The sequence below is a fragment of the Ictalurus punctatus genome, unplaced genomic scaffold, assembly GCF_001660625.3.
Source record: "Ictalurus punctatus breed USDA103 unplaced genomic scaffold, Coco_2.0 Super-Scaffold_100, whole genome shotgun sequence".
In the NCBI taxonomy this organism is placed as follows: domain Eukaryota; kingdom Metazoa; phylum Chordata; class Actinopteri; order Siluriformes; family Ictaluridae; genus Ictalurus; species Ictalurus punctatus.
The window spans coordinates 1118998-1191086 of record NW_026521086.1 but is presented as its reverse complement, the minus strand read 5'-3'; the positions used below and the strand labels follow the sequence as shown (position 1 = coordinate 1191086).

At 39.2% G+C, this 72089-nt stretch overlaps 4 protein-coding genes, 4 long non-coding RNA genes and 2 pseudogenes across 9 annotated transcripts in view; 5 read left to right on the top strand and 5 right to left on the bottom strand.

Moving 5' to 3' along the window:
* Nucleotides 1-3373, bottom strand: part of LOC128629699 (uncharacterized) — a 3859-nt gene extending 486 nt beyond the window's left edge. Inside the window, exons 1-6 of the long non-coding RNA XR_008394077.1 lie at nt 2918-3373; nt 1535-2474; nt 1284-1377; nt 741-1054; nt 309-471; nt 89-206 (exon numbers count right to left, since the gene is read on the bottom strand). This is a non-coding gene — a long non-coding RNA (uncharacterized LOC128629699). The remainder of the gene's footprint in view (nt 1-88; nt 207-308; nt 472-740; nt 1055-1283; nt 1378-1534; nt 2475-2917) is intronic.
* LOC128629703 (uncharacterized) lies at nt 2963-7492 on the top strand. Its single transcript, XR_008394081.1, has 4 exons — nt 2963-3017; nt 3203-3236; nt 3368-3474; nt 7201-7492. It is a non-coding gene; the product is annotated as an uncharacterized LOC128629703 (long non-coding RNA).
* On the bottom strand, nt 3779-4243 carry LOC128629652 (histone H3-like; annotated as a pseudogene).
* On the bottom strand, nt 4651-5419 carry LOC108261689 (histone H2A). The gene has a single exon (XM_017462500.3). The coding sequence runs from the start codon at nt 5264-5266 to the stop codon at nt 4880-4882; it is 387 nt and encodes a 128-aa protein (XP_017317989.1). The 5' UTR covers nt 5267-5419; the 3' UTR covers nt 4651-4879.
* Nucleotides 7493-7563: 71 nt separating the features above from the next.
* LOC128629607 (general transcription factor II-I repeat domain-containing protein 2A-like) lies at nt 7564-8561 on the top strand. Its single transcript, XM_053678344.1, has 2 exons — nt 7564-7781; nt 8047-8561. Exons 1-2 carry the CDS (start codon nt 7613-7615, stop codon nt 8559-8561), a joined length of 684 nt encoding a protein of 227 aa, XP_053534319.1. The 5' UTR covers nt 7564-7612.
* On the bottom strand, nt 8424-9803 carry LOC128629664 (histone H2B-like). Its single transcript, XM_053678451.1, has one exon. It carries the CDS (start codon nt 9595-9597, stop codon nt 9223-9225), a length of 375 nt encoding a protein of 124 aa, XP_053534426.1. The 5' UTR covers nt 9598-9803; the 3' UTR covers nt 8424-9222.
* Nucleotides 9804-27230: 17427 nt separating this feature from the next.
* LOC128629606 (vigilin-like) lies at nt 27231-28421 on the top strand. Its single transcript, XM_053678343.1, has 2 exons — nt 27231-27264; nt 27574-28421. Exons 1-2 carry the CDS (start codon nt 27231-27233, stop codon nt 28419-28421), a joined length of 882 nt encoding a protein of 293 aa, XP_053534318.1.
* A 1537-nt stretch (nt 28422-29958) lies between these two features.
* LOC108262242 (uncharacterized) lies at nt 29959-40453 on the bottom strand. The gene is made up of 9 exons (XR_008394078.1): nt 40324-40453; nt 39750-39865; nt 36571-36855; nt 36256-36446; nt 35160-35282; nt 34468-34811; nt 31883-32048; nt 31024-31152; nt 29959-30656 (listed from the first exon to the last, which is right to left on the bottom strand). It is a non-coding gene; the product is annotated as an uncharacterized LOC108262242 (long non-coding RNA).
* On the top strand, nt 40190-47648 carry LOC128629693 (uncharacterized). Of its 2 annotated transcripts, XR_008394069.1 has the most exons (4): nt 40190-40338; nt 42480-42589; nt 44932-45077; nt 47065-47648. It is a non-coding gene; the product is annotated as an uncharacterized LOC128629693 (long non-coding RNA). The 2 variants fall into 2 exon arrangements; XR_008394068.1 differs by lacking the exons at nt 40190-40338; nt 42480-42589 and adding an exon at nt 42896-43393 and having other exon boundaries at nt 47065-47637.
* Nucleotides 47649-56651: 9003 nt separating this feature from the next.
* LOC128629605 (general transcription factor II-I repeat domain-containing protein 2A-like) lies at nt 56652-57553 on the top strand (annotated as a pseudogene).
* Nucleotides 57554-72089: the final 14536 nt, after the last annotated feature.

The following is a 72089-nucleotide window of genomic DNA, read 5'->3' as shown; positions in this document are numbered from 1 at the left end:
CAAAATGAGATGCAGGTCTCAGAATAACCTACACCTCAAGAGCTCCTTAAAATTAAGATCTGATGTTTAAATATTAACTTTTGCATACCTTAAGACAGCTCACAAGATGGCTGGTTGCTTGAGCTGAACTGATCTTGGATATTTTTTTCTGGCCTCTTGAGGTTAGAGGGAGCAGATGCAGCTGCAAAAGGATTGAGGACATGTCGCTGTCCCATCGTAAAGACATCATAAAATAATTAAATGATCTCTCTTTAATTATTTTTTTAAAGACTGGAACATTTTAAAAATACAAAATAGTTTATACTGACCATTGTAGTCCTCAGATTCAGGTTCAGTTCCTGACAGCAGCTCGCCCATATTCTTAAGAGTCTTGCAGTCTGCAATGATGTTTGGCTTGAAGAATATTGACCACTTTGCCAGGAACTTCTTGGACACTTCGTCACCAAACATCATGGAGAAATAGTGGTCGATCTTTAAATAAGGTTTATACAGGTTTAAACATAACGGACATAAATGGATAAAAGGTCAAATACTAAAAATTAAGATCTGCTGTGTTATTTATGCATACATTTGGGATATAAAAGATTAGAACGTTGAATTTCTCAGTTTGCACCGGCCTGTTGTTGTTATGGTGATCACTGAACAACTCCTTTCTCAACTGTACCAGTGAACTCCTTTAATAACTACAGAGAAGGTCATTTCCTTTTCAAAACTATTTCCAAAGCTAAATATTTTCTTACCAATCCGGATACAGCAAGGAAACGAGTGAACAAATCCAGGACTGAAGATGATGCATCCTCACCGACCATCTTCGGTCAATACTGGAAAGTCGCTCATCTTCTCATCAGTGAAATGTCGTATTGTAGATATCGCCTCCCTGCACTCCTCACCAAATCGCTGTTGACAAGTTAAGAGAGATTCTTGTCTGTTTTTTGGACCATCCTGAAGAACAGTCTTGGAATAACACCGGGAGCCAGCACAGGTGTTATGTTGAACTGTCTTGATCCTGCATGCAATGAAGCCAGTATTACCCTAAAGGATCATAGTAGTGTTCCTGTTTAAGAAAAGACCCAAACAGAGGCATCTCGTTCTTGGCTTCAAGAATGAATTACTCAACACAATAAGTTCACACAATGACTATATAAAATTACAAAAACAAGTGGAAAATACAAAGCTGAGCAACCTATAAACACTCATCTAAAACAAGATCATTTTAACTTTAAAACTATAAAAGGGAAGAAAATATAAAAACACACTGGTTTGGGTTTTCAGACAAAACTTACATATCCATGTTTGGAGAAAGGATCTTGGAGGTATGGAAAAAGTGTCACAATTCCCAGTGCATAATTGGTCTTCACACTTGACCATGGAATCATCCTTTCAAAATAAATCAATTTACTTTGCAAGTGTGTATGTTTTGCAAGAAGTTAAAGGATAAATTCTCCTTTTATAGCAACACAGAATAGCATTCTTTATCTGTGCCACATGAATCTGTTGTGATGATAAAGGGAGGGAAGTGACCTCCAATTCTTACCCATGTAGCTCTAACATATGCCACACGTAAACAGATGGTGAACGTCCTGGTTGCAGACATGTTAGTGTTTTGGTCTTTTCATACTCCTTGAAGATTTCCTCACCCTTTGGATTGGCCCTCAGAACACAATCAACTTTCTGTCAAAACATCTTACATCGTTATGACATGCTCATGGAAATTTAAGAGGATTTTTAATGCCTTTCCTTTATGTCGAGAATACATTTACAAAACACTTCTACAGATAAGTATCAATAATAAACAATTACGTAATTGAGGATTTTAAATGCATTTATTCAAAGCTTACCTGTCTTGCTTCATTCTGCTCCATTAACCCTGTTGGGTTCCTACTCTTTCGTGTGGACTCCAGGACAATTGTGGAATCTAATGAATAGGATGAAGCTGGGGATAGTGGAGTCAGTACAGAGGAGGATGCTTGATCTGAGACCAGCTGAACATCCAGATCTACAAAATCACAGACAGAACAAAATCAATTTAAATGTACATGTATTTATCAGTAACAAAAGCATTTCAACAAATACTTGAATGGTTACATAAAAAAATCTAAAGTATATTATCTTCATTAAGTACTTTCCATATACGAATAAGATGTATGTAACGTAATGATCAATAGTATAGCAAATGATAATAGTTTGAGGTTCTTCAAAAAGATATTTTAGACTCTGCTCCTAGGTAACTACATGGCCTCGTCTATTTCACTCGAGAATATCCACAAATAGGGAAGAACATTACAAAAATAAAGGTAATGTATACAATAATTATCATGAACGGGTTTAAAAAGGGGGAGAGAGAGAGTAATAGTAATCGTAATATTTCTTGGCTAACTACCACAAAACTTGGAACAGAATACCCCTTGAGGGAAACTGCCGTTCCTGAGTTTGGACACACGAGGGCAGTCAAGCTCCATCCAGCACAACGCCGCCTGAAACAGAAGGTAGCTTTGGGCTATTTTACACTGACGCAGCTCATCAGTGTGATTACTGTGCATTGTCTAGTTTTCACGTATCAAGGACAATACACGGAGCTTCTGAAATGTTTAACAGCATCATCATTATGATTTATTTTTTTAAAGAACATACCCTATTCTCTAGACATGGAAATGTTTTTTTTTTTTTTTTTAAGTTTACATTGTCACAAAGCAGCTGTACAGATATCTGGATATATTATTTCAATGTCCATTCTTAAACACGACAGATGAACAAACAAAGAAACTAAGCACATGAAAAGGTTAGATAGACCAATGATTAAATACTACTCCGTTCAAATGAATACAGACGCCTGCTCAGATACCACAACGTTTAAAAACCTCGACATTCGCGGCGTCATAAAGGGAACAACCGTCAAGCATACCATCAGGAAACTTACAGAACTCTGAACGTGACGTCATAACAGATCTTATGGCTCGCTCCTCCGATTTGACTACATATGTCTGTGCGCGCGCGCCGGGGAGACTGACCTAGACACGGTATAAGGACAACACACATTTAAAACATATTAACACATTAACATTATATCATGTACATAGCAGTATAGTTATCATAATAAATTACACAAATTAATTGCTAATATTAACATTATTAATGTCTTTCTTAATATTATTAGTCATTTCATTCTCATCACTGCTCCTACGTAACTTCATGTGTTCCCTAGGTGGCCTCGTCTATTTCGCTCGAGAATATATAAGGTTATTACCATTTTATTCCCTATTTATTCATTTTAACATGAGCTCATGTCTACAATTGTTAAATAACAACAATAATTATCATGGACGGGACAAAAGGGAAGAGAGAGATTAATAATAATATCATGTAATAGTTCTTGCCCAGAAATCCGCTTCTAGAAAATCGCCGTTCCCGAGTTTGGCCACACGAGGGCAGTCAAGCTCCATCTAGCGCAATACACAACGCCGCCTGAAACTGAAGGTAGGTTTGGGCTATTTTACAGACACAGCTCATTACTGTGCATTGTGTTGTTCGGACATAACCACAATTAACGGCTCATCTATATAAACAAACATTAATATTCATAGCACTATATTTAATATAAAACCTTGTTTTTATAAACCTTGATTTTATTTAAACAATTTAAACATATATATACACAAACATGCATATATATATATATATATATATTTAAAAAAAAGTGTCATTTTATCTCTGTACCACGTTCTAATAATGAAACTGCCGAAGAAAGAAAAATTTCTGTTTTCTGAGACGAGGAAGTGGCTCTTAAAAGAGCCTTTGTGTTTATTAGACGGAGTTGTGGTTTAAGCGCGTTCTCCGCGAATACGGCGGGCCAGCTGAATATCCTTGGGCATGATGGTCACTCTCTTGGCGTGGATAGCGCACAGGTTGGTGTCCTCGAACAGACCGACCAGGTATGCCTCGCTCGCTTCCTGCAGGGCCATGACGGCCGAGCTCTGGAAACGCAAGTCGGTCTTGAAGTCCTGAGCGATTTCTCTCACCAGGCGCTGGAAGGGCAGCTTGCGGATGAGCAGCTCAGTAGACTTCTGATAACGGCGGATCTCCCTCAGAGCCACGGTGCCGGGCTGTAACGGTGAGGCTTCTTCACGCCGCCGGTAGCCGGCGCGCTCTTGCGGGCAGCCTTAGTAGCGAGCTGCTTCCTTGGCGCCTTGCCACCGGTGGACTTACGGGCGGTCTGCTTGGTTCTTGCCATAGCGTCAAACTCTGCACTTCGCGGATAGAAAAACAGAATAAACTGCGCACGCGAACGCGGCCTTTTTAAGCCATAACGCCGCCCTGCGCTGATTGGGCGTCTCGAACGCGCTCGTCTGCTATTCGATAGAACGTTTTACGTCACCTGTTGACTATTGGACCGTCTTCTCTGCCACCGTTCGAAACACAAGACGTCCGCCACTATTCTATTCTATTGGCGCGCTCTCTAATACAAATGCTTTGTTCATTAGAAACACACACAACGCCGTCACAAACCATTTTCACTCCTCAGACTTCATTTAACCAGCACGCTAACTGCTATTGTTCTCATAGTCATTACTTAAATATGGTATTAAATCATGACTACAAAATTATCGTCCTTTTATTTATAAATATGCTGTCTTAAAAGTGCACAATTTCACTCCTCAGATTTCATTTAGACAACACGCTAACTACCACTATTATTACTACTACTACTTAACGTTATCACATAATTATTAGCAAAGTGTAACGCATCTGTTTTCATTTCAAACGTGCTGACTTTCTAGTGCACACTTTCAGTAGAAAAACGGGTGTAAAATTGCACTTTTGAAGCAGAGATGGTGGCTCTTAAAAGAGCCTTTGGGTACTGACAAAGCAGCAGTGGACGAGTTTACTTAGTCTTGACGGCCTTCTCGGTCTTTTTAGGCAGAAGCACAGCCTGAATATTGGGCAGCACACCACCCTGAGCGATGGTCACTCCGCCGAGCAGTTTGTTCAGCTCCTCGTCGTTACGCACGGCGAGCTGCAAGTGGCGGGGAATGATACGGGTCTTCTTGTTGTCACGGGCGGCGTTACCAGCCAACTCCAGGATCTCAGCGGTCAGATACTCCAACACTGCGGCTAGGTAGACCGGAGCGCCGGCACCGACGCGCTCGGCATAGTTGCCTTTACGCAGAAGCCTGTGCACACGTCCCACGGGGAACTGAAGTCCAGCCCTGGATGAACGAGTCTTGGCCTTAGCTCTAGCCTTTCCGCCGGTTTTTCCTCTGCCACTCATCTTGATACTCAAATCTGTTCTAACAACTCCGAAATAAACGTTACACCCCGAGCTCTCCGTGATATAGACAAAACGGCCACTCTCTTATTCGCTAAGAACGCAATAGCAGATTAGCCAATCAAAAACAGGCCGTCGAATTCCAGCGTCACCCCTCCCAACCCTGTTTGTTTGTGTGTGTGTGTGTGTGTGTGTGTGTGTGTGTGTGTGAGAGAGAGAGAGCGCGAATGAAATTCGCGCTCGCGAATGAAGGAGGGAATATTCATACAAAAGCACGAACTAACAACTATATACTGAATTTATTTATTCTTATCATTAACATTTATTATGTATCAATACGTTATCCTACATATTCTGTGATCGTTTTGGAGATCAGGAATGACGTTTAGGAATCACGATCAGGATTCTATTCTACTGTACTCTAATCAGTATCAGCGTGTGGCTATGTGTACATGATATGTAGTAGATATGCGTATCCATACTATTGTATGTTTCTAACGTGTATTGCTTTGATTACATAAAGCTTGACTGAAAATGTTGCTCTTTAAAGGAAAATATGGGTGGCTCTTAAAAGAGCCGTTGTTCTTCTCCACATCGTATCCGCCAGCAGCCAGCGCTTTCTTCAGCGCAGCGAGAGACACGCCGCTCCTCTCCTTAGACGAGGAAACGGCTTTGACGATCAGTTCGCCGACGCTAGGGCCGGCTTTTTTTGCTCTCGAAGCTGCTTTCTTCTTGGGCGCTTTGGCCGGCGCGGCGGCGGGAGCGGGTGCGACTTCTGCCATCTCTCTTGTAACTGCGTAGAATACACGAGTCGTACGCTGTACGTTAGTGTGTAACACAGGATGATCCTCCCTCCCCGGGGCCGGGGGCTGGTCTTAAAAACAGATATGAGAGCGTTGTAGACTCAACTCGGGGCGCCGCTGAATGAATGCACGGACGCGGCGCGCGCTCAGATGTGTTTTCTCGTGGCATTTCTCGGTGAAAATCCCACTCGCAAGACGAGATTCAAAACGTTGAAGCACACGCTGAGCGAGGACGGGCTTTCTCGTTTCCCCCGTGGCCCGGCCTGGCCGGCTAGAGAGCAACAGTCTCGCGCAGCGCACATGAAAAGGCGCGGCGCGCGTTGTACTCAAGCCGGCGGGCTGCGCATTTGGTGCGATGTGGTGTGTAAAAACCGGCGAAAAGTAGGCACGGCCGTCGTATGCGTTCTGGGCCGAGTTAAAGAGGAGCCTTGGGAACGAGCCTGATGTCTTTGCAGCTGTCGAGTGGTGTGTGTAGTATCGGAAGCAGAGCGCGTTTGGGGCCGTGTAAAGCACAGCGCGCGTGACTATAGGCTCCGCTATAGCCGTGTGTGTGTGTGTGTGTGTGTGTGTGTGTGTGTGTTGTATTCCATGCTGCTAGAACATTCTTTTCAATGTCTATGTGCTACTAGAACACTCTTTTGAATGACTTTGTGCTAATGTCACATTAGTTCAAATGACTATGTGCTACTACAACAGTTAGAACAGAGATGCCCAAACTACGGGCTGTGGGCCAAAGTTGGCCCGTGGTGACTTGATTTGGCCCGCCATGCCATGTGTGAGAAGGGGGGGGGGTTAATTGATGCTGATCTTCATTTCTAATTTAACATTTTTTTATTATTATTTTTGAGCTACAAAAAATGTAAATTGAAATTAAATGTAGAGAATAAGAATTAGAATTTTATTTAATGTATATGCATACTTCAAGGCCAGCGTTCATTGCGACAGTCAACAAACAGGTAATAATGGAGAGATCCAGGCACTGGCACACAGACAAGAGGAAATTTAAAAAGATTTGGCAAGTTGACTTTTTATTTACTGAAATCAACTCAAAGGCACTGTGTCTAGTTTGCAAGCAGTCAGTTGCTGTTTTGAAAGAGTACAAAATCCGTCATTATGAAACAAAACCTTCTTCAGCTTTCTCAAAGGACAGTGGCGAGGCATAAAACAGGAGGCTAACGAGCTGCTTGCTAAACTTCGATCTGAGCAGAGCGCACTGCTACGTCCTTCATCAGCTCAAGAAAGTGCCACACGGGCCAGCTATCAGATTTCCTGTATTTTACATCAAGAACAGCTATGTGCCCAATCCATCGGGCTTGTGGATGTGATGCGTGACGTCGTCAAAATTGTGAATGATATACGCTCCAAGGTGCTCTCTCACCTGCAGTTCAAGGTACTGTTGGATGAGATGGATGCACAATATGGTGATGTGTTGTACCACCAGGAGGTTAGATGGCTGAGCAGAGGAAAAGTTTTCAGGAGATTTTTTGATCTGCGTGATGAGATCGGAGCTTTTCAGGAAAGCAAGATTGGTAGTATTCAAGAGCCCATGGATAAGAAATGGCTTTCTGACCTGGCTTTCCTGGTGGACGTCACAGAGCTGCTCAATGTTTTAAATGTTCAGCTCCAGGGAAAAGACCAGATTATCACCCAGCTTTTTTATCACATCAGAGCCTACAAACAAAAAGTACTGCTGCTCAGAAGACATCTCTCAGCAGGTAACATTCACAATTATAATATGCACCATAATTTTATGTGCAGTTATTGTTATTATTAATACTTATATTTAGTTAGCATTTATATCCAGTGGTGTCAGCTTTGGGTTTTTTTGTTAATCAAGCTGATAAATTTTGTGTCAAAGTTCTCTTAAATTATCATGGATTAATTTCCTCGTTTTGTCAGTTATTTATTCTATTTGCCTCCCTCTCTCTTCTTTCACTCCCTGTCTCACACTGTTCCTCTCTCGCTCATCTCCACATCCAGGAAATTTAGCCAATTTTCCCTGTTTTAGAGAGGCAGGCATGATGAAAGAGAAGGTACCTGAGTATGATGCTGTTCTCAGCAACCTTATCCAGGAGTTTGACAGTCGCTTTGAGGACTTCAGACACACTGCATCTGACTTTGAGTGGTTTGTTCAACCTTTCACCATCAGTGTGGACACAGTCAGTGATGATCTTCAGATGGAACCAATTGAGCTTCAGTGTGATTCAGAACTCAAACACAAGTTCAGGTCCCTTCCCTTGACAGACTTCTACAAATGTGTCCCAGCAAACAGGTTCCCAAAGATGTGCAAACAGGCACAAGTGATGCTGTCTCTGTTTGGCAGTACCTACCACTGTGAACAGACTTTCAGTCTGATGAACTTAAACAAGTGTAAACTGAGATGTAAAGTAACTGACTCTCACCTCCATAATATCTTGACTTTGACAGTAAGTCCACTGCATCCCAATTTGGAAAAACTTTTGAAAAATAAGGTCCAGCTTCATGTGTCTCATTAGAGGTCACTGATATTGCAGGCAGTAGGTATTGAACATGTATTATAAATGGGATTGGTTCTATGTTTTAATTATACTATAAGTTTCATTGAACTATAGAACTCTGAAAATAAAACTGCATTAGTGAAGCAGATACAGACTAACGTTTTCTATTAATTGATTTATTTGTAAATATTATGAAATGATAAATGAGAACCATGGCAACTTTAATTTTAATATAATACAGTTTGGTATAATGCAACTACTTTTGCCCCACAGCCCTCAATCAAGTTTGATTTTTGGCCCTTCACAAGAAAAAGTTTTGGCACCCGTGATTTAGAATGATTATGTGCTATTAGAAAACCATTTTCAACTACTTCCTGTTGCTACAATCTTAATACGAATAACTTTAGCAGCACAAAGTCCCATTTTGCATTGCTCAGATTATACAACCCCCGAAACCGTGCTATAACCGTTTAGATTTACTCATCTCTGCATTTAGCAGACTGCTGGAATTACCCAAAAGCCTGAACATCCGCGGGAGTGCAGCGCTTCAGAACTCCCCCTCCCTCTCTCTTTCACACACAGCGAGAGAGAAAGCGAAAGAGAGGAAATTACTCTTTGTATGAAAAGTGGGTGGCTCTTAAAAGAGCCGTTGGGTTGATGAAGACGGCGTTAACGCGCTTTACTTGGAGCTGGTGTACTTGGTCACGGCCTTTGTGCCTTCGGACACGGCGTGCTTGGCCAGCTCCCCGGGAAGCAACAGGCGCACGGCGGTCTGGATCTCCCTGGAGGTAATGGTGGAGCGCTTGTTATAATGAGCCAGACGAGAAGACTCACCGGCAATGCGCTCAAAAATATCATTCACGAAAGAATTCATGATGCCCATGGCCTTGGATGAGATGCCGGTGTCAGGATGCACCTGCTTCAGGACCTTGTACACGTAGATGGCGTAGCTCTCCTTCCTGGACTTTCTGCGCTTCTTGCCTCCTTTGCCGGCCGTCTTGGTCACGGCTTTCTTTGATCCCTTCTTGGGCGCGGTCTTGGCTGGATCGGGCATAATGCTGCTCCTCAAGTATACGAACAGTAAATGACTAGCGCCCGCCTCGCGCCCGCTCTATTTACAGACCCACATGCTAATGACGCCCAGACAAGACACCTTTTTTTTGATTGGACACAATTCGATACCTCCTCCTGCATGGCGCCTCCTACTGCACTCTGTTTCCTCCCTCCCTCCATGCTTCCTCCGATACGCTTTGTTTCCCTTCCCGCCCTTGTACTTTCAGGACAACGTGCACTATGAAAAAACAATTGGCTTGAGAAAAAATCGTTTTATATTATATATGCATGTATGCGCGTGTATGAGACAGAGAGAGAAATATAGAAGTAAGTTTATACTAAAATCATTTTCTAAATCGTATTAATCAAACAGTTTATAATATTGAATACTGTGCACATATATATATATATAGTTTATTACAAAAAATACAAATAGATCTACCACTTACGCTACCTCTGTACAGCGTTTGATACCTTATGTTTCATGAAAGAAAAAGCCCTTTCCCCCCCACACGGAACAGCTCTTTTTCTAGACATGTGGGTGGCTCTTAAAAGAGCCGTTGTGTTCACGTCGTTCGGTGTTAGAGCGTTTAACCGCCGAAGCCGTACAGGGTGCGTCCCTGGCGTTTCAGGGCGTACACCACATCCATGGCGGTCACGGTCTTTCTCTTGGCATGCTCGGTGTAGGTGACGGCGTCGCGGATCACGTTCTCCAGGAACACTTTCAGCACGCCGCGAGTCTCTTCATAGATCAGACCAGAAATACGCTTTACACCACCACGGCGAGCCAGACGGCGAATAGCTGGCTTGGTGATCCCCTGGATGTTATCGCGAAGCACCTTACGGTGACGCTTTGCGCCTCCTTTGCCGAGTCCTTTACCACCCTTGCTTTTTTTTTTTTTTTTTTTAATGCGTTTTATTGAAATTATACAAAATTTACAATCTTACACAAGTCATATTCAGAAAGAAAGGGAGAGAAAAAACTTACATAGTCAAAGTACAATTACACGCAAATATTGTCCCACACTGAAGAGTCTTTAAACCAAGATGTGCTGCTTTTAAGTCTTCTTAGCTCTTTTTGAATGTCCTTGAATACAACATCACTGGATATAAACGTTTGATTTATAGTCATTCTGGACCTTGTTTTCCAGAGTTTAGATTTAGTCAAACATATTATGAACCAAATGAAGTCATGCTGAGTCTTGCTACAATTTTCTTTAAAAATGCCATAGAAAATTGAGTTCATATTTATTTCTATATTGAGACCAATGATTTTTAATTTAGCCCATGTTTCTTTAGCGCGATAACACTCTAACAGGAAATGTTCGAGTGTTTCCTCTTCATTACAATTAGGCATCGGGCATTTACTGGTTTTTACAAAACAGCTCCATTTTACAACCGCTCTTACTGGGAGCCTTCTTACAGCGACTAACCAAGTTGTATCTCTCAGGTGTTCAGATAGGATTTTATTCTGTAAATTTTGGAGACATTCTTTGTTTTGGTCTTCCTCCAAATTCCTGAAAGCCACAGGGTTACTATAAACTCGATCAACAATTAAAAGATATATTTCTTTGCTCGAGTCTTTCACCCAATCGATGTTTAGATCTTTAAATTTGTTAGTGAAGTCGGAAAACATCAGTTTATAATACGGAATACCTTTCCTCGATGGACCTTTTTTAGATTTCCAGTTAGAGATGTTCCCTATCCATTCGGTTTGCCTGGCAATACCACTCGCGATGATTTTGCACACTGCTATTTTAGTTTTTAAGGATATATCGACAGCCCCAAGGCCTCCCAGTTCCCTTCTCTTAAAAAGGAGCTCACGTTTTGTAACCTCACGAGTCGTATCCCATATGAAATTACAGCATATTTTATGAAGTCTTTTTACCCAAACTTCTGTCGGAGGTAAGATGCATGATAAAAACAGTATTTTTGATAATAGAAAAGTTTTAATAATATTTATTCTAGTTTTATAACTTAGATTACATGATTTCCATTTATCAATTTCATCTTGTATTATTTCTTCTTTTTTTGACCAGTTATGGTCGACACAGCCATTATTATCTATATATATACCTAAAACCTTTAATTGCTGAACTTCTGGGACATCTATGGGAAATTTGTTTTTTTCATTTCCAATCCAGACACATTCCGTTTTAGCTTTATTTAAGGAGGCTCCAGAGACTTGCTCATACTCGCTAAAATATTCAAAGATGATGTCTAGTTCTTGTTTAGATTTCACAAATACAGTTATGTCATCAGCATAAGCAGAGATCACGACTCTGTTCTTTCCTATTTGAAGACCTTTAAGTCTATGATCATCTTGGATTTTTTGTACAAGTGCGTTTATAGATAAAATATATAGGGCTGCACTCAGAGGGCACCCTTGCTTTACACCCCGCATAACTTCAAATGGTTCAGTCAAAGAACCGTTAACATTTACTTCAACCGTCGATTTAACATAAAGGCATTTAATCATGTTTATGAAATTTTCAGGGAATTGATACAGTTTTAAAATCTCCCACAAATAGTCTCTTGAGATATAATCAAATGCTTTTCTTTGGTCCAAAGCCACAATGTAAAAACTGTCACCATTTTTATCAAAAACTAGTTCTCTTAATGTGTTCAAGTTGTCCCACATAAATCTTCCCTTTATTGCACATGTTTGTTGTTTAGCTATTATTACATCCAAATAGTCACTCATCCTGTTCATAATGGTCTTTGCAAAAATCTTATAATCGACATTCATTAGGGTGAGATGTCTCCAGTTGTTGATATCACACATTTCACCCTTTTTATACAACAAGGATAAAATGCCTTCATAGAACGAGTCATGCATGTAACCTCTAGCGATCCCATCATTAAAGGCTTGCGTTAATAATTTAGCCAAATCTATGGCGCATGCATGATAAAAATCAGACGGGAGACCATCTTTCCCTGGAGACTTTTTTAGATTTAATTGTTTAATGGCATCAACAACCTCAGCCTCTTTTATTTCCTCACCTAAGCTCTTGGAAGGCGGGTCAACACTATTTTTTACATTCAAAAAGGTTTTTAGGAGTTTATTATCTATTTCAATTGAGTTGTACATGTTTGAACAAAGGATCCGAACAGCATCTCTGACGTCTTTAGGATTTTTTACTATAGTTCCATTATCTGTTTTAATGGCTTCGATATATTGGGCTTCTTTCCTTTTATTAAATAGTGAAATTGCTTTTGTTTGATTTAGAAGTTCATCGGAAATTATTCCTGCTCGGACTTGAATGTTCAGTAAAAACTCATTATTTAAAGTTTCTATCTCTTTTTTCAAATCCTTTAAGTTGTTTTCCTCACTTTCATCTCTTGTATTTTTCAGTTTTAGGTTTATATATTGTGTCATAATTGTATTGTACTTCTCATTTTTTTCTTTATTAAAACATAGACATTTGTATTTAAGAAATTTTTTAATCTGGATCTTAAAAACTTCCCACAAATCACAATAATTGGTCGTGAGGATATCTAAAGTTTTAATCCTATTAATTTCTTCCTTTAATTCTATAATCAATAAAGGACTTTTCAAGATTTGTGTGTTTAATTTCCAATAGTTTCTTCTTTCTTCATTTTTAAGTCTCATGCCACATATAACTGTCAAGTGGTCCGACTCAACCAAGAGTTTTGTTGTATAAAATTTTGCCTCAAAATTATTATTAATATATATCCTGTCAATCCTAGTTTTACATGTTTTATCAAACCTTGTAAAGTCCACTTTCTCTGGATATAATGTCCTAAATATGTCGGTGAAATGCTGTTCATTCATTATAGATTTAAGGACACCACCTTCTCTCCTAATTTTACATATTTGGGAAGAAATTTTATCATTATCATCTGTGATTGTATTAAAATCACCGCATACAATGGTATAGAAACCGACGCACAGGAGCATTTTAAGCTTTTTAAAAAGCCGGATTTTACCAACAGTATCCTGTGCTGTGTATACATTTATTACTCTAATTTTTTTTGTGCAATAAAACATCTATAAACATTAATCGACCAGGAATTATTTCACGACTCTTAATTATTTTAAATTTATTGTTATAAAATAAGGTCGCAATACCATCAGCTTTACTTTCGCCTATTGAAAAGATTGAAGGACCTTTGATCCATAGACTTTGAGCGTCCTGTACGTCTGCAAAACTGCTTAATCTGGTCTCTTGTATACATAAAATATCAACATGTTCACCACTCAATATATTTAACTTTTTTACTTGATTAATTTTTGCCTGAATCCCTCTAACATTACATGTGGCAACAGTTAAATTTGAAAAAACCATAGAAATTAAGATAAGAATCTTCTCCAATAGATATTATTGCATGTCCATTAGTCCACATTTTCTCAACATTATCCACATCATTTAACCTTAATTCCTGCAGACATATATCACATTTCTTTTTAAATGATATAGGAATTGAAGTTAAAATCAAAGACATTGTGTCATAAAAAAGGGAAGAAAAGTAGGCGATATACATCATTCCTTAACCTTTTTTGCATTGTCAACATTTCCAGGAGAATTCCTCTTTCGCCTTTGGCGTTTATATGGATAGTCTAAAGTGTTTTTACCTTTCGCCAGCGTGGGAGTGTCCGCAGTGTCACCTGTGTTGTCGGCGATTGTCTGAGTTGTTCCACTTTCACCAGCTGGATTTGATGACTCCTCTCGGCCCTGTAGGCTTCCTGCAGGTGTAGAAATGATCTGGGTCGCTCCGGTCTCTCCCTCTGAGCACGTAGGCTCCTCTGGGGCTTGTAGACCTCCTTCCGGGGTTGAGCCGATCCGAGTCTCGCCGACTTCTACAGCTGATAGCGCAGGAAACTCCGATGCTTGCCGTCTCTCCACAGACGAAAGACTGGGCGGAGATGCTCCGCTGCTTCCAGCAGGTACTTCCGGTGTCTTCCGTCTCCCTTCCGGGGTCAGAGATTCGGCGCTGCTCTCAGAGTCCTCGCTGTCTTCGCTGTCGCTGGTATCGGTGCTGCTTGAGTCACTCCCAGATGTCGAGTCGTCCTCACTTGTGTGTAGTTTATTTTCTTCCCAGTTGTTATCCTCTTTATCGTTTGTTTTGGTTTCTGTGTTATGTGCGTTTTGTGTTGCATTCTGGTCAATGTCTTTTTGATTTTTCGGCAGTCTTAGTTTATAGCTGTAAGAATTTGGGCATTGAAAATATATATGCCCAGTTTCATTACATAAATTACATACTTGTGTATTTCTACAACTCTTTCCTTTGTGGCCAAAGCTTCCGCATTTCCAGCACTTTGTTTTCTCACAGTCCTTTGCCTGATGGTCGGAATCGTTACATATAAAACATCGCTTTGTTTGGCCGGGGTATGTAATCGTTCCATTGTATGGTCCCATGGAAATGGAATTTGGTATCTGGAATATACTTCCGTCGTGGTTTTTCTTGAGTTTTATTTTATATCTCCTGACTCCATACCATATCCCGAACTGGTCCAGCGGCTTGTCAACAGGGTTCAGTATCTCACCAAACCTTAAGAGGTATTGTTCTACATCCGAGTCAGCGATTCTCCCAGTCCAAAACTTTACTACAATGCTCTTTATGTCTTGGGGAGCTGATGTAGTCATCTCCCAGTTTTTCCAGAATTCACTTCCTGTATTATTATTAAAAATTTGAGAAAATGTTTGAAGTGCCTGTTCTTTGGTAAAACATATTTCATACTCTTTTCTGTTAGGCATTGCAATAAAAGAGTATACATCTGTAGTCGATATCCATTGACTACTTAAAAGGTTTACTCCGACTTCAGACCTGTCTGGCGCTTCTCCTTCTCCACTGTAACGTAGTCTGACCCAGTGCCTCCCCGCCGACGGCGAGGAGGCCACACGGGGTGACATACCGAACCCCGGGTGGCGATAATTATCACCTCGTTAAAGGTGTTTTTGTTGTTGATGTTGTTGTCGTTAAAGTCTTTAGTTTCAAATTACGAACGAGGGTACCACTTGCAAAAAGAGAGTATTAATTACCACCCTTGCCTCTGCCAGACATGATGCTGCTCTCGAAGTCAAGTCACTCAATAAAAGTTCTCGCGCAGCGCCCACCTATTTATCCACACTCGACAGGACCTAGTTGAGAACAGGCGAGGAGGCGGGCCTTACACCAACAGTCACACAATGGCTCTCTTTTTCGAAAACAATCACTAGGCACTGCTTTTCACCTGCTAACGTCTTCTTCTTCCCCATTCTCTCTGTCTCTCTCTCTAAATACACACACACAGATGCAAAACATTATTAGTATTATCAGTATTAATGTTTTCATTAGTAGCAGTAGTAGTAGTAGTAGTAGTACAACACAATAGTCAGGAACTTTGGGTACAACATACATAGTAAAGCATACAGCCAAAACACTCATCAGCGTAAGGAGGTTAGAAAAAGCCGTCTGTGTTTGTACAACATTGACATTACTGTTTCAAACACAAGACGTTCCTTTTGAGCACGTCCTTGGACTCGAGGCCCGTATATACTACAGTCCTACGCCCACTGCAACTACAGGTCACACATAGCAGCACAAGCCTTTATTAGTAGGCCCAGCATTCAGCGGATCAGCACCAATGTCTATGTTCACTTTGAACCCAGTCCACATTCTACCACACAAGTACTTCACTAACTTACAAGCACCACAGAAAGGAATGCAAACACAACTCTCAGGCCTTGCTTTATCAGCTCTCGCAAATGCACAATATAATAGACTCTCGAATGTTGAAATTAGCTACATTGTCTCAAACCCTTATCTCATTCTTAAAAAGTGTCACTCACAAGGAAAGCATATGCACTTCGACAGTTGTGCAAGAGAAACTAACATAACACACATCACACACAAGTAGGAATACAAAGTCAGCCTTCACACTGTCTAATCACTGGCCTTCTCTTTTCCCATACGCACTGTGTTTGAACCTAAATGTGATGCATCAACCAAAACTGCACCTCCAGAATAACAGCTGAATTTAAGATTGGCAAAATATGTCACAGCAGTTGCATTCGTCAAATAAACTATGAGCAATTAAGTAGTGCCAATGAGATAGTTACAGCAATGTGATATGTCCAATAAGCTCAAAAAGAAACGGACACTTTATTCTACTTGGCCAATCAAACACAATTATGAACTGGGATTCTGATGGTTGTGCGCCTTTTAACTCACTGTGTAGGAAAATGAGGTCAGCTATATAGACAACACCTTTCATTACGTATTTAATTACTTCGATTGAGGTCATTACTAGAATCAGTAGTAGTAGTACAATATCTACAACCTACCTTCTGTTTTAGGCGGCGTCGTGTGTTGTGCCGGATGGGACATGACTGCCCTCGTGTGGCCAAACTCGGGAACGGCAATTTCCCAAAAATTGCTGTATTCTGTTATTAAGCTTTTATTGGCGGTGTTCAGAAGTCTATATTTGTAGTAGTTAGAAAACAGTGGGGTAAGAAGTAGTAGATGCTATGAAAACTCACTCACTCACTCACTCACTCACTCACTCACTCACTCACTCACTCACTCACACACACACACACACACACACACACACACACACACACACACACACACACACACACACACACACACACACACACACACACACACACACACACACACTCTCTCTCTCTCTCTCTCTCGCTCGCTCTCTCGCTTGCGCTCTCTCTCTCATCTCTCACACTATACCCCCTCTCACTCCCACACACTGGGGCAGTGGTGGCTTAGCGGTTAATGTTCTTGCTTACTGATCAGTAGGTTGGGGGTTCAATCCTGTCAAGCTGCCCACTGAGCAAGGTCCTTAACCCTCTCTGCTCCTGGGGTGCCATATCATGACCCTGCACTCTGACCCCAGCCTCCTGACATGTTGGAGTATGTGAAGAAAACAATTTCACTGTATATGTGACCAGTAAAGACTCATTATATAGACTTATACATGACTTTTTTTATTCTAAAAAAGCTGCTAAACTAATAATTATGTGCAGATGTAAAAAAAAAAAAAAAAAATGCTAAACACATTCTCTATTTGTGTGTGTGTGTTTTTGTACTGTATGTGTATTTCATCAGTGTTGCTATGAGCTTATTTCTCGTAGTAGCAATCTTCTTATAGCCTAGGCCATCTTTATGTAGAGCAACAATTCTTTTTTTCAGATCCTCAGAGAGTTCTTTGCCATGAGGTGCCATGTTGAACTTCCAGTGACCAGTATGAGGGAGTGTGAGAGCGATGACACCAAATTTAACACACCTGCTCCCCATTCACACCTGAGACCTTGTAACACTAACAAGTCACATGATACCAGGGAGGGAAAATGGCTAATTGGGCCCAATTTGGACATTTTCACTTAGGGGTGTACTCACTTTTGTTGCCAGCGGTTTAGACATTAATGGCTGTGTGTCGAGTTATTTTGAGGGGATGGCAAATTTACACTGTTACACAAGCTGTACACTCACTACTTTACATTGTAGCACAGTGTCATTTCTTTAGTGCTGTCACATGAAAAGATATAATCAAATATTTTCAAAAATGTGAGGGGTGTACTCACTTTTGTGAGATACTGTAGAAGGGGAAAATAAGAGAAAGAAAGTGACAAAAACCTCAGTCTTCCACGCACGCTCTCACCAACACGCTTCACTTACTCCACTGTACTCACGCATGCGCGCACACACACACACACACACACACACACACACACACAGAGAGAGAGAGAGAGAGAGAGAGAAATGAGGGGAACTCTATTTAGTTTTACATATTAAGTTAAACCCAAAGTTAATAATGTTTAATAAATCTGTCACCACCCTGAAGTTGATTATTTTCATACCAGAGTGTGCAGAAGAATTTCTTATTTTATTAAAGAATGACACATCATACTTTTTCTCAGTTTATAGTCATGTCTAATGTTACAGAACACCTGTGAGACAAGTTAGTTCCTGTTATCCCTTACATTATAGCAGCTATAGACAGTCATTCATGCACCACCCTCTATTTTTTTTCTCCCCCAAAGTTAATAAGAAAAATGCAGCCCTCCATTCTAAAGAATTTCCCATGAAAGGAAAATAAAATGAAATAAAAACCTTCCTAATTAAACCCTTCTGTGCTTCATACTGTGTCACTATTCATCCATCCATCCATCTTCAACCGCTTACTCCTTTTCAGGGTCACGGGGAACCTGGAGCCTATCCCAGGGAGCATCGGGCACAAGGCGGGGTACACCCTGGACAGGGTGCCAGTCCATCGCAGGGCACTGTGTCACTATTCCTTCTAAGAAATAGATGGATTCCCCATTGACTGGAGGGAAGATGAGAAAATTTATTATGTAGTTAAGTTACTATGTAGTTACTGTATAGCACACACACACACACACACACACACACACACACACACACACACACACACACACACACACAGAGAGAGAGAGAGAGAGAAAGAGAGAGAGAGAGAGAGAGACATACTGCAGTATTCTAATATCCATCCATGTCCTTGTATAAGTTTTAATTATAGGACTAACATGTTACAGTGAGAGCATTCATTTAAACCTGCAATTTGGCATGTAGCCAGAACTACTTTCAGTAAGTAGTAATTCATTCCTTGTAAATTTACATGTCAGAATTACACAATTTATACAATTAAAAATGTCCTTGCCAATCAGATAAAGATCTGCAGTAATATATTTTACCTACATTTTCTGTAATAAGTTTGTTTAAATGTTGCTGAGTCATACTTCAGTAAAATAAAGTGTACAGTACTAAATGAGCAATACTACAGTAAACATATGAGTGACTATTTAAGCATTAATTAATTATCATTTATAATAATAATCATTGAAAATATTTCACAATATATTTATTAAGTCTTAAAGTGCTTTATAATTATGTATATTACATAAAGAACAATTTTACTGGAATGTTGTAATGCCTCATTAGAGTTGTAAATATATACAAATCTTTGTTACCAAATTGCAAAGCCTTATATTCAGCAAGCTTTTTAAAATGTTAATAAAATTCTATAAATAAACTCTTACTCATTTAGGCCGATATTTTTATATAAATAATTTTTTTTAAATATTTCACCTGGGGTTGTTGTTGACCAAGGAGTTGCTAATGTGAATCTCAGCACCATTTATCCGTTCTGAACAGCAGTCGCCTCTGTTAGTGACGATTACACTGCTAATATCATACACCGCCAACAATCCACCCTCCACCATGGGTTATACTGAAGATTTGTAGCAGTACATGAGTCGAAATTCATGTCAGATGCTTTGTTGTCATCGATAGCAAAGTAAGCAGGATAATTGTTAGTGTAAAGAAGATTGTATTGCTATTCCTCCTAAGGCCACATCGACTGGATGGGAGAAGAGAACATATTTATTCATTAATTTATCTTACACAAAATCTTATTTTCATTAATAGTTTGTTTACATACACACAGACACACACACACACATGCACACGCACACACACACACACACACACACACACACACACACACACACACACACACACACACACACACACACACACACAGTCGGGGCCAAAAGTCTGAGAGCACTAGTGGAAAATGTTTCTATTTTACATTTTTTTTCTTATTTAATTTTATAATTTTCAATCGAAATTGTATTATTGACTACAACTTCAGTAAAAAAAAAAAAAGTAGAACCTTTAAAATATTTACAAGATATTCAGAGTTTCTTAATGTTTACAGTTGCAGAATTTAAAAAATTAAATATCCAAAATATTAAACATTTACTTTCTTTCTTTTAAATATTAAAAAATTCTAAAACCTATTTATTTCAAAATGTAAAAGAGAAAAAAAATCCAGATTTTCATTGTGGTCTCAGACATTTGTGTGTGTGTGAGTGTGTGTGTGTGAGTGTGTGTGTGTGTGTGTGTGTGTGTGTGTGTGTGTGTGTGTGTGTGTGTGTGTATTTCTGTATTCTACTATACTGTATTCTTACCTTGCTGATGGGTCAGAATCGACTGCAATGAGAAAATGCATATCACTGCGTAAAAAAATATATACATTATAGGAACATTTGATAGGTTGTGTTTTTAATCTATAAAAGGTATTGTCTTTTTAAATGATGACAATTTACAAGTGACAAGTGATATTTCCAGTAGGAATATAAATAAGCTCCAATTAGTCCAGAATGCAGCTGCTAGAGTCCTAACTAGAACTAGAAGATACGACCATATCACACCGATATTATCCACACTGCATTGGCTCCCAGTAAAATCTCGCATTAATTATAAAATACTCTTATTAACCTATAAAGCACTAAACGGTCTCGCGCCACAATATCTAAGCGACCTTTTGGTTTTATATGATCCGCCACGCCTACTTAGATCAAAAGATGCAGGCTATCTGACGGTACCTCGAATAGTGAAGGCTACAGCAGGGGGAAGAGCTTTCTCTTATAGGGCCCCACAGTTATGGAACAGTCTTCCTATTAGTGTTCGGGACTCAGACACAGTCTCAGTGTTTAAGTCTAAGCTTAAAACGTATTTGTTTACTCAAGCCTACCCTGACTAGATTCTGTTCTACTTTCTCCCTCTCTCCTTTCGCCGAGCCCCACACGAATTTATGGAGATACTAGAGATCCAGATCCTTTCTGCCTCTGGATGGAGCTCAAATCTTCTTTAATTCCAGACTGCTGGGACTACGGCTGCTCTTAACACTATACAGACTTCATATAAATCCATAATGAACTTTTTCACAATATCTGTTGTTACCCAGATGAGGATGGGTTCCCTTCTGAGTCGGGTTCCTCTCAAGGTTTCTTCCTCTTAAAACATCTTAGGGAGTTTTTCCTTGCCACCGTCGCCACTCAGTGGCTTGCTCAGTTGGGATAAATTCACACCTTTAATATCTGTATACCGTGTTGATATTTCTGTAAAGCTGCTTTGAGACAATGTCTATTGTAAAAAGCGCTATACAAATAAAATTGAATTGAATTGAATTGAATATTAAATCAATCATAGTGTACTGTAAAACGAGATTTTTTAAAATACTTGAAATCAGTTTGATACTTGAAATCAGAGTTTCAAGTAAAAGAAAAGGCATGGGCCTCTGTGAATTCTCCATTTTCTGCTTAACTAGAAAGATACCAACTTTAGACAATTTACAAGAGCACTCAAGGATTAAAAAGAAAATAGCCAATTGAGGAAGCAATGTACCATTCACCACTTAATAATCAGACTTTAACTGTGCACATCAAATTATATGAAGTGCATCATATAACAAATATATCATTCATTGTGCCAAAATAAAGGCACAGTTTAGAGAGATTTCTTACCTTCTTCGACATAGATCAGAAAGTCCTCTCTTTGACCCTTTAAACTCTGAGCTGTCCACTTGGTGTATCACTAAATGGTTATTTAGTTTATTTAAAAGGCAAATGCACTTTGTGTTCTTCAAATGCAAATAAGTTTGACTCAAATGACGGTCTACAGCAAAGTTTAAAAAAACATGAAGCAAAAACCTTCCATTTACATTTTATACATACTTAAATATATACATATATAATATAGGTATAGGTTTTATCCAGCAAGATAATTGATTTATGAATCAATCAATGTCTGATTCATCAAAACTGTTGTACAAATGTGTGAAACAAAAGCAAAAATGTCAGGCTAAAACTGATGTGACGGATCATCCAGCAATTCCCTTTAGTCATCTGATGATGCATTTATTATAGATTCTCCTTCAAACATTGTTTAATTGACTTTCAGAGTTAAGAGGTTTTCATTTTTGGCAATGAGACACAGAATCATTACTGTGACAAAACATTAATAACTTCTCCATTTGAACTGTTAAAATGTGCAGATTCATTGTATTTTAATATGAAACTGTTCTCAAAAAATTAGACACCAGGATAATATTCATTAATAATAGCACATAATATTCAATAGCATTGAATTTATTAAAACACTGTGCTATTCTATCACACACCTTTGAATCATGTTAATTTAAATACTATAGTTATAGTACCTGTCAGTGCCAACATCCCCCAAGATTTCATAATGTAATGGGTTTACATTAATACTACATGAATTGATCGCACACACTTTATATAATTCAATCTTGTAATTAGAAACTTGTGTAAATTAAGCTTAGCATAAGCAGTGTAATCATGTTTTGATGAGAAATTTAATATTTCTTTGTAAACTATAAATCATATTTTTTCTCAAATCTAGTCTACCGCATGTTCCATGTTTTGTTGAAATATTGTAATTGTAAAGCGACACTGGTTATGAGTAAGGAGCTATATAAATTACACATATTATTATTATTATTATTATTATTATTATTATTAATAATAATAATAATAATAATAATAATAATAATAATAATAATAATAATAATGTATTTATTTATTTATGATATATTTTAACTGTTGAAGCATATGTAATTAAATGGTGATTTCAATGGTGGTAACACTGTATACTGTGCCTTGAATCCAGTTTCAGGTGTTTTGGAGTTCTTAAAAATAGTATTTTGAATACATTTTGCATTAGGCTACTCAAAGCAGATGGAGTGCCGATCTTATTTGCTTTTGCAGGATGTGTTTGAAAAAGAACTTAACTAATTCATGTGGCAGCTGCGCAATGCATAAAATCATGCAGATACAGGTAAGTATTTCAGTAAGCTTCAGTTAATATTCACACCAAACATCAGAATCTCAGTGATCTCAGTGATGATGGTATGAATGTTGGTGCCAGACGAGCTGGTTTGAGAATTTTAGAGGCTGATCTGGGATTTTCACAGACAGCAATCTCTTGAGTTTACACAGAATGATGGAGAAAAACAAACACCTTGTTGATGAGAGAGGACAGAGGAGAATGGACAGACTGGTTCGAGCTGACAGGAAGGCTATGGTAATGATAATTCTTTACATGTGTGGGGAGCAGAAAACCCTCTTGCAACATACAATACGTCTAACCAAATGAGGTGGATAAGCTACAACCATATTAGGTTCCACTCCTGTCTGTGAGCCAAGAACAGGAACCTGAGGCTAGAGTGGGCGTGGACTCACTGGAACTGGACAGTTGAAGCATGGAAAAACATTGCCTGATTTGATGAGTCTTGATTTCTGTTGTGACATGTAGATGATAGGGTCAGACATTGGCATCAGCAGCATGAAAATGCCTTGTGTCAACAGTCCAGACTGCTGCTGGTGGTATAACGGTGTGTAGAATGTTTTCTTTCTATTATGTGATCCTATGTGAACCTTTGCTTTCAGCATATGGTGTGAACCCCTTGGTCAGAAATAACCGAAACTAAACATTTTCCCTGTTTTTACTGTTGATCAGTCCTGCACATCGGCTTGTAAGAATTTTAGCTCGTTTCTCAGTACAGAACAGCTTCAACTCTGGAATGCTGGTGATTTTCCTGACATGACCTGCTTGTTTGCGGTCCTTCCACAACATTTCTATTGGATTAAGGTCAGGACATTGACTTGGCAAATTCTGAAACATGAATTTTATTCTCTTTTAACCATACTTTGGTGGACCCATATGTGCTTTTTGTGCTTAGGGTTGTTGGCCTGCTGCATGACCCCTGTCCAAGGACATGCATGGTAGGCTGATTGGCATGTCCAAAGTGTCTGTAGTGTATGAATGGGTGTGTGAATGTGTATGTGCCTTGCGATGGACTGGTACTCTGTCCAGGGTGTACCCTGTCCAGTGCCCTATGATCTCTGGGATAGGCTCAAGGTTCCTGTATGATAGGAGATGCAGAAAATGGAAGGGGGGGTGGATGGAAAACAGAGTGAAATTTTATTATCCTGAGTATCCAGTTACACAAATGGAGAGGTGAGTTTAGATTTGGCTAAATAAATCATACAATCTAGAAACAAACAAGTGGGATATAATCAGTGGTTGATTTTAGACACAATCATTCCTGATATTATTAATAATACTGTTGTTGGTTTGAGTTGAGCACTGACAATCAAATTAAAAGAAGATGAAGCCAGCATTTAATGGTTTGGGGTTGTTGTTTTTTTTGTTTTTGTTTTTTTTTATTTTGTTTGTTTTTACAGTGAAGTGATAAGAAGAAATCCTCAGAGACTGCTACAGTGTCCTCCCAGGAACCCATGGCTAATCATAGGCTGAAGTGTTTCAGAGACATTCTGGACACTGTGTAATGAGAATTTCTTTATTGAGTCTTAGTTACAGATTATTGAATATGTTGCATGTTAAATAAGATTCTGATACTAACAATGGGAAATGTTGATTTAAGAGAATGGAATGCTCTGAACCTTGATGAGCCAAATAAGATAAGGTGTAAAATCATGTAAAAAAAAAAAATAATAATAAAATGTTCGCATAGTATATAAATTAAAAAATCCCATAATTGTCACAAATAAATAAATAAATTAAAATCCCATTAATATTTGGTAATGTGCTGTACTGAGAATCATCATTCTACAAACATTGGAAATTCTCAAGCAGGTAAGTGTTTAAGGGAAGGAGCAAAGTTTAAAGTGAACACATTTATGCCAGTGAGTAAAACCTCATTCTTACATGATCTCAGCACTTTCTGTGTTTTAAACATGCTTCCAACCATACAAAAATTCATCATGACTGATGACTGATTGGCTGGGAGGTGACAAGGATTCTGAGTATTGTTCAATAAAGCTGATGATATATCTGCAGTGAAAACTGTAAAGGTGTACAGATGAATGAGCAGTTCTTACAAACAGGATAATCTGAGTGTTTTGTTTTCTACTATATTAACCTAAATTCTCACTATCCCAGAAAAGCTACTGAATATACTTTATCTACTCAATAATATTTCTGAGAGAAACTTAACTAGCAATATTCTACCAGTAAATCTAGCTATTGTTTTAAACTCAAACCGAGGTATAACTATGCTAAACCCAGAAATCAAGAGGCATGTTTAATACATCAATCACATAGTACATATAACAGGGTCTGTACAGATGCTTCATAATGAAATTCCAGGACTTTCAAGCACTTTTCAAATACTGTGTATGCTTTTGTTTTCACGGACTATACAAGAGATGTCATTCAAACATATTCTTTATTTCTTCTTTTTAAATTCCAAAAGATATTATTATTAATAATAATAATAATAAAAACACAGCCAATTTTAATATAGCTCCTTTTCCCAGCCGTGATGGACTAAATTTGTATTTCCCAGGCACTGATTCATCTTCACTATAATGTTAAAATACTCCAAGTGAGTGACAGGAGCACTGTGTCCACACGTTTCTAGATGATGTCATGCACTAATTAGCATATTCATTACATCATTACATCGTATTTTCATTCTGCCTAAAGTCAGCCCTTTACAGCCAAATTCCCAATAAAGCTGTTTTCATTTACGTATTTTTCTGTTTCTGTTGTCAGACAACAGGACGAGTATGAAATAGTGACTGAACCACGGCCCAATAAGAGACTACATGTTCACCAGCAGTCACTTTCAAACCTTTTCCAAGCTGCTGATCTACACTGTTAAAATCCTGATTTTATAACCGTGATGTCATCTGACTAAACCACCACACACATAAGTTAAAGACAACGAGTGCACTGTGATTTCGTGCTATATTTCCATGTAAAATAATCTCTCAGAGAGAAAGTTAGAAGTGAATGAATGTGCTGCTCCTCTCTGCCCCTCACTGAACAGAGTAGCCGCAGAGAGAGGCGTGTCTCCGGGGGGAAAGCAGGACCTCACACTCACCGGGCAGTACTGGCCATTCTCTTCTACAGAAAGTAGCTAAGGTTTGGCTAAAAAGTCGCTAGATATGACGCTAGGAGCTTTTTTGAAAACGTCTGCAGCGGGGAGTCCTATTTTGAGTGAAAGGATTGTATTCATGTTCTGTAGAAAATAAACCCTTTAAAGTTATTTAGTGATTTCGTATTTATTGACTTTTTATCATCCAAGCTATTTTAAGCCTTTATCTCTGTAATGTTCTTCCCTATTTGTGGATATTCTCGAGTGAAATAGACGAGGCCACCTAGGGAACACATGAAGTTATGTAGGAGCAGTGATGAGAATGAAATGACTAATAAGATTAGAAAGACATTAATAATGTTAATATTAGCAGTAAATTTGTGTACTTTATTACGATAACTATACTGCTATGTACATGATATAATGTTAATGTGTTAATATGTTTTAAATGTGTTTGTGTGCTGTCCTTATACCGTGTCTAGGTCAGTCTCCGCGCGCGCGCACAGACATGTATAGTCAAATCGGAGCAGCGAGCCATAAGATCTGTTATGACGTCACGTTCAGAGTTCTATAAGTTTCCTGATGGTATGCTTGACGGTTGTTCCCTTTATGACGCCGCGAATGTCGAGGTTTTTAAACTTTGTGGTATCTGAGCAGGCGTCTGTATTCATTTGAACGGAGTAGTATTTAATCATTGGTCTATCTAACCTTTTCATGTGGTTAGTTTCTTTGTTTGTTCATCTGTGTTTAAGAATGGACACTGAAATAATATATCCAGATATGTGTACAGCTGCTGTGTGACAATGTAAACTTAAAAAACCCCAACATTTCCATGTCTAGAGAAGAGGGTGCGTTCTTTAAAAATTAAATCATAATGATGATGCTGTTAAACAGTTCAGAAGCTCCGTGTATTGTCCTTGATATGTGAAAACTAGACAATGCACAGTAATAACTCTGATGAACTGCGTCAGTGTAAAATAGCCCAAATCTACCTTCTGTTTTGTGCTGGATGGAGCTTGACTGCCCTCGTGTGTCCAAACTCGGGAACGGCAGTTTCCCAGAAGGGGTACTCTGTTCCAAGTTTGTGGTAGTTGGCCAAGAAATATTACATGGAGACGTGAGGCTGCAGTGGAAGCCCTGAAGGTTCTGGTACATGTGAGCATTGAAGGAGAAGTGCCTTTTGAGCTTCATCGCTACATCACTGGGCAGAAAGGAAGTGGCATTCGCAAAATGATGGATGAATTTGAGGTCAATATTCAAGTGCCTGCTCCTGAGCTCCAGTCCGACATAATTTCCGTTACAGGCCTTGCCACTCACCTGGACCTAAAGAAGGGCTTCTTGAGCGCATCAAAGGGCTGCAGGCTGAACTGGAGGATCGGGCTCTCAGGAGCTTCAAGTTGACCATCACTGTGGATCCCAAATATCATCTCAAGATCATTGCTCGCAAGGGTGCCATAATCACCCAGATCCATACTGACCATGATGTCAACATCCAGTTCCCTGAGAAAAATGACGAGAACCATGACCAGCTCAGCATCACCGGCTATGAGCAGAATGCTATAGCAGCACGTGATGCTATCCAAGGCATTGTTGATGAACTGGAGGAAATTATATCTGAGGACATTACCTTGGACAGCAGAGTTCATGCTCGCATTATTGGTGCTCGTACCAAGGGTATCCGCAAAATCATGGATGAATTTAAAGTTGATCTTCGGTTTCCTCAGAGCGGAGCTGCAGATCCCAATTTGGTTACTGTAACTGGCCGTCCAGAGATGGTTGATGAAGCCATAGATCATCTCCTGAACTTGGAAGAGGAATGTATGGCTGATGTGGTGGAAGATGAGGCCAAGATGGCCTACATGAAGCCATCTGGCACTGCAGCAGCCAAACCTGAGGAACCCCGTGGGCCCTCCAATGGATTTGTGGTGAGGGAGGCACCCTGGGCTACCAGCAGTGAGAAGGCCTCTGATATGAATAGCTCCGAGGACTTCCCCAGCTTCGGTACTCCTGTGGCTGCTACCAAAGCTTCTCCATGGGGACCAAAGTGTTTTAGAAGTGACCTGTGGTTGGTGGATGTCTCTGTGAGGAGCATGCGTCAGTGTGTGTTCATTCACACTCTCCAGGCCTGAACGCTCTGCGGTCAACCACACTTTCTCGCTCCTAGCACAGAACTAAGAGTTAAGAGAAGTAAAGGCTGAAGGCTGACGGAGGACGACTGAAAGACATAACCTGAGATACTTTTTATCCAACATACTCTCTCTCCCCTTTTTTTAACCTGTTCATGATAATTATTGTATACTTTACCTATCTTTGTAATGTTCTTCCCTATTTGTGGATAGATGAGGCCACGTAGGGAACACATGAAGCAGTGGTGAGAATGAAATTTCTACTAACATTAGAAATACATTAATATTTTCATATTACAAATCAATTTGTGTACTTTAACATTATATAATATACATAGCAGTATATTTATCAATTCAATTTTTATTTATTTGTACAGCGCTTTTACAATAGACATTGTCTCAAAGCAGCTTTACAGAAATATCAAACTATTTATCATCATCATCATCATCATCATGTGTGAATATGCTTTAAATGTGATGGTGTGCTGTCTGTATACCGTGTCTCTTTCCGTCTGTCTGGCCAGCGCGCGCACATATATAGTGAAATCGGAGCAGCGTTCAGAGTTCTAGACCTATCCTGGTGGTATGCGTGACCATTTTCCCCGTTTATGACGCCGCGAATGTCGAGTTTTTAAACGCTGTGGTGTCTGAGCAGGCCTCTGTATTCATTTGAACGGAGTTGTATTAAATCATTGCTGTATCTAACGTTTGCATTTTGTTAGTTTATGTAGCGTTTTTTAATAATGGACATTGTCACAAAGCAGCTGTACAGATATCTGGATATATTATTTCAATGTAAACTTACAAACAACATTTCCATGTCAAGAATCGAGGGTATGTTCTTTAAAAATGTAATAATAATAATAATAATAATGCTGTTAAACAGTTCAGAAGCGCCGTGTATTGTTTTTGATATGTCAAATCTAGACAACGCAGGCCAAGAGAGTGACCATCATGCCCAAGGATATTCAGCTGGCCCGGCGTATTCGCGGAGAGCGCTCGTAAACGACAACTCCATCTAATATACACAAAGGCTCTTTTAAGAGCCACTTCATCGTCTCAGAAAACAGCAAATTTTCTTTTTTGGGAAGTTTGAAAATTTAGAACGTGGTACAGAGAGAAGGGGACATTATATTATATATATATATATATATATATATATATATATATATATATATATATATAGTGTTAGATTTCCAAGTATCTCATGGAATCTCATATTTATGTCCTCAGAGGTCTGGATGGTTCATAATGTACCAGCACATAAGAAATATATATTGGACCCAAACCATTCAGTGCTTTATAAAACAGTAAAACTGGGATATGGAATTCCAGAAAAACTCAACATGCACATAGTATTTTGTAATTGCCTGTATATACACACACCTCATAATGTGGTGTAAATACACTACACAAATATTTATACACAAAGTTACACACATTACGATGCTATTTTTTCTAATCAGATATGTGTAATCCTTTTCGTATCTAATTTCTTGAAAAGTACACAAGTACTCATTTTCCAACATTATGTGGCAAGATACAATTAAAGCATATAACATACCGCATGCTTAAAAAAATCCGTAATTAAACAATGCTTCAATAATGTGGATGTTAGATTCTGGTCTATGGAATTCCCATGACGAATCTTATGAATGATAGACAACAATTATATAGTTTAACAAACTCCGTGAATATTTTTAATAAACATGCATGAATTTTAGTAAATGCAGACAAAGTGAATAGCTGAAAAATGACATTCAATATTGTAACACACAAAACAGCCAGATATAGTACCTATGTATTGCTAATCAAAGAAAACAATTTATTACATTTACATTACATTCACTTAGCAGACGCTTTTATCCAAAGCGACTTACAAATAAGAAAGATACAAGCAAAGCGATATATCAAGCAGAGAACAATACAAGAGCAGCTACCATACAAGATCTATTCATTGAATTCTAGAAGAAGCAAAGTGCAGACTAGAGGTGTAAGTGCATTTTTTTTTTTAAATATTTTTTTTTTATTATGAGTTGGTTAGGTGTTCATAGAAGAGGTGGGTCTTTAATTAGTCAGACATCAAACCCAATGGAATTCCCCGTATATTCAAGCTCATTAGAATTGTACTGTTTGGAGGCTGTCACGCAAGGGAGAGGAATGAGATTACAAAATTGAATCTGAACTGGACTCAGGCCCAATTCTTGCAGGACGCACTGGAGATCCCACGTAGCTCTGCTGTGAACAGACAGTGGATATATCTGAATATATGGCATTTCATTTCATTGTTATATACATGTACTATATGATGCAGTCTGAACCAACAATTTCGGAAACAGTAAAACTACAGACATTAGCTACACATTCCTGATCGCAAGAAAGTGAACCACAATTCACTCATAATTTGAAACCTCCAAATCAATCATCAGTATTCACAAAAGGTTTGGAGCATGTATGCACTTTCAGTTATATGCATAGTGGAAAGGTTTTTGCTTTTCAAATGGATATAAAAACTAATGAGTCAGTCAACAGTGTTACACAATGGCACATTTGTATGAATGAGAAAAGAAAAAGAATCACAGAAGTTGTAGATTTAAATTCTAACCTTCATCATAAACACTCATAATATGTTTCTTGCCACTTTTCCTGCCTGGGGCATTTTTTAGGTAGCTGCCGATGGCCTCTCTGCAACCGGCAACAGTATATTCACGTCCATGTGCTTGTTCGGCAATATCTGTAACATAAATATCAACAAAAACATTCAGCCTTGGAATGCAATAACAGAGAAAATGTCCAATTTCTGAAGGCAAGACTTTCTTTTCAAGAGTTTGCAAAGGAGGCATATACTGTCATGTACCGTCATTTCCAGACTATAAGCCGCTACTTTTTTCACACGCTTTGAACACTGCGGCTTAAACAACGATGCGGCTAATTTATGGATTTTTACGGGTTAACGAGCTTCATGCCGCCAAAACATTTAGCCTCGTCACATCGGACCAATGAAATTACAGAACAGGTCACAGTGGACCAATGAAATTGTTCGAATTAAATCAAACACACTCACACTAAATTCTTCAGATCAGTCATTTTACGCTTCATGCACACACCCTCATCATGGAAAACACACGAAGAAATGCATTTGATGCAGCTTTCAAGTTAAAGGCGATCGATCTGGCTGTTGAAGAAGGAAATAGAGCTGCTGCACGTAAGCTTGGCATGCACTGTTCAGGAAAAAAAGCATTTACGGTATGTATTTAATTAAAAGTTAAAAAAAATCTATCTGTGTAACATCTTTCTGTGTAAATATCTCGCGTTACAACGTGGACACCTGCGGCTTATAGACAAGTGCGGCCTATATATGTACAATTTTTTTTTTCTTTTTAAAGTTAGTGGGTGCCGCTTATATTCAGGTGCGCTCAATAGTCCGAAAATTACGGTATACATTTTTTATCCTTCATACTCACAGTGTACAAGGCGATACACTTCATCCTGATAAGTCAAAGCCAGCTTCCCACCTTTTGACACTTTCAACAAAAACATACATTACAGACTGTTCTCCCCGATTCTTTGGAGAATGGAGCGAACTGTCTCTCCGATGCTGCTCTGCCTCATCGTCTTCAAGTAAGCACGCTACAAGAAATTCAAATAAAAAATCTCTGGAATACATGGTCCAACATAAGATACAATTCCATCATTTAGTCACATAGGAGTCAAATTCCAGGTGAACATTAAAAAGTTTGACTTACAAAACAGTTGACTTACAAAACAGAAGTTTTTCGCTATTCTTCAGTTGTTGTTTATTGTTGTTATTGTTCAGTTGCAAACATACAGCTCTGTATCATCAGCATAACAGTGGAAATTAATTCCATGTTTATGAATAATTTGACCTAGAGGTAGCATATACAAAATAAAAAGCAGTGGGCCTCAAACAGAACCTTGTGGAACACCAAATTTAACCTCGGTATTCATGGAGAAGTCTCCATTTACATCTACAAACTGAACTGATAACGATCGGTCTAATAAGACCTGAGGCAGGAGAGGACTGTTCCCTTAATGCCAACATTTTCTAATCTATCAAGGAGAATAGTGTGATCTATAGTATCAAAAGCTGCACTAAGGTCAAGTAACACAAGCAACAAGACAAACCCTGATCAGAGGTCAGTAGAAGGTCATTTACTACTTTAACTAACGCTGTCTCTGTGCTATGATGAGGTCTACGTCCTGACTGATACATTTCATGAATGTTATTCCTATGTAAGTACGAGCATAACTGCTGTGTACAACTTTTTCTAAGATCTTGGAGATGAAGGGGAGATTAGATATTGGTCTATAGCTGGACAGTTGAGAGGGGTCAAGGTCAGGTTTTTTAATCAGGGGTTTAATAACTGCTAATTTAAATGATTTAGGTACATAGCAAGTGCTAAGGGAAGAGTTGATTATATTTAAAAATGGTTCAATTACTCCAGGACAAATCTGTTTAAATAGACATGTAGGTACGGGATCTAGTATGCAAGTTGATGAATTTGCTGAAGAGATTAATGAAGCTAGTTCGGTCTCTCTAAGGGGAGTAAAACATTCTAAACATTAATCCGATATTGCTATATCATCGTCTACAGGGTTAGTTATAATACTGTCTGGTTTTAATTTAATAGCCTGAATTTCACATCTAATATTTTCAACTTTACCAATAAAAAGTTCCATGAAATCTTCACCGCTATGTAATGATTGTGATTGAGTGTTTCTCTCTGTGGTGGTTTCATTCCTAGTAAATTTTGCTACTGTGTTGAATAGAAATCTAGAATTGTTTTTGTTGTCTCCTATTAAGGTGGAGAGACTTTTCTAGCATCGCTAAGAGATTTCCTATATTTCAGTAGGTTCTCCTTCCATGCTGTTTGAAATATCACCAGTTTGGTTTGACGCCATTTATGTTCTAATTGTCGAGTTGTCTGTTTTAAGGTTCGCGTTTGATCGTTATACCAGGGTGCTAGCTTTTTCTCTCTAATTATTTTTCTTTTGAGTGGAGCCACTCTATCTAGCATGTAGCGGAGTGTTGACTGTAAGCTTTCAGTCACCTAATCGAGTTCTATCGGATCAGACGGTGATCCAAATATAATTGATGTCTCTGGGAGGTTATTTATGAAGCTCGGTGCAGTAGCTGATGTGAAAGCACGCTTTATGCGGTAGCAAGGCGAGGTGGAAATATTATGATCAATTCGTATTATGAAAGAGATAAGATAATGGTCTGAGACAACTTTAGACTGCGGAAAAATTATAATATTTTCTATATTTAATCCGTATGTTAGTATGAGGTCAAGAGTGTGACCACCATTATAAGTAGGCCCGATTACGTTCTGATTAATCCCTACTGAATCTAAGATGGACACAACCGCTGTTCTCAGAGGGTCTTCTGGATATAAAAGTGAATATTAAAATCACAGACGATTAATGCTTTATCTACAGACACAACCAGGTTTGAGATAAAGTTTGCAAATTCACTAAGAAATTCAGCATATGGCCCTGGGGGCCTGTAAATAATTAGAGGAATTTACTTATTTTTAGTGGCTACATAAGTTATGCTGGTATAAAGAATTTCAAAAGAATTAAATTTATTACTAGGTTTTTGTGTGACGGCTAGATTTTGACTATGGATGAGTCCAACACCTCCTCCTCTACCAGCTGAACGAGGCTGATGTACATAACTGTATCCAGGAGCACTGGCTTCATTTAATGCCATGTACTCGTTTGGTTTAATCAAAGTTTCCGTTAAACACATTAAATTACATTCCTGATCAGTAATGATGTCGTTAACAATAAGAGCCTTAGACGCAAGAGATCTAATGCTTAATAGTCCTAGCTTCAGATTAAAGGTGCTGGATGTATGATCTAATTTTAGGTTAATTAGGTTACTAAAACAAACATTCTGAAATTGTCTATGTAATTGTATAGCTCGGGGAACAGACACAGTCTCTATAGAATGTACTACAGGTGTTGGACTATTAACTGAACATTGCTTATGATGAACTTTGTTATTGTACGAAAATGTGCTTACGGTAGACAGTCACTTGGTCTGTAGCGTCTTGGAAATGTTGTCTGACAGCAGTTCCGATCCCAGAACAGATTCCAGTTATTAACAAACAGCAGATTCTGTTCATTACACCAAGAAACTAACCAGTCATTCAAAGCAAGAAGTCTACTGAGCCTTTCTGCTCCACCTCTGTATGAGGGAAGAGGTCCAGAGACGATGATCTTCGCGGTGGGTGATCTGCCTCGTACCGTCTCGATCAGGCTGGAGAAGTCCCTCTTCAGAACCTCCGCCTGCCACAGCCTGATGTTTGCCCCCACGTGCAGCACGACCGCTCCAATGCGCTAGTCCTTCTTCAGGATTCCTGGTAGCTGCTCAGCGACATCAAGGACACAAACAAAAGAAAAACTGTGTGTGCACCTTACCCCTTGTTGAAGCGACGTGGACGTTTCGCACAATGGAGTTCCCAACGATCACACAGGATCAATCTTATTTTGTTTAGAGTATTAATATTTTGTAGATTCTGCAAGGGGTATGTAAACTTCCGACCGCAACTGTGTACCCACCCAGCTACCAACAAACACGCACACTAATTCAACCGCTTAAAAACAGCAAGGATTTTTTTAAAAAACATTTTTTATGAACAATTAAAAATAGACTACAGTATGAACATTTTAACAAATACCACAAAAACACCACATTTAGAACACTCTACATACCTTCTTTTTGCAAAAGACTTCTCTTGCACCCACACTCTTGATCTGATGCCAGCTGGAGCCACCTCTTCATGGTCCCCTCGACCTCCATCGCTGCAGCTTTAGGCGTAAAGAGGTTTCTATGAACTTTGGAATAAAGCAATACATATCATACAGTCATTATGAATCATAAGCATTAATTATGCTTATACCATGGTCATTGTGAATACTGGATTCTGATTGGCTGGAAGGTGTGCATTATAACCGTTTATTGCACAGGTAGTTCCAGTCAGTTTGATCACCGTGATCATTTCTAAATCAATGCGCAGCCTACATGCACACACACGCACAGACACTCGAGCATACATTGACATTCATATGAACAGACACCTCTTGCCAGCGCTGTCTGCAACTTTAACAATAAAAATAGCTTTGCTGTTGAAAAGCTACATGATATTTCTCAGCAACGAGGTGGTAAGAGCACTGTTTCTGAAGTAATTCAACTCTCAGTTTTACTACACTACTGTTGCGCAACACTGACTGCCGAGAGGCACACATGATGCAGGTAATTCATACACGATTAATCTCTCTCTCTCTCTCTCTCTCTCTCTCTCTCTCTCTCTCTCTCTGATAGATATCTGTCAATTCATTCGAATAAATGTAATCTTATCATACTACTTTATCTCTGTGTCTGATATATATCGGGCAAAATTCCAGATCTAACGACTTAACTAATAAAAATTAACGATCATTTTAAACTTCTAATCAAAGTTTGTGCTTCTAAACCAATGACAGCTTTAACGTTATTAATTGTGGAAAGACCATGGTATAGGCGGGGTAATCCATGGCTAGGTGTGCATTAAACGATTTGAACGAGTGGTTCATTTCCTCCACATCAGGCATTAAAATCGTTTAATGCACATCTAGCCGTGGATTACCACGGCTTGTGTTTTCCATCTCTACTAAAGAGTAGGTCATAACTGTTCCCTCATATCAAAGTGGTGTTGAACATTGTGCTTTGAGTACGAGTGTGTCACCTTGAGAAAACAGAAATGCTCTCAGTCGCTGTGTAATTGTGCAAGTAGTTGTTAACAAAAAAAAAAGAGAAAAAAATTCTCACCAGATCTTGCTTGTAATCTGGGCTCTGTTGCATCCTTCGCTCCAGACTACGCAGTTGAGGAAGGTCTTGCAGGGCAGTAAATCTTCATCAACATCCAAAGGCTGCAGCTGGACCTCCTGTAGTTGAAGCAATCTCAGTGGTTTGTTGGTCCAGCACCATCTCTAATTTAGTCAACACCTCCCTCAGCATGGCTATGATAAAGAAAATAAAATATATTTTGTTATACAACTATACAACTCCATCCTCAGTCTTATTGGTAACCTACACAATTCCAGTAAGATGGCTGAGTGGAAATCACGGTTAATTAATACCTACCAAAGAAAGTTAATCAGAAAGCAGAAGAATACGCTCACACGGCATATCGTCCATCGGCTGCCAGTTCTGCAGACTCTGTGTAAGAGTGTAAAATATTGACTATATTGCCAAATTCTACAATGTTTCATGAAAAATACAACTTTGAATATGCTCTCAAAGCATCAAGGAATAGCAATAGCGATGTGCTGAACAAATATCTGCATGTTTTACACCTTGGTGGTCTTTACCCAGACACTTCCACGTCTGACTGGAGGTCTGACCAGGTCCTGCCCTCTTTATCGCTGTCTGTAAAATACAGTTGCATTGAAACTTTATTCAATCCCTTCAGGATCACTCAATGAGACAAAAAATTAGTATATTGCTAGACTATGGCTAAGAATTGCACATAAGAAATACAGTGTTGAGCCGAACAACAGGTCTGTTATACTGCCAAGTGGACAATATAATCTAATAACGGGACACAGCATGCTGCAAACTGTGTGGGTTTTCTGACACAATATATTAAAAAAGTTAAATAAAAAGTAGTAAAACAGGAACGGAAGGAATAAACTAGGAGTTTATCTTATTTGTAGAGCAATTAAAAAAGCTTTATAAAAAAAAGTGTCAAGCTGCCTCTTAACTTAACCTAAATTAGCTAGCCGGCTAGCTAGCTGCTAGGATACCGTCTGATGTTCTTGTCACAATCACACATACCGTTGAAAAGATTTTTAAAAAACATTTTCTCCCTGACATTTTAAATATCAAACAATATTGTAGACTGAAATTACTCAATTAAATTACTTACCTTCTTCAGCTGAAATGATTCCTCTTGAAAACGAAGAATGACTGCAGCCTCGAGTATCCTAACTGATTTAACCGTCAAAAGTTTTTTCCAGGCGGCTGAGCTCCTTAATTTTAGCTGTGGCCCGTCTGTGACTTAACGAACTCGAAAAAGCAGATACACACCGCTACACCGAGTATGGACCTGCCGCAAGTACACCTGCTTTCAGCTGAGATTGGCCCACATAGCAAAAACCGTCTGTCAGCGAGAAGTGGTGTGAACGGTCAGCAGGGCTCTGGGCAATTACCTTTTCACCGATACCGGCATTGAGCAGACAGTCGCGCATTTCTACCAGAATCGGCCTAATGTGCTTGCTATCCAGGAACTCTTCATCGCCCCTAACGGCGGAATGCTCCGGAAAAGTCTAAGCTTTTTACCAAATAAATGTAAAGTAAGAATTTCATCAATGGTAACTCTTCAACACCCGGGAAAAAATCAGCGATGATCGGCCTGGAGCTGGCCAGAGTCTGTGCGACATGACGCTCCCTCCCCGGGCTATGTCTGAGTGCTTTCCCCGCAGCACGGAGCGCCGTCCATATAATTTTGGACACTTACAAATATTCGCTTAAAAATTCTCTTCGAAACTATTATGATATATTATATATGTGGCAATGTAGCTCAGTTAATTAGTGCGTGGTGTTAAGAATGCCAAGGTCGCTGGTTAGAATCTCAGGGCTGATTACATTTTTGCATCTTCTAGAACTCAATTAAAAATCTTCTATTGTAGCACTACTTGCAGTGTTCTCTGCTTAATATACTGCTTTGCTTGTATTTTGTATTTTCTCATTTGTAAGTCTGGTGAAGGATGCGGGAATGAGCACAGACCCGGCCAAATAAAAAATAAAGGAAAAAATATATAATGATAAAAAATGTAAAAATAAAAACATGGATCCATGCTGCAGCAACTAATGGAGGCCAGCCTTCAGCAGCTGACGATAACGCCTGCAGCAGCCGGTAAGTGAGCAGAAACGTACAGGTACCATGTGAACCTGTTGAAGAGGTGAAAAACGCTCCTCACACTACTGCCACCCAGGTGCTGAACAGACAGTCATTTCAGCACCACTGTTGTCGACTGCAGCAGAGCATGAGGTGGGGAAATAGAGCACAACTTGCGGCAGATAAACACTGCAACTCCTTACCCTCTCAGAGAAGACTGGAGAGGATAAAAAGGCATCACAACCTCAGCAGCTTGAGCAGCTTTTGTCTACGTGTCTATGCTGATCAATTCTGTTCTATGTCTTGCAGATGACGATGACGACAGCAAGTCTCTCCCCCCGAAGAGCCCTCACCCCCACTACCTACGCTCCCTCCGCACTCTGCTACCGGCCTACACCGCTCTGCCTGGCCCATAGCGACCACACTCCTCTCTAACACCTCCCTCACAGACTGCTTCCCCAGGACAGAGTGTCCCATGACCCTTCTGCACTCCCATTCTACAAAATAAAAGCTCTCTTAACCAGTCTCACTCTGTCTGTGCTCCACCTGCCGCTGCTGCTACACTATAAAACATTCAACCTTTCGTTCTTGAGATGTCACACTAAACAAGAATCTCATGCAAAAGCAAGGACACACAGAAGCATGGAATGATGGCAAAACCGTAGCTAGCCAAAAAAAAACAATAAAGGGCCTTGAGTTCCTAAACATGAAACTGCTGTGACCTCGTTTATTTTTGATTGTTGATATTTGTTTATCAATTCCAAATACTAATCAAGTCATCTGCTGGTTACAACAACTATATAGTCTATAGAATTCCTACAAACATTCAACCACTGGTTCTTGAGATATTGCATTAATGAGAACCTTAGATGGATGGACAGACTTAGTGGTGGAGACATAAAAAAAAAATATATAAAAGGTCTGCATAAATACTAAACTCAGACACACTTATCTAACGTTATGGTGTGTAGTAATGACCAACTAAAGCTATCTACTTAGTAAATCTGAGAAAGTTATGTTTAAAAAAACTTTACTGTCCCATAGTTCTTCATTTTAAACACTTTTCTTGTTGATGCTGACAAACGAGTAACCATTTCCTTCAGACTACTCACCTTTCACGACTTCTTTTTGCCTGCCTTCTTCATTTGTAAACGCGTTAAAAAATGTGCATGTTCATGATATATCTATGCAACTCTACAAGTATCGGCACCCTATCTGCCTCGCTTTCTTTTTTAAAACTAGTTAGTAATATTCATTGCCATATCATAAGTAATTGGAAAAAATTAGTCTATGGTGTCATCTGGTGACAAATTGAGCATGCTTTAGCTACTTTCCCTAAAAAGAGTTGTGAAAGCTGGTTGACATGCTGTAGCACACTAAGGGAGTGATGGCTGCATGGACAGGAGTTGTGAAGAGTACTCACCCTACACTCGGGACAGCTGACTGAGGGGACAGAGTTGGAGTCCTGAGGACACTCCAGAGAGCAGAGACACTCCACACAGACGAGCACATGGGGCAGCCTCCCCACAACCTCACCCTCTGTAAACAGCAATAAAAACATCAAGTTCACTTATTTATGAAGCTAAACATCACATGGAGGAAATTTCCCCCACTGCTCTTAACATTTCACATGGCTAACATTTGCTGTGTGGAATTTGGTTGTTTATCATTTTTAAGAAACCACGCTGCAAAAAAAAAAAAAAAAGAAAGAAAATTAAGCTTTAATGCAAAACGTTAGCTAGCTAGCCAACTAAACTCAAGCTAACTTGAAGGCCATGTTTATCAATTAAGTCTCACTGTTTAACTTTAAAACGCTCACTTTGAGGATGTAGTCTGCTAATTGTCAAAGGTTCACTGGCTAATTAGGTTAATTAGGTGTGCTCTGAAACCACATTGCATTCAGCGCATTCAGCAATGTGTAACCAAGATGCGTCCGGAAAATACTTGTATAAGTAAATACAGAGAATTTGTTTAAAACATTTTTTATTTTTTTTTACCAGACAACGTGTACGGTAAGCCACAATTATTACATGCCACTGTAGCGTCCATTATGATGCTTTTTCACCGCGCACTTCACTTCCTTCAGTGACGGAAAGCACTGGCTCTTTTAAGTGAACCGAATCCTTTGGCTCAGCTCTTCAATAAGAGTCGATTCCTTCGGCTTCCGTACGGATCACTGCCATTTTTCTGAATCAGATTCAGAATCAGTTTTATTGGCCAAGTATGCCCGCACACTCAAGCAGGGATATGTATCATGCTATATAATTTAGCTAACAAACTGTCACCAAAGTAGCTGTGATGTGAAAACATGTAAACAGATGGGGGGGATGTAAAATAAATGAATAGATTTAAAGTGCATTACATTTATTCACTTAGCGGACGCTTTTATCCAAAGCGACTAACAAATGAGAAAAATACAAGCAAAGCGATATATATCTAGCAGAGAACAATACAAGTAGTACCAGTAGTAACAAGTAAGAACTGTTCAACTGAGTTAGATGATATTTTATTTATTTCATTCCTACAAAAACTAAATTCTAACACTGAAAATAGTTTTTTTTTTTTTTTTTAAAGGAGGGAGATATTTGAAAGATTAGGCTTTTTAAAAACATCAGCAAATTTACATATAATTAGCTGCTTTCATTCAATTCTATTTATTTTGTAATTACTAAAAAAAGATATCACAATACCAGGTGGATGGTGGCTTAACGGTTAGCACGTTCGCCTCACTCCAGGGTCGGGGGCTCGATTCCCACTGCGGCCCTGTGTGTGCGGAGTTTTCATGTTCTCCCCGTGCTGTGGGGGTTTCCTCCGGGTACTCCGGTTTCCTCCCCCAGTCCATAGACATGCATGGCAGGCTGATTGGCATGTCTAAAAGTGTCCGTAGTGTATGAATGGATATACTTGTGCCCGATGCTCCCTGGGATAGGCGCCAGGTTCCCCGTGACCCTGAAGGATAAGTGGTATTGAAGATGGATGGATGGATGGATGGATATCACCTTACCTACAACATCATAGAAAAGTGTATTGTGACCTAATTTATCGCAATATCTATAACCAATTTATGGTTGTTGTTGTTGTTTTGTTGTGTTTACATAGTTAATATTAACTTGCCTAGATAAACACAACAAAACAACAACAATAAATTGGAGTTGTTCCTTGTAATATATGACTTATATGTAAATAATGAAATTGCTAAATGCAAAAAATATGTATAATAAATAATTGTAATCGTTTATACAATAACTGATATGTATATCACAGGTTACAGTGACATTGTATTGAAGATTAAGAATACTCTTTAAGGGCCATGAATGAAGGCCTCTGGAAAGAAACTGTTCTTGTGCCTGGTGTATTGGAAGTTCAAATAAAGTGTGTCCAAGACGTGTCCAGAAAATATTATGGTCTGGGATGTATTGCCTTCATTGCTTAACTAGTCTCATGTTCAGTGAGAACACATTAAAAAGACCAAATCAGCAGCTGATTTTATCATATGCATGTGAGGAAACCATGTCCTGCGCTGTGGTTATCTTCTTTAAACATCATTGTAGCCAAGCCTTCATATTCCTACACCTGAGTTTACAAAAAAACAAAACAAAACATTATATCATGGTAACTATAACACCAGTCGCATACAAACTAGTAAATTATGTGCCCTTTGTGCTTGTGCTGCTGGATCTTCGATACGAAGGTAAGAAGGTACTGACTTCATATACTGGATAGATAGTGTGGAAACTGAACTGTCACACAGCTGTACAGATTCTACAGAAATACTTTTCATTAGACCTCACTAGTCTTAAGGAATGAATCTCACAAGTTTCTTCTAGTGCACTAAGTAGTACTCTACATACAAAGCCAAGCTTTTCTATAGACTCTAAAGAGATGTGACTTGATAATGAGACCTCTCTGTGCTGATGATTATGATAAAGTCCAAGATAATGATGTGTGCTTTGTATTTAAAAAATGACACAGGGAAATTACAGTGTCCATGTCTTTTATCAATAATAATAATAATAATAATAATAATAATAATAATAATAATAATAATAATAATTGCAAGCATAGTGAAATGCAATGGTATTATTCTACCCAACCATTTGTCACTATATTTTTACTTTACTATATCCTGGCCTGAGTTTACTTTTGATTAAAGGAGTGCTGTGCAGCAGTGAGAACAGTGTCGAGAAGCACCTGGAGATGGGAAGAAGCTCCTGGCTGCCGGACACCTGGCCGACGCACTTTCCCATTTCCACGCAGCTGTTGGTGAGTCGGTGAGCTTTTCTCAGAAAGTCACCAGCAATCATTTCTTTATTTCTGCAAAAAAAAATATTCTGTCTGAATCTTAACCGTCCACTTTCTGACATCCGTGTGTAGACGGTGACCCGAAAAAATACTTGGCCTACTACAGAAGGGCCACCGTCTACCTGGCCACGGACAAGTCTAAATCCGCTTTACCGGATCTAAGCAAAGTCATCGAGTGTCATGATTTCCCCTTGAAGCAGCGTGCTCTAAGCGCGAATGCGCGAGCACCTGCTTTTCCGTTGTTGACAGTAGTGACATCTGGACACGTGTGTTTTGTTTATGTTTCTGTCATGTCTCCTCCCTGTTCTGTCATTGGCTGGGATTTCACGTGTGTCTGTATTGCCCTCAGCAAGTTTAGAGGCTTATCAGTTTAGACGCTGATCATGTCCACATATATACCGCGCGCCTCCCAGCACACAACGCGGAAGATTATCCTGGAGTTAGATTGGTTCGTATGGTAGTCATAGTCACGGTCCATGTTTAGAGTTCGTTCACGCTGGATTATCCGCTCCCAGTTCCTCGTCATAGTTCATGTTTCTCGTTTAGTTTATCGACCCTGTTTTCCGTGGCCACGACCTTGATTCATGTTTAACCCTGTGTATGCCTGTTTGCCGATAGCCTGACCTTCGCCTGTTTTGGATTATGTTTTGGATTTGTCTGCCTGTCTCTCTTTTAAAATAAACAACTGTTCATACTGCAATTGCATCCGTCCTATCTCCGCTCCGTCACGATACGTGACATCGAGTTAAACCTGATTTCACATCGGTGAGTTTTACTCCATGATAAGACATGAAAAGAAGATTGACATGCATCATGTTGAAAAGAGTTGGTGGTAACAGGTGATTTGTCACAGGCAAGACTTCAGAGAGGGAGCCTACTGTAACTCTTTGACTTGTCATTAAAGGAAAATTAAGTCATTAAAGGAAAATTAAGTCATTAAAGGAAAAATCCACCATGAACAACTTGCATATTGATCTTTATAATTAACAGGTGGCATCCAGGATTCATTTTGTAGTGAAAATTTTGAGTTTACTTTTTAGTTTAGACTTCTTTCATTGACCTGTTGGTCATTTTTCACTTTGGTTTCTTGTATTACCCACAATCAAGTTCGACAACATACTAATATTGGTGCCAGTAAAATTTAGCTCCCGATTGACCTATCTTTACACTCTGTTCACATTAATTACATCATTAACAAACTTCAGTTTTCATGCTAATACCACCGTCAAGGCCATTGCATGCATCATCTCACAGATCACAATAAAACATGATGAAAACTGATTATACTGTAGCTGTGTTGTTTGTGCAATAGTGAAAATGATGCCAAGTTGTATTTCCATTTTCCTTTTACTTTGAAATTGCCCTTAAACTTAGTTATCTGACTAGACATGCTTTCAAAGAAAACAGAAACAACACCTGAGTCTATTGAAAGCCAAGCTCAACTGATTAAACAGGTGGAATCAGATGTGGTCTTGCTTGATTGGAATGAAAACCTACACCCACACCGGCCCTTTGCTTGGAGACTGGACATCCCTGGTATAGTCAGTTTAACAACCTCCAGATGTGCTTGATCTAAGATGTTGAGTGATCTTAAACAAATGCTTGTCTATATACAGCATAACTCATTTAAAGGTAAGAGGTGCTATTTTGTTGATGCTCAGCAAGTGACATCAAATCAACATAGCCCTTATGTTGTGGTTGTGGAGAGTGTCCCAAGTAGGAATTCCGAGTTCGTTCCTTTTCCTAGTCGGAGGTCGGAAATGACTAGTTATGACCTTTAGTCAAAAGTAGAATTAGAGTTTGTTTTGCTGAAAAGTGTCACATTTCACACGTCCTATAGATTATAGTTGTTTTACTGCTGATCAAACTCAAAATTTACATTACTAACAGTTACAAATAGAGCCTCAAACATGTGCAACTGTAGTTGTTTATGTTTTACAACCAACATTGCATTTGTGTATATGCACTTGACGGTCCATTTTAGTTTGCTATTTGCTATCTGTAGATTTCCCCCTGAGCTCCCTGCCCATAAAGAGTCTAGTTTCTAATCATCCCTAATCAAGCACAGCTTCATACGAGTCTTTATTAGCTGAATTAACTGCCGTAGATGGCCTAGACTAAATTAGAGCTGGGACTGATCCCCTGAATCAGAGTTCATCACATCTATGCAGCCATTAAGGACTTTGAAAGTGCTAAGGAGTACAGCGAGAATGACCGTCACCTACCCTTTGGCTTCTTAGGTTGATATTGAAGTGTGTCATGTTTTAATGTGTTCTAAACGGCTGGGCTTGTGTGACCACTAGGATAGCCCAGAAGAAGCTCATTAAAGCCTACAGGAAGTTGTCACAGCAGTGACACCCAGACAACTTCCAGGATCCTGAAGAGAAGAACAAGGCTGAGAAGAAGTTCATAGACATCGCACAGGCCAAGGAAGTGCTCACTGAGCCAGGTAAACCCTCAATCAGTTTTGTCTGCTAATATAAAAATACCAAGCTAAGCCGTTTTTTGATGTTGGTTTTTGTGTCCCATGCTTGAATAGTTTTACATAGATGAGGAATACAGTATATAAGTATGTAAGTACAGCTGCAGATAAAGAAGGATGAATCAGATTGGAATTCAGATCAAATTAACAGAAATTATGGTTGTGACTTGGTGATTAGTGGGGATGTTGAACACAGTCTGTGATATGTTTTTGATTTTTTTTGCTAATACAGATCTGCCAAAATAACTAACAGTCAAAGAGAAATAAACATGCATTTTGTTGGAAAGGACGGATCGGATCCATGCTTGCAGCATAAACGGTTAATTGTATTGGTTGAACTGATATTTAACTGTAATCTGCAGAAATATTATGATATCATATATAGGGAAATTAGCCAGCGGTGGGTGGAGACAGACACACGGGAGGCCGTCGTAACGTTAACAAGTGAGATTTATTTTTATTTTTATTTATAACGTTCTGGAGGGGGGGGGGGTGTGCTCGCGTGTGGGCGTGACAGCGTGTGGTGAGAGGTCAGTGTATTGCGGGGTTGCCAGAGTCGCTCCGGGGCTTTCCGGAGAAACAGGGGCTCTTCTCAGACGTCAGGCAACGCCGCGTTTGTAGCTAGGGAGCGGAGAATTCGCTCGGGTCCTGGTCGTCTGAAAGAAAACATGCAAAACCAACAATACTGATAGCTGGCAGTAAGCCAGGCACACGTCATGTGAGAGAATTCTCTCCTTTCGAGCGGAAAAGCGGCCTTCCACTTTTCCTTCGTCTGCTGGATGGTGGAATTTTGCGGCGCGCCATTCATCACCAGAGGGTGTGTCTGCGGCTCCGCCCACCTCCACGTGCTTTCCGACTGTCCAAAACATTGAAGCGGGGCTGTCTCTTCAGCGCCAGCGCGGCAGTCGCGGGAGGAGCGATTTTAGTTCCTTGTGCGCCGGCTGTCGGTCTGTCGCGACACATACAGTATAAGTTTACTTTATACAGTTATTACAAAATTAACCTAAGTGTATGTCAGGCCTGCATGTATTGTTAGTATTTTTAGAACAATTATGAACTATAATGCACGATGGCTGACTGGTGATCACGTTTGCCTCACACCTCCAGGGTTAGGGGTTCGATTGTCGCCTCTGCTCTGTATGTACAGAGTTTGCATGTTCTCCTCGTGCTTTGGGGGTTTCCTCTGGGTACTCCGGTTTCACCCCCAGTCTAGAGAAATGTGTTGTAACCTGACTGGCATCTCTAAATTGTCTGTAGTGTGTGAATGGGTGTGTGATGGCATCCCAGCCTTATGCCCGGAGTCCCCTGGCATAGACTCTAGGCTCCCCGCCACCCTGTGTAGGATAAGGGGTACAGACAATGGACGGCTGGCTGATTCTGACCTTAATAAAATATATTGACTGTTGATTAACACATTCTTGTTTGTATGTCTGTAAAATGAATTTTCCTTTCATTTTAGTAATTAAAAAGTATAGCCTACAATACTGAAAAGAAAATTTAATGGTGGGTCACTGCAAATCCTATTCTTTTATTATTATTCTGACATTGCAGAATTTCTAGAGGTCCAGACAGACTTTAATTTTTTTGGGCAGCATGTAGACTAAATGTCAAGGTGCATCAATCAACAGTATATTAGATTGGATGTAATGGTATTGTTTTTCCCTAGATGGAACGGTTAAAAAAATTAATCGATCACTGGTTCAGTGTGACGGTTATAAATAATTAACCTCTTGCAGAAGTGAATGTGTCGTTCATGTACCACATTCTTTGCGAATTGGCTAATTTTATTCCTGTTTGGCTTGAGCACTTTGAAATAGCAGAAAAGCAGTTTTCAGGTGTCTCCTATATCACTGTAAAAGGGGGAAAACTGTAGCGGTTTGGACCTCTGGTAATATAAAACACGAGTCTCGAAAGATGCTGGTATATCTGACACCTTTTCTCTGTTCTTGTGCAGAAACGAGGAGTTCATTTGACAAGGGTGAAGACCCCCTGGACCCTGAGAGCAAGCACGGAGAAGGCCATCACCACTTCCATGGGGCCTGGGAGAGTTTCCAGGGCTTTAACCCTTTTGGCTCTGGACTGTTCAACTTTAAATTCAACTTTAACTGAGATCATCCAGGACGACATCAGTCTGATCTGAATATATACCATCAGGCATCCAGCGAGAAGTGTAACCTGCTGAACCTATTTGACACTAACTGCCATAGATGTGGCTACAGAAGCCACTGTGGCATGAAGATTCATCGCATGCTGTTGAATATTCTCAGACTTGCCAAGCTGAGCTAAGTGGTATTACATAAAGTAATTATTTCAGGGACCATCAGAGTGTGGGGGTTCATTCCCAAGCAACCAACTATCCTAAAACTATTGTGTGTGTGTGTGTGTGTGTGTGTGTGTGTGTGTGTGTGTGTGTGTGTATAGGAGACTGCACTATTTTTCTATCAATGAAATAATGCTGCATTGTAAATACACAATTAAAGATATTACGTATTTAATTAAAAAGAAAGTGACATTATTCTCAGATTTCGCTGTTGTAATGCAAATCACTATTGGAGGATTCCTTTAGTTGAACTTTTCATTTTGTATAGCACTTACAGACATCGTCACAAAGCATCTGGACTGAAATCCAGATGTAGATTTAGATCCCTATCAAGCAAGCTGGAGGTGAAAAACTCCCCGAGACATCATGAAGAAGAAACCTAAGAGAGGAAGCAAACTCAAAAGGGTCCTGTTGACACTGGATAGTGGGATTACAAATCATTACCAGTATGCAGATGTAATAGAGGAAAAGGCAAACAAATGTGTTCGTGTCAACATGTCAGGATGAGTACAGCAGCAGTTTTTAGCAAGCACAAATCTGCACTATCAAGTGTTTTCTGGTTTCTAGCTTATTGTGAAATCAGACTACTGATTATACCTTGCTCTTGAAGCTAGCCCTTTGTGCACAAAAATGTAAATAATAAAGAGTAGGTAGAACAGGTAGAGTCACTATCATCAGGGAGAGCAGATTAATATCTGTACACGTTGATGCAATAACATAACTCCAGACATAGCAGACGACCACTGATGAATGATAAACATTTTATTCCTGAGAAAATTCACATCCTTCCACTTCCAAGCTTAAAAAGAAAAGAAAAATAGAAGAAGAAAAAACCCAGGTCAGCATGGAGTGTCACAAACACAGCATGGCTTTTTCACTTTAAAGGGCTTGAAATCAAATGGAAACACAGGAATAATTCATGATGTGGATAAATAAATTGAACATCTTGTGCATGTGTTGGGGTTACTTTTACACATATTCCCCCACTCTGACATCCTCTCTGATTTGTTCAATCATATTGTAATGATTTTCAATTTCCTCTTCACTGTAATGGAGGAATAACAAGTTACACATGATACAAAAATCATGTACAACTTGATTAATATTTCACTTAAACCTCCCCTTTTGTGTAAACATCTAACAGTGATGCAACAGATGAACTCATCGTGAGCTTATAGTGTTGAATGATTCAAGAATTTATCGTAAGAAATTACTGAGGAATGTGCAGATGCATTTTCCCTAGATACTCATCAGTGCAATTTTCCAAAACTGACCATAAGATGACAACAAAACACGATCCTTAACCTTTCCTTCCTAAGAGACTTGGCATTATTTTATGTGCAGCAGAGCAGACATATAACACAAAGAAAAAAAGGTTAAATATACACAGTTTGAATCTTTTGAATATTACTGGTTCACTACAGACAAGGTGTTCTGGCTGCTTTACCTTCAGTTCTGTTACAAAAGGATTAGTCTTACATGTTCTGATAGAAAATGTGACCTATTGTACCTTTAAAATATAGACTTCAGCCATCAAGATTCATAAATAGAAAACTTGCCAGACAGAGCAGTTTCATCAGGCACTGCACAAAAACTCAATAATGCCAGCTACAGAGAGGGCATATAGAGCCTTCTTTAATATCCTGGCTGGAGAAAAACTATTTTACCTTGTGTTTTGGCCATGTGCTGAAATTGTTCTAGTAACATTTGGAGCAGTGGGTCATATGAAGTCAAACTAGGGATTTAGAGCCAAGCAAGCAAAGCTTGTTCAAGTATAAAACACCACTAGACCAGTGGTTCATCTATCAAAGTGTGCATACACGTTCATAGAAAGCGCAAGTACACACAAGAAAATTTTGTATCTTTGTATGCTTGTATCTTTCTCATTTGTAAGTCGCTTTGGATAAAAGCGTTTGCTAAGTGAATGAATGTAAATATATATATATATATATATATATATATATATATATATATATATATATATATATATATATATATATATATATATATAATGTGTGTGTGTGTGTGAGAGAGAGAGAAATATATAAGTAAGTTATATAAGTAAGTTTATATATAAGTAAGTTTTTACTAAAACAGTCTTCTAACTCGTTTTAAACAAACACATTATAATAATATTTAGTACTGTGCATACAGTATTAAATAGTTATATTTATAGTTTGTTACTAATACATTGCCTCTTTTTATGTATACAGATAGAAGTTCTTATGCTACTTGTGTACAGCGTTTGATGCCTTATGCGTGACGAAAGAAAAAGGTTTTTGACTTTTTTCACACACGGAACAGCTCTTTTTCTAGACATGTGGGTGGCTCTTAAAAGAGCCGTTGTGTTCGCGTCGTTCGGTGTTAGAGCGTTTAACCGCCGAAGCCGTACAGGGTGCGTCCCTGGCGTTTCAGGGCGTACACCACATCCATGGCGGTCACGGTCTTTCTCTTGGCATGCTCGGTGTAGGTGACGGCGTCGCGGATCACGTTCTCCAGAAACACTTTCAGCACACCGCGAGTCTCTTCATAGATCAGACCAGAAATACGCTTTACACCACCACGGCGAGCCAGACGGCGAATAGCCGGCTTGGTGATTCCCTGGATGTTATCGCGAAGCACCTTACGGTGACGCTTAGCGCCTCCTTTGCCGAGTCCCTTACCACCCGATATGACAAAATCATATTCAGAAAGAAAGAAGAAAAAAAAACTTACATAGTCAAGGTACAATTACACGCAAATAGAGTCCCACACTGAAGAGTCTTTAAACCAAGATGTGCTGCTTTTTAGTCTTCTTAGTTCTTTTTGAATGTCTTTGAGAAAAACATCACTGGATATAAACGTTTGATTTATAGTCATTTTGGCTCTTGTTTTCCAGAGTTTAGATTTAGTCAAACATATTATGAACCAAATGAAGTCATGCTGAGTCTTGCTACAATTTTCTTTAAAAATGCCATAGAAAATTGAGTTCATATTTATTTCTATATTAAGACCAACGATTTTTATTTTATCCCATGTTTCTTTAGAGCGATAACACTCTAACAGGAAATGTTCGAGTGTTTCCTCTTCATTACAGTTAGGCATCGGGCATTTACTGGTTTTTACAAAACAGCTCCATTTCACACCGGCTCTTACTGGGAGCCTTCTTACAGCGACTAACCAAGTTGTATCTCTCAGGTGTTCAGATAGGATTTTATTCTGTAAGTTTTGGAGACATTCTTTGTTTTGGTCTTCCTCCAAATTTCTGAAAGCCACAGGGTTACTATAAACTCGAACAACAATTAAAAGATATATTTCTTTGCTCGAGTCTTCCACCCAATCGATGTTTAGATCTTTAAATTGGTTAGTGAAGTCGGAAAACATCAGTTTATAATACGGAATTCCTTTCCTCGATGGACCTTGCTGCGGGGGTTTCCTCCGGGTACTCCGGTTTCCTCCCCCAGTCCAAACACATGCATGGTAGGCTGATTGGCATGTCCAAAGCATCCATAGTGTATGAATGGGTGTGTGTGATTGTGCCCTGTGATGGATTGGCACCCTGTCCAGGGTGTACCCCGCCTTGTGCCCAATGTTCCCTGGGATAGGCTCCAGGTTCCCCGTCACCCTGAAGAGGATAAGAAGTATAGAAGATGGATGGATGGACGAACGCTTCAAGGTTAATTATTTGTCATGCTATACCTGCAAATAGACGATGTACTGAGTGATTACGATTAAAATAATTTACGGCTGCAACAACTAATCGATAATAATCAATTATGAAAACCTTCGGCAATGAATGTCATTATCGATTAGTTGGTCTGCTGACGTCACGGGTGGCGTTTATGTATGACGTCGCTTTCATGAAAACACAGGTGCAAAACAGATAACCTGGCGGTAAAAAAAAAAAAAAAAAAGTGTGCGTCCCAAGTCATCTAAGGCGTGGGAGCATTTTACATTAAATGCAGCAAAGATGGTAACGTGCATGTTCTTCAAAGTGGAGTTTGTGTGACGCGGGACTACCACAGTGAGGTACGAGCACATGAAACGAAAACACGTTGGTGTCACGGACGAAGGTGGAACATCAGCACGGTAAGCAAAAACCTGAGTATATCCACATTATATGAAGATGTGAAAATGGTGTAGTCTAGTTTAATTCCATGCTATTGTGTAAAAAGCTTTGTTTACTAACTTCGGGACAGTCACACTAGATGTATTTTGTCTCGAGCATCAGGTTGTGCAGCATATTGATGGATTAAAATCGCGCTACCACAGAAACAGGTTAAATTAAACACGGTGTGAACAAAGTCAAGCAGTCAATCTAAAGGCAGTTGATAACAACAGCAGTAAAAGATTTTTTAGTCACTGTAGTGGTTTTCATCGAATGCTTATGCGTTAGTGTATAATTGTTCCTGTCCTTTTAAACAAGCCTGTTAGCTTGCTGCGTTTCTCTGTGTGTCTGCTACAGTTAACTTTGATCTGTGTTTCAAATGCCATCTACTGCGGCTCTACTATGTTATATACATTAACAGAATGAATTAACAGAATGAATTATATATTTGAGATATATTTGGTTTATATTGTCACATCTGAAGTACAGCATGTCTGTGTAAAAGAAATTTAACAAAAAATGGTTAAAACATGTATAAATTATATATTATTTAGATCTCTTATATTAATCATGGTTGCCATCAGCAATTATCATTATAAACAATGAAAATATTAATTTACATATAAATTGCTTCTTGCATACTCAATTGCTGTTTTTTAAATTTATTTATTTCAGAAAGAAACAGCTCTCCATGAGTGAATTTGTTCGGAGGAGAAATCCCCCATGCACTAAAACTAAATTTTTACCTTTGTTTTTGATTATTTATATTTTGGGTATTATTTAAAGTTTTGCTGCTTAAAACTGGACAAACTGTAGACAAATGACTAATGTTTGAAAGGTTTAAATGTAAAAATTAAAGATTATATTAGTAAAACTATATGTGCCTTTTGCATTTTTTTTTAAAAGTCCACACACAAATACCCTGAGGGTATTGGGGGGTTATTTTATTATAATAAACAAAATCTAATTGAAAAAAAGTTTAGTTAAAAAAAATCAGATTAATCAATTATCAAAATAATCATTAGTTGCAGCCCTACAATAATTAAAGAACAATACATCATACTTTTTGAGCCTATGAATATAAACCTGCAATTCCCTTCAAGCCATCATTACTGTATGAGTTGATCTTATAGAAAATTAAAGCGCACCCATTATGGCTTTGAAACGTGCCTAATTTTGTTTTAAAAGTCTCGTACAATAGATTTATATGCATCCAAGGTTAAAAAAAAAAAAAAAAAAAAAAAAAATAGGGTGAGGGTTTAATGTGCTCATAATTTATATTGCAACATTACCTTTTTTCCCACCCAGTGTCAAAAACGACTCGTTAAATGATCCATTCTAAAAGTTTCACTCTAAACTCCTTTCAGAGACCAGGGATTTTTATTACAAATCTATGTAGGTTAGTACAGGAAGTAAGTCTGGAATTACTAACGACTCGTTTCAGTTCTTGAGAATCTGTTCCTTCTTTTGTGGGTTAATAACTCCGTTTGTCGTTTGCTTTGATTTTTGAAACTTTTAAAACATAATAGGTGCACTTTAAAATGAATAAAATAAATAAGACTTACGTACATCTTACATACTGTACAAACCATATATTCAGCAGAACCTTTTTGTTTCAAAGTAACTGATAAGTGATGAACATTTAGCACATAGCTGGAGGGATATTAGTGATTATGGATCTTCGGGGAAAAAACAGGATTTGAACTCGCAGCCATTCAGGCCACATGCTTGGTCAAACTGCAGATTTGCAGTGTCAGTGTTGTAAAGACTATTGTTACTTGTTACTGGTACTCAGCTGTTGTCAGAAACACTAGACTGGCTCATGCTGGAGTCAAAATTGAAAGAGTAAAGGCTCACAGGGACAAAACCGTTTAACGTCCTTTTAACTGCATGGATATTTAATCTACAAGTTACCAGGCAACTTGACAACATTCTGCAAGGCAACCCAGTTTGAGGAAGGGCATTACTGTTTACTCAAACCTTTTGTAGCGTTGAACTACATCATAATGACTAAACTGTAAGGAGAAGTGCAGAGAAGCAGAGGTCTAGCACATTTAATTGATGTCACGTCATGCAGAGCTGATGGAATAGTAACTTTGACATTTGAATGTTTCCCGCTCATGTTCACAAAGCTCCAGCCCAGGATCTATGGTTGCCCATAGAGTGTCTCTAAAATGATTGACAGGAGGCACATCCAAACACAAACAAGCTTTCCAGACCAGAAGTCTTTTTTTAAACAGGTTTTCTAAGTGACTTGATGCACTTTTGCTAAGGCCACAACTTAATCCATTATTTTTATCATATTTTACACATCTCCCAGGTTATTTGTACAAGTGAAAAATAAATAAATAAATAAAACTATTGTACCTTTTAAAGGAAGATGAACAATGCTCTCATTTTTTACTTTACAGTCCCCACAAAACAACTTTGAGAGCTGTGATTTGATTCTGTATGAAGACAAATTTCTTTTTGAAACAGGAAATAAGAGTGGTGACATTGTTGAAGTGTTACACAACAGTTAACAGTGTTTGGGATACGCCCAGCTCTGAAGAACATTGATGCTAATGAGCTGCTACTGTTGAGCAAGACCCCCACATTCGTACACATTCTAGAGAGCATTTAATTGGACGAACACAAGTCTAGTGCATGCTGAAGCATTAAAATTGTATCATTTTTCCCCAGAAGTGACTTTAAATTTTTTTTATTTTTTTTTAACTATGGTATTGGAGGCCATAACAGATACAAAAACATCTTGAAACACCAGTTTTGATTTCAGGAGCAGCAATTTAAAGACTTTACCAGAACAATCCAGAAAATATATGAAAGATAAAAATATGATGATTTTATAGCCAAAATCAAAAAAGAATACAAACAAGTATAAAATTAAATTCATTTGACCTGAAATGTGAACAGAACTTCCATCCAAGCCCTAAAACTAGATAAAGAGAACCCAATTAAACAAATGCATTATAGTTTTCACATTTATTCACTGAGCACAATTACCCAACATTAAACACCTTTGCTGAAAAAAGTATGTAAACTTTTGATTTCAGTAACCGGTGTGAGACTTTCGAGCAGCAATAACTTGAAGCAAACATTTCCGATGACTCACTCAATCCTGCACAATGGGTTTGAGGAATTTTGGCTCACTTCTCCTGCTTCAACTCAACGATGCTGGCAGGCTTCTTTGCATGAACTGCTCTTTTTAGGTCCTTTCACAACATTTCTATTGGGTTAAGGTCTGACTTGGCCATTCCAAAATGTTAAATTTCTTCTGCTTTAACCATTTCTCTGTAGATGTACTTGTGTGCTTCAGGTCGTTGTCTCTGCTGCAAGGCGCACTTACAGTTAAGCTTGAGTTCACAGACAGATACCCTGACATTCTCCTGGTACAATCTAGGATTCATAGGTCCATCAATAATGGCAAGCTGGTTCGGACCCAAAGCAGCCCCAAACCATAATGCTGCCACCCCCATGCTTCACGGTTGGGATGAAGTTCTTATGTTGGGATGCTATTTTCGGTTTGTATCGAACAATGATTTTCAATTAAAGCAAGAAGTTCTATTCTGGACTCATCTGTCCACAGAACATTCTTCCAGTAGGCTCCTGGCATTTCCACATGGTTGTGAGCAAACTTCAGACAGGCAGCAGTGTTCTTTTATGGAAAGTAGTGGCCTGTAGGTTCTCAGATGTTACCCTGGGGTCCTTTATGACTTACTGAGATATTATTCACCACACCCTTGGAGTGATCTTTTTTGCTGGACGCCCACTCCTTGGGAGAGTAACAGTGGTGCTGAATTTCCTGCATCTGTATGTCATTTACCTCACAGTGGATTGGTGGAAGCCAAACTCTTTAGAAATGGCTCTGTAATCCTTTCCAAGCCGGTGAGCATTGACAACTCTCTTTTTCTGAGGTCCTCAGGAATGTCCTTTGATCGAGGCAGGGCACACTTCCATAAACCTGTGTGGTGAAGACCAGACTTTGATGGTGAAGACCCAAGTTAATGTTCTTGAAACATGGGCGGGCCTAATTGCCATTCCCTTGATTGAAACGCCTGACTTCAATCAGCCCCATTTAAATGAACTCGTACTCCTAGACTTCACATTCCTTTTCCTACAAAGATATTTAACGCTGGATCATTTTTGCTTAATAAATAACTGTAAAAACTACTGTTTTTTTTTGCATCTGTTGTTAACCGGGTTCTCTTTTACCTAGTTTAAGGACTTGGATGAAAATCTGATCAGGTTTCAGGTCAAACGTAAGGAGAAATACAGAAAACTGTAAATGTTAAACTTTCTAGCTGCACAGTAGCTGTAGATCAAATGAGTCATATTTGCTTGCAGTCGCCTACGTTTTTGTGGTAGGAAATCGTGTTATTGACACAGAGCTGTCGATGCATGTATGTTTAGACCAGGCATGGGCAAACTACAGCCTGAGGGCCATATACGGCCTGTTGGGCTTTTTAATCCGGCTTTAATCCGAACTTGTCCAAATTATATTATTAAACCTCAGTGTGGTGTATTACTCTCTACTTCACTTTTTCGCTTTGCCCTTTGAGCCCTTCTGTAAAAATGAGTGGACCAAAGAAAAGAAAAGTGGACAGTGAGTGCCGAGTGTTTAATAAGGAGTGGACAACAAAATATTTTTCCACTGAAGTCCGATCAACGGTTGTATGCCTGATATGCCAAGAAACTGTTGCGGTTTTCAAAGAATACAATATCAGCCGTCACTTTGCCACGAAGCGTGCCAACTACGCTAGCAAGCAGTCAACGCAAGAACGGGCGGCTACGGCTCAGAGGTTGACGGACAATTTACAGACTCAGCAAAAAATTTTCACAGACAAACTGCGATTCAAGAGTGAAGTACCAAGGCAAGTTTTTTGCTGGCATTCAAATTACCAAAGGCTAGCAAGCCTTTCTCCGAAGGCGAGTTTTTGAAAGAATGCATGGTAGAGACAGCAGGTCTCCTGTGTCCGGAGAGCAAATTAAATTTTGAAAAAATCAGTTCATCACACAGGACTGTGACTCGCCGTGTGGAACTAATTGACGAAGATATCGCCAGCGAATTGAACAAAAAGGCGGAGTCTTTTAAGTTATATTCACTACCACTTGATGAAAGTAACAGCATAAAAGACACTGCTCAGCTCCTAATTTTATCCGAGGGATTAACGACAGTTTTGAGATAATGGAGGAGTTTTTGACCATGGAGTCCCTGAAAGGAAAAAGGCGGGGAGAGGACTTGTATAACCAGGTGTCTGCTGTCATCGAGAGAATGAAGATACCTTGGAGTAAACTTGCTAATGTCACCACGGATGGATCGGCAAATTTAACTGGAAAAAACACTGGGCTGTTGAAAAGAATCCAGGACAAGGTGAAGGAGGAAAACCCTGACCAGGGTGTTATTTTCCTTCACTGCATCATTCATCAGGAATCTCTGTGTAAGTCTATATTGCAGCTTAAACATGTCGTGAATCCAGTCATAAAACTTGTTAACTTTATACGAGAAAGGGGACTTCAGCATCGTCAGTTTCTTACGTTCCTGGAGGAAACTGATGCGGATCACCAGGACTCCTCTACCACTATCGGGTCCGCTGGTTAAGTTTGGGCAAAGTGCTTCAACAAGTGTGGGAGCTCAAAGAGGAAATTATCGCATTTTTGGAGTTAACGGGGAAATCCGACAAATTTTCTGAGCTAAGCGACAACAACTGGCTTTGTGACTTTGCGTTTGCTGTGGACATATTTTCACACACGAACGAGCTGAACATCAAGCTACAGGAGAAAGATCAGTTTGTGCACGACATGTACACAAATGTTAGAGCCTTCAAATCCAAGCTGACTTTGTTCTCCAGTCAAATTTCAAACAAATCTCTCTCTCATTCCCCCACACTAGCCATGCAGAAAGAGGCGTCCCGAAACGTGAAGAAATACAGATCACTGGGCGACCTGCTAAGAGAATTCTGCCGTCGGTTCAGCTGGTGTCCTGTCCCTTGTCACAAGACCCTGAAACAGCACCACAGGAGCTGCAATTGGAACTGATCGATCTTCAGTCTGACTCAGTCTTAAAGGAGAAGTTCAACCCTCTTAAACTGAATGACTTTTATGCTTCACTTAATGAAGAGACATTTCCAAACCTCCGGAGGACGGCACAGAAGATGCTGACGTGGTTTGGCTCGACCTACGTATGTGAGCAGACATTCAGCGTCATGAACATCGACAAAGCCCCTCACAGATCCAGGTAACTGACCAACACCTTGGATCTATCCTGAGAATTGCCATAACAAAACTAACTCCAGAGTTTGATGCACTGGCAAAAAAGGGAGATCAACAACACTGTTCCCACTGAAACTGGACGCGAGTTTCTCTACTGTGTTATCAAATTAATGCATTTGGAAAACAATTTGTACAATGAGCCTTGCATATTCATGCTTTGCTACCTGTTAAAGGCCAAATCCTTTCATGTAATGGCTTTTACATGTCATTTATATTAGTTCACACAAACACTCCATCCGTCTGTTCCTGGCCCGGCCCCTCTGTCAAATTTTAGAACCCATCGTGGCCTGCGAGTGTCGTGAATAAAATCAACCTTTTAGCCTAGGTCAAAAACTTCAGAGACCGAGAGTTTAGTAGATGTCAAAAAGTAAATAAACTTTATTGAAAATCAATAAAGTGTGACAGTCTGCAGAGTGTCTGAATTATGCATACACAAACATGTCTTTATATACCTATCTCCACAGCATAGTCTCTGTAGGTGGGGTTTTGCTTTTCCTCGTTGAAATAGACCAATCCTCTTTTGCCACAATTAAATATTCATGTCTATGCGTTATCTTAAATTTGTGGAACATGCGCAGTTAGTTGTTTTTCTTGAAAAGGTTTCATGAGGACAAGGTTTCTTTTTTTAAAAAAAAGGTTTCACACAGGCTTGTGTGTCTTGACCTTGACTCCCTTCTTAGGGCTCAATGAGCATCTGTCTGTCTCTATCGGTTGTCCCCGCTGATATCTACCTCCTTTCCCGAGGCCCTCTCCTAACTCCCTAATTTGTACCTGCCTCAAAGTTATTTACTCACGCATGCGAATATCTACTGCCAATTTTTATTGCTGTGGAGACAGGTGCCAGCTAATACAGAAGAACAATTGTTGTGCACTGAAACACAGAGTTCATTCAACTCAAATCCACTCAGAATAGAACCTGATCAAACATTGTTCTATGGATTTAGATTATGCTTCTAACCGTTGATTATACATATAGATGATGTTTTTTAACCAATATTGATTATACGATAATGCTCAAGTAATAATTCTAAATGTTGGTTACATATTGAATTCACTTCATTAGCATATCCAAATGTCAGTTACACATATTGTTTGCACTTCAGATATTTTCCATATATTCTCCCCCTCTGGGGCTTACTAAGCCCCATCTAGCTAGAGAGAGTAATCTCACTAGTGATCAATGTATGACCACGTCAGCCTTCTACCAATGACCAAATCCTGAAACCACTCTCTCTGGAGACCAGAAACAAACATCTCCCATTGGCTAGAAAGGAGTAAAAAATTCTCTCTCTCTTTCCCTACCCACAAAAATCAAGACATTGTTTGTAAGCGTGAGGATGCGTTTGGTTCAGCACTTGCCCGTGGTTGTCATCGTGATGTAGAGTACACAGTTGATTAAGCACATATAGCTGATACAAGTATAGACTAATAAACATGAATACGAATCAAATTTTCTCAGTTTGATTAATCATGACAGTGATCACCCTGTCTCTTAATCACACTTGATTATATTGTAATAGAAAATGTGAAAATTTAAAAATAGAAAAATGGAAAAAAATAAAAACTCCATCACATCCTTTCTCAGGGGATGTGTTAACAATGTTTGTCTTCGACCCAGATACTTTGCATATCGCGGGGACGACCCTTGGGGAGAGGTCAAGCTAGTACTTACACCCATGGCATGGCTCATCAAGCTGCTTCTTCGTCCTCACTTGAGGAACTGGAATCTGTTCCATCCTGTTGCAGCCGATCGAAGGTCCAATCTGGCTCACTGATTGTCTCATTCAGTTCTAGTTCAGTACTGTTTTGGAGACTAGTCAAGGGCTGAAAAGTCAATTATGGACAAGTTGTCCTGTAAGGAACGTCTGCTTGGGCCACTTTCTCCTTCAGCAGGTGTATCAGTCTCGTCAGAACTGCTCTCAGCAGCAGGAGCCCTTCTTTCCTCCTGCTCTGTTGGTACGACCCCTGACAGACCTTCTTCTTTGCCATCGCCTGAGACTGCCATTCTCCCTTATCTTCATTTAGACCCTCTCTCATGTCTTCAATTCAATTCAATTTTATTTGTATAGCGCTTTTTACAATAGTCATTGTCTCAAAGCAGCTTTACAGAAATATCAACACGGTATACAGATATTAAAGGTGTGAATTTATCCCAACTGAGCAAGCCACTGAGTGGCGACGGTGGCAAGGAAAAACTCCCTAAGATGTTTTAAGAGGAAGAAACCTTGAGAGGAACCCGACTCAGAAGGGAACCCATCCTCATCTGGGTAACAACAGATATTGTGAAAAAGTTCATTATGGATTTATATGAAGTCTGTATGGTGTTAAGAGCAGCCGTAGTCCCAGCAGTCTGGAATTAAAGAAGATTTGAGCTCCATCCATGTCTTGTCTTGTTCTTTCTTCTGCAATGTCAACCACTGGATCGTCCCCTTTGATCAGCTGATCCTCCTTTCTCCTAGGTCTTAATCTAGGTGCTCACTTTGTATGGCCCTTCCCTTCTGGGCTGGAACACCCCTAGGTACACCTGTTCTCCAGCAGTCACAGGACAAGGAACTTCTGTCTCCTCTCTCAGTCCCCAGCTCTGGTCCTGTGAATAGATAGCTTCATACATAGCAGTTAGTTATTGCATATATGCTCTTAGTTCCATCTGTAATTACTTCAGCGGCAGTTCTTCATAAGGACCTCTCAGGTATGACACAGACATGGGTCGACCCGTAGGCATTTCATGCGGTGTTAGATGCATATTTCTGTTAGTCTGTATGCGATAGCTCATTAGTGCAGGAGGTAGAGCATCTACCGAAAAGAGTTCAGAGTCAGCACAAATTGCGTTAAGCTTAGCCTTAAAGGTACCACTTACCTTTTCCACTATTCCCTGTGACTGAGGGTGATAAACACATCAAAATTTTAATTTAATCACAGTTACTGTAACACTGTTTTTTAAACGAACGCTGAGCCGTTGTCAGAGCTAATCTGAGATGGTATGCAGGAATTACCTCTCTGGTTAAAAATTGAATCATTGTTCCAGCAGTTTAGTCTGCTGATGGCATTGCCTCCCTCCATCTGCTAAACCTGTCTATCACCAGGTGCTTAAACGGCCCTTCTGGCATTGATACGAGCCCTATCGATACTGATTTTCCCTTTCTGACATTGTTTTGAGCATAAATTTCACACTCAGGTTATTATTCACCATTGCCTGTAAGTTTAAAAAAATAATAATAATAATCCATAATTGCCTGTAAGTACAGAGACCAGTCCTCTTGCTATTTTATCTTTTCCCATAACTTCCCCCTCACGCACTGGTTAAAACCATGTGATCTGAAATTCATACAGTGAGAAGTGCAGTAGGTACAATCAGAATTCAATTAAACTATTTGCTCGGTATGTTAAAGTGGTGTTCCAGCACTTTTACTAAAACCTCACTGCATTCAAACAGCTCCAAACAGATGACACAATCCATGGGCATAATCAGAGTCAGTATATATATTAGCAATTCTACCCATAACCAGTTCGCACTCTGTAGTGATAGCTTTTAATTCGGCCAATTGGGCAGAACAGGGTGCTCACAAAATCTTCCAGATGGAACGTCTAAAAAGTTCAAACTTTGGTTCGAGGAAATATGAATTTCGGCTAGGCAATCGTGAGTGTTCTCAGTGACTGGCTCCACAGAATTAATTAGGCAATACAACACTACAGTTGGTGTATTAGACACACTAATAGGTTTAATATTTAAATTTTGGGTGACACATAGAATAACTTCATATCCTGTTCTTTGATGAGCTGTCGTGTTGCATGTGGATCTAATTCAAAATAGAAGTGACCTGGTGTGATGAGTGTAAGATCAATGTGTGAGAGCAATTTTCCCAGTGATCTGCACTAAAAGAGCAGCTCGAGCCATGGCACGCAAACGTGCTGGCGATCCTTGTGCCACCAAATCCAATGTTTTCGATAAATAAACTAAAGACCTGCAAGCGCCCCCATACTCCTGAGCCGGGACCCCTGCAGCGGCGCCCCCTCTCTCAGATGGTTAATACAGGATAGAATAAAGCAGGATAGAATAATGAAAGCGCTCTGAAGTCCTTGTACGAAACCACTACTATATATATGAAACTCAGAGCATGACATCATTCTGTGTACCGATAAGAAGCAGTTTGAGGCAGTTCAAACAGGCTTTGTTTTAGGATCTTAGATGATGTTTAGACGAACCTTGAACAGAAGAACATGTTGTGTCTCTGTAAGCAGATAAACATTCTGATCTCAGTGACATCACATGGCCTTCTGAGTCGTTATCCTCACATGAGAATGAAACAGAACAAGAACAAAACTATTTCAAAGTAAAAATTAATAATTTCCCTCACAGTGTAATGAACAGAATCTGCTGTTAGTCAATAACTGGAATCTGTTCTGGGAGCGTCCTAGGTTGTTTTGTCCTGATGGCCTGCACCCCAGCAGCCTCGGAGCGGAACTGCTGTTTGACAACATCTCCAAGACGCTACACACCAAGTGACTGTCTACCGTAAGCACATCCTCTACAATAACAACGTTCATCATAAGCAATGTTCAATTAATAGTCCAACACCTGTAGTACATACTATAGAGACTGTGTCTGTTCCCTGAGCTATACAAATACATAGACAATTTCAGAATGTTTGTTTTAGTAACCTAATTAACCTAAAATTAGATCATACTGAATGCACAGCCAGCACCTTTAATCTGAAGCTAGGACTATTAAACATTAGATCTCTTGCGTCTAAGGCTCTTATTGTTAACGACATCATTACTGATCAGGAATGTAATTTAATGTGTTTAACAGAAACTTGGATTAAACCAAACGAGTACATAGCTTTAAATGAAGCTAGTCCTCCTGGATACAGTTATGTACCAGCCTCGTTCAACTGGTAGAGGAGGAGGTGTTGGTCTCATCCATGGTCAAAATCTAGTCGTCACACAAAAACTTAAGCATAAATTTAATTCTTTTGAAATTATACCAGTATAACTTATGTAGCCACAAAAAAAAAAGTTAATTCCTCTAATTATTATTTACAGACCCCCAGGGCCATATACTGAATTTCTTAGTGAATTTGCAGACTTTATCTCAAACCTGGTTGTGTCTGTAGATAAAGCATTAATCGTCGGAGACTTTAATATTCATTTTGATAACCTGGAAGACCCTCTGAGAACAGCGGTTGTGTCCATCTCCGATTCAGTAGGGATTAATCAGAACGTAATCGGACCTACTCATAATGGTGGTCACACTCTTGACCTCATATGTACGGATTAAATATAGAAAATATTGTAACACTTCCACAGTCTGAAGTTGTCTCAGATCATTCTTATCTCATTCATAATACGTATGGATCATATTTCCACCTCGCCACCACATAAAATGTACTTTCACATCAGCTACTGCACCGAGCTTCACAACGTAATGGCTAATGATTATTTTACTAAATCATACAGTACATATGCTAATAACAATGCAGAAAAAGCACACAGGTGATAAATGTCCTCACTCAAATACATTTATAATCTGAGTAATAACCCGAAGTATAAAGAACTGCAATGGGTATTAACTGCATTACCTTGAACAAACATCTTCAAATACCACACAATACTTAGTATAATGTGTTGCAAATAGAGCTGCAACAACTAATCCATAATAGTTGATAATAATCGATAATGAAAATCGTTGACTGAGCAACCCTCCTCCCAGAACGGTCATCGATGCCGAAGTCACGTGACCCGAGTGGTGTGTTCAGGCATAGTTCATCCATCTTTTTCTCTTTCTCTGGCGGTCTTTCTGATCGCAGCTTCAGGTTGCGTTCGGTGTGTTTTAAACGCTGATGGCTTGATTTGTTAGGTACGACTTCATCGTGAGTCACAAAGTGCGCTTCAGCAGCGTGGCCCCCACTCACTACAACGTGGTGTACGACAGCAGTGTCCTCAAACCAGACCACATGCAGAGACTCACCTACAAACTCTGCCACATGTATTACAACTGGCAGGTAAAAGCCACACACACACACACACACACACACACACACACACACACACACACCTGTGTTCATACAAGCCCGCTTTCTACACAACCCCGGATCATGCTGATTGATGATGTAAGGATTGAGGATGTGGTCATTTTCTTTAATCGCACGTCTATGATTAGAGAATCCGCATCGTGTGATCAAAAACGGAGAACGCATGTTAATTTGTTAACCATTAAAACCAGTACCATTATTGGTTCTTAATGGTATCCACTAGACACAACATGCCACCAAAGCAACAAATTACCAGTAGATCTACAGGACATTACAGATTCTATGAGGGTTTCTGTTGTGATTGATTTTTGTTTTGTTTTTTTCAGCAGGGAAATTCCAATTTCCATTTTGGGAATAAATCAGAACAAAGTGTAACCAAATAATGAGCTAATAAAATTATTTATATGTAATTTGCATTCAGTGTCTCAATCTGGCAACAATGAGAAGATGTGTTTTTCTTTGTCTATTTTACTTTCTTTTTTTTTTTTTTTTTTAAGTGTACAATATCTGGAGGAAAATACTAAAATAGTTTTATTCGATTTAAATGTATTAATTATTGACATCATTGCCTACTGGATTTCCTTTTTTATTTTAGTAATAAATATATTTTAGGAATAAATCAGCAAACTGTGATTAAATTGATAATGAACTAATTAATGCACAGAAGAAAAAAAACATGTTTCAAATTGCACTCGATTGTTCAATCTGGCAACAATGAGAAGCTTTTATTTATATTTACATAAACTTCTGGGGGGAAATACTAGAACATATATGTATTCGATTTAAATTGGTTAATCATTAATTGCATTGTGGATTCCTTTTTTTGCGCCTTTAACCAACAGTTGAATAATTTAATAATAATAATAATAATAATAATAATAATAATAATAATAATAATAATAATAAAAGTGCAACAGATCTTAAATGAATATAAAATATTATTTATTTGTTTACTTGTTTGTTCAGTCAATAGTGCAACAAGGTATCTGGACTAGATGACCTCTATCTGGCCTTTGATTGGGCCTACTGCGTCTTCTGATGGAGATGTAAAACAAAGTGCGTGAGTTTAAAAGATCCATGTGTTCCTGTAGTTGTTGGCAGCTCAGCGGGCGAGACGTGCGGCTCTAATCGCTTGGATCAATAGTCTATATCTGGAAGTTCAGTGCATAGGGTAAGTCAACACCTGTTTATCAGTGTTTATTTACAGTCACAGTGTTTAACCTCACACTTCACGTGCAGCTGAGAAGGAGGACAGGGTAAAGGAAATGCACCATACCGTGGCGTAGGGCACGGCCAACAGGCTGCAGCTCCAGACCCGGCGGTAAGGATGCACAATTCAGCTAATTAAAACTTGTCTTTTTTTTTTTTAACTACGTTCAACCACTCTGCTAACGATTCATCGGTGACTCGATCACTTGAGTTTTATTTTACTGTGTTTATATTGTTTGGGGAGAGTGTGTGTTCTGTCCATGGATAACGGTTTAGATGTTCAACGAAGTGCGTGAGTTTAAAAGACCTGTGCTCCTGTAGGTGTTGAGAGCTCAGTGGAGGATACGTTTGGCTCGGATCAGGAGGATCCTTAGGCTCTTGCCGGAGTTTCTGCACATGTGGTAAGTGCAGGAGTCAACACCTGTTTCAGTGTTTATTTACAGTCACAGCGTTTAACCTCACGCTTCCTACCTCGCCAGGCAGATCATGTCCGAGGTCAAGGCACTCATCACTCAGATCACAGATGCGTTAAAGTAACGTCTGAACTTATTCACTCTTATTCGCTGTCTCTCTCTCTACACGTTCATTACGCACCAGTTTCACTGACTGTGTTTAGCCTGCAGCCGAGAAGCTGACGGAAGGTGAGCTGCATGATGGCAGGCTGATCGCCGATCAGAAGGTACTATACTGAAATACTCCACCCCGGTCAGAGTAACTCTTCTGCACTGTAGCTTTGTAGATAGAACTTGTTTTAGTTTGAGATGGCGTCGTCACCCTCAGGTTCGAGTTTAGCGCAGAAGAAGCGTTACAGGAACTTGTCATTGATGTCTCACTGTGACCCGAAAGCTGCTTGTTGGATGTTTAATGTAAGATTAGAAAGTTCAGCTGGTTTATCTCCTCTCAGGTGTGTGTAAAAGAGGACCTGGCTGTGTCCTTGCAGCGTGTGATTTCTATTTCGTCTGTGTTTTCAGAAGGAGGGGGAAGATTGAGGAGCCGATTTTTATTTTGTTTTTTGTTAAATAAAAGGTTTCTTTAAACAACCAACACCTGCCTGACTGTACGAGTTATTTACATGAACCAGTCGCAGGAACGTCTTGCTATTAGGGATGTGAAAGTGATAATATCTTTTTGTACACAGCGTAATAGAACTGAGGCATCAGGAATCCCAAATATAGTAATGAGTGGGCAAGGTTTTAAATCTACTCTGAGAATAGTGGACATGATGGTAAAGAAACCAGTCCAAAAACCATGGAGATCAGGGCAGAAGAAAAACATATGGCCAAGATGACAGGGAGAGCCATGGCATTTATCACACTTGTCCTCTACTTCTGGATATATTACAGAAAGTCTCGACTTAGACAAATGGACTCTGTGTAAAACTTTGAACTGGATGAGTCCAAGACGAGCACAGGAAGTGGTAGACTGTATCCTACCAATAGCACGTTCCCAACACTCCTCACTTATCTGTACTCCTAACTCCATTTCCCACGCATTCTTAATTTTGGTACTTGCCTCACTACCTAACGCCAGAATAAAATCATAAATCCTAGAAATCATTCCTCTCTGATGTGGATTGAACCCACTCAACCCTGTCAAAGGCTTTTTCAGCATCTAAAGAAATCCCAATCTCAGCCGAATGCTTTGAATAATTTAAAGAGCGTACGGGTATTGAAAAACAACTGATGTCCCTTTATAAAACCAGTTTGCTCTTCAGATATAAGGGATAACATTCTCTAAACGAGATACCAACACCTTTACATCTGCATTAAGCAGAGACAGCGGTCTATAAGAACCGCAGGAGGTTGGATCCTTACCCTCCTTAAGAAGGAGAGCTATAGTGGCTTGTGTCAGAGTTGGAGGCAAAGACCCACATTCCAAAGATTCGTTGAACACAGATAAAAGCAATGGAGCTAATTTTCCAATAGATGCTTTAAACAATTCAATCGGAACCCGTCCGGGCCAGGAGCTTTGTTACGCTGCATAGTTTTAACTGAATTTCAAATTTCTTCAAGAGAGAGTGGGGAGTCCAGTTGCATGGCAGTATTCGAATCAATAACAGGGTTACAAAGGTCTTGAAGAAATGCATCCACTTTAGTATCGTCTGCAGGAAATCCAGATTTATAAAGTGAAGAGTAAAAACATTCAAAAGTAGCATTAATTTCCATGGGCTCTGTATTGACAATATTATAAGTGTGTGCGTGCTAATCTTAAACAAACCTGTGCGTGTGCTGCGACGGGAAATACCGGTTTAAAGCGTGTTCGCGTTAAAGTCTTGCTGAAGGTGTTAAATGTCACAGAGCCACACTCACGAGCATCATAAACCAGTTTAAAAAATTAATAATAATTTCTGTTCCTTTAGTGAAAACTTTCAGAGCGTTTTAAATCTACACCAGCCTTTTGTAAATGTACAGAAAGTATATAATCCATATATGTAAAATATTTAAATAAATAAAAAGCAGTGCTCGTGTTATTACAGGAGGTGACATTTTGTAGGAAAACGTGAATAGTGAACGCGCCTCGGGGACGTGCACTGTAGGGTTGACAAAAGGCCAAAAACGCTTTAACAAGAAGTTTCAGCTCCAGTTAAAGGAAAGTGCTGGACTCAAGTAGTTTTTTTTTCCCCTACAACGATTCCTAGATAACCGGTTTAGAGTACAAGTCACATATACTAACTTGTTGATTTGATCACATCACATTCCACAACACTGATTAAACCTGAGGTTCTGATTCTCACAGGGGCCTCTGTTACTGACTGTTTAATACTGTCTCAGTTCTGAGATTCATTTAATGTTCAGTCGAAGTGAATAAGTTTCATATTTAGTGTAAAATATTCGTGTAATCCATCTGTTTCTAAATTACAATATATAGCACATCTATCATGTGCACACTGAAAATTCAAGTGCCAGATGTTTCTAAAACGACACACAACCGTGTGTATATATGTATATTTTATATAAGTGTATATATGTATACAGGAAATCACACACACACCTCTACTGCATCCTCCAGGAAACACGTGAAGGAAACCTCACCTTTCCCAGCTTCTAATACACTCATTCATCTGCTTTAAATATACTTTTTTTCTACACATCCTCAATTCACAGCACCTGTTAATTCTTTATTTCCTTTTTTCTACATCACTCTCTCTCTCTCTCTACTAAACTAATTATACACAACCTCAGCTCACCCTTAAGATATAACCGTTAAGTAAAATTTTCCTTCAGCCATCAGAACAATACATTAACTCTGACGTGTTTGATACAATACATTAACTCTGACGTGTTCTTGCGGTTTTGTAAACATCGAGTATACGGACGCTCCGATCGCAGGCTTGATCTCGTATAGCTCGTATCTTTAACCCTGCAATTACACGGTTTTAAGCTAAATTAAGCTATTTAGATCGTCAACTCTGTACGAAACATTCCCAATAAAATCTTGGACAAATTCTATAACAAATTCATGCGCGTTCTCCGTTTTTGATCACACGATGCGGATTCTCTAATGATAGACGTGCGATTAAAGAAAATGACCACATCCTCAATCCTTTATATATACACCTATGGTGATTGGCTATAAGTGTAGGAAGCGCTTGATTTGAGCTGCAGCTGAGTTTTCTATTAGCGGAGGACGAACTTTAAACGTTAATATCGCAGTCGATCATGTTCATTTAATCGTGGGCCGTCAGAATCGTAATCGTGATCGATATTCAATTAATTGTGCAGCACTAGTGCCACCTATATTATTTACCCATAGTAATGTGGGTTTTTTCTTCTACCTTGCTGTTTACATGGTAGTTTCTTAATCAAATTATGGTCTTAATTAGATTAAGAGTGGATTATAGTTGTCCATGTAAACGCAGTCAATAATCCACTCTTAATCTAATTAAGACCATAATTTGATTAAGAAACTACCATGTAAACAGCAACCTTAATCTAATTAAGGTCATAATCTAATTAAACACTAATCTAATTAAGGCAGGTGGATTACTCCTGTTTTAATCGTATTATGGACGTGCATTACAGACATGTAAACACCTTAATCACATTATGAACGTCGTGTGAGCATTTTCACCGCATTTTGCGACAGGACACGATCACACACGGCAGTTTTACGGCGAACAAGAGAATTCGGCTGTGTCCCAAACCAGGTCCACATCGCTCGACCACATGTCCTAGCGTGACAATCCCAGCTGAACAGAACAATTGCATCACAAAGGGTTCTGCTACGCGCTCCACATTGAAACGAGTCCCATGCACCACTGGTTCCTTCAGCAGCCACGATAGGGTCTCACAGCCTGGTCTTCATTGTTTGTGGAGCATCCCCCACACAGTAAACAGTCCTTGGTAAACTTTGGGAGATTGTGAAGTTTGTGAGAACTCAAGTCCATCAGCCACAAAGACTCAGCAGGACACAAATTCCGGCCTCGGGTCAATATGGTTCTGGCCAAGGGTCTCCAGACGAGGTCTCTGGGCCCAACAAGGAGCCTCTGAATAAACTGGAGTTGGAAGGCCCTCCTTCCTCCTTGGGTAGAAAAAGTACACTCTGCAGGACCCAATGCAAACGGTCCCAGAAAAAGTCCACCAATACTGCTTGTATTTTAGCCAACAGTTGTGCTGGAGGGTCTAAACATGCTAAGCGGTGCCACAGCATAGAGGACACCAAGTTGTTAATCACAAGTGTGCGACCCCTGAAAGACATGTGTGGTAAGATCCATTTCCATTTATTTAGACGCCCTTCAACCTTCTCTAAAACATTGTCCCAATTTTTTCTCACAAAAGTATCATCACCAAGATAAACACCAAGATATTTTAAACCACATTTCTTCCAACTCAGACCAGCAGGTAAAACCAGTTTCTTGCTCAACTCATCGCCGAACGTTATCGCTTCACTTTTTCCCCAGTTAATTTTTGCAGAGGACACTACACCAAAATCTTCAATGTTTTCTACAAGGGTATTGATATCTTCTTGTTTCTTGCTGATGACAACAACATCATTGGCATAGGCAGATAATTTAAAAACCGTTTCACATCCAGGAAGGGTTACACCTGAAAGAAACCGTCTTAATCGGTGGCTCTATGGCCAAGGAGTACAGCATGCCAGATAATGAACAGCCTTGTCGGACTCCTCTCAGAACCTTAAATGGAGTGCTTAAACCACTGTTGATCTTTAAAATACTCTCAATGTCACTGTACAAGACTCGCACCATGTTTATAAAACCAGAGCTGAACCCGAACGCGTCTAGTGTTAGACACAAATACTGATGTTCAACCCTGTCAAAGGCCTTTTCCTGATCTAGAGAAATCAAGCAGAATTCACAGCCCAATGAATTGGAGAGGACCAAAACATCACGAATTAGGATGATGTTATCAGATATCAACCTGTTGGGTATACAATAAGTCTGATCGACATGAACGACATGCTCCATAACGTTTCTCAGCCTCATGGCCAACACCTTTGATAAAAGTTTGTAGTCAGTGCTGAGAAGAGCCACTGGTCGCCAGTTTTTGATCTCCTGTAAATCTCCTTTTTTAGGGAGAAGAGTAAGGATTGCTCTCCTGCAGCTCAGTGGTAGTTGCCCCTTGTTCAAACTGTCTCTGAGAACAAGCAGTAGATCCTCTCCGATCAGAGGCCAGAACACTTTATAAAAGTCCACAAGAAGACTGTCTTCCTGTGGACAGTTCACCAGTCCAATAGAATCTGTAGAACACATTAGCAATATTTCTGCTCTGTTTAGACCCAGAAAATATAAAATACTTACTTTAGTATGAAATTTCTGTCGAGTGTCTACCATGGGGGATGGGGGGGGGGGGGGGGGGGGGGGGATTTACGGTCTGTGAACACGTGCGGATTACACGTGCAGGAAAAGCAACCCACATGTGCAACCCTGACCGAGTGAGAACGACTCAAACGATTCAAGAAGAGGATTCTGAATCGGCTCGTTTAAAGAATCATTACCAAAGCCGCTTATCCCATTTCGATGGTTTGAATGAGTGAACTGAATCAGTCGAACCGACTCTTCATCGCTCAGTAAACCAACCCCGACAAGGATTACAGGATTATTTAAAAACGTATTTATATTTTTGATGCATTTAAGCGAATGGGACACGAATGTACACTTCCAATACACTTATATTTTAAACACACACCTACATTAAGCACCGCATGTCAAACCTGTTCACAAGAATCTGCTGCAGCTGAACCAATCAGTGTGATTAGCATCAGATGCTCACAGACCAAAATGAGGCACGGACTTGAGAAGTGACTCAAGCAGCCTTTTTATTCACAAATCTCTCTCTCTCTCTCTCTCTCTCTCTCTCTCTCTCTCTCTCTCTCTCACACACACACGAGCACAATACTCGCTACAAAAAATAAGTTAACTCAAAAACGTGACAAAAATGACCTCAAAGTGTTTTTTGGTAAAGCAATGTTTTCTGTGGAGCAGTTTACCGCCTACAAATGCCTCCATGTTCACAATGCAACTCATCCAGCAGCAAATTATCAACAAATCTTAACAACAGACATTGAGAGTAATATCAAATACATATTAATACTGAGAGTAATATCAAATACATATTAATACTGAGAGTAATATCAAATACATATTAATACTGAGAGTAATATCAAATACATATTAATATTGAGAGTAATATCAAATACATATTAATACTGAGAGTAATATCAAATACATATTAATATTGAGAGTAATATCAAATATATATTAATATTGAGAGTAATATCAAATACATATTAATGTTGAGAGTAATATCAAATACATATTAATATTGAGAGTAATATCAAATACATATTAATATTGAGTAATATCAAATACATATTAATATTGAGTAATATCAAATACATATTAATATTGAGTAATATCAAATACATATTAATACTGAGAGTAATATCAAATACATATTAATATTGAGAGTAATATCAAATACATATTAATACTGAGAGTAATATCAAATACATATTAATATTGAGAGTAATATCAAATACATATTAATATTGAGTAATATCAAATACATATTAATACTGAGAGTAATATCAAATACATATTA

Coding starts and splice junctions, on each gene's coding strand:
- LOC128629664 (XM_053678451.1), bottom strand. CDS start 9,597: ATGCCCGATCCAGCCAAGACCGCGCCCAAGAAGGGATCAAAGAAAGCC.
- LOC108261689 (XM_017462500.3), bottom strand. CDS start 5,266: ATGAGTGGCAGAGGAAAAACCGGCGGAAAGGCTAGAGCTAAGGCCAAG.
- LOC128629606 (XM_053678343.1), top strand. CDS start 27,231: ATGCACAGTAATAACTCTGATGAACTGCGTCAGT. Junction 27,265..27,573: donor CTCTGATGAACTGCGTCAGT/GTAAAATAGCCC, acceptor CCTGAGCTCCAG/TCCGACATAATTTCCGTTAC.
- LOC128629607 (XM_053678344.1), top strand. CDS start 7,613: ATGGATAAGAAATGGCTTTCTGACCTGGCTTTCCTGGTGGACGTCACA. Junction 7,782..8,046: donor CAGAAGACATCTCTCAGCAG/GTAACATTCACA, acceptor CTCCACATCCAG/GAAATTTAGCCAATTTTCCC.